The sequence below is a fragment of the Leuresthes tenuis genome, unplaced genomic scaffold (genome assembly GCF_036924035.1).
Source record: "Leuresthes tenuis unplaced genomic scaffold, fLeuTen1.0.hap1 SCAF_19, whole genome shotgun sequence".
Classification (NCBI taxonomy): Eukaryota; Metazoa; Chordata; class Actinopteri; order Atheriniformes; family Atherinopsidae; genus Leuresthes; species Leuresthes tenuis.
In genome coordinates, this window is record NW_027325373.1 from 30,181,582 (window position 1) to 30,253,670 (window position 72,089).

General features: G+C 41.2%; 2 protein-coding genes and 1 long non-coding RNA gene across 8 annotated transcripts; 1 reads left to right on the forward strand and 2 right to left on the reverse strand.

Annotated features, from left to right (window-relative positions):
• Window positions 1–13,216: 13,216 nt before the first annotated feature.
• dennd1a (DENN/MADD domain containing 1A) lies at window positions 13,217–34,486 on the reverse strand. Of its 5 annotated transcripts, none has more exons than XM_072372418.1 (24): window positions 34,243–34,486; window positions 33,447–33,511; window positions 31,254–31,300; window positions 30,907–30,956; window positions 30,571–30,690; window positions 30,285–30,354; window positions 29,887–29,967; window positions 29,566–29,619; window positions 28,042–28,152; window positions 26,019–26,119; window positions 25,518–25,563; window positions 25,245–25,346; window positions 24,985–25,110; window positions 24,498–24,599; window positions 24,272–24,363; window positions 23,724–23,760; window positions 21,588–21,659; window positions 21,194–21,250; window positions 20,775–20,927; window positions 18,296–18,360; window positions 17,113–17,247; window positions 16,616–16,862; window positions 15,287–16,346; window positions 13,217–14,503 (listed from the first exon to the last, which is right to left on the reverse strand). In XM_072372418.1, the coding sequence occupies exons 1-23, from the start codon at window positions 34,257–34,259 to the stop codon at window positions 15,312–15,314; spliced, it is 2,985 nt and encodes a 994-aa protein (XP_072228519.1). In that variant the 5' UTR covers window positions 34,260–34,486; the 3' UTR covers window positions 13,217–14,503; window positions 15,287–15,311. The 5 variants fall into 5 exon arrangements, with proteins under 5 accessions (XP_072228519.1, XP_072228517.1, XP_072228521.1 ...); XM_072372416.1 differs by having other exon boundaries at window positions 20,760–20,927; window positions 34,243–34,485; XM_072372420.1 differs by lacking the exon at window positions 17,113–17,247 and having other exon boundaries at window positions 34,243–34,484.
• Window positions 34,487–55,513: 21,027 nt separating this feature from the next.
• Window positions 55,514–59,280, reverse strand: LOC140277117 (uncharacterized). 2 transcript variants are annotated; one of them, XR_011909070.1, is made up of 5 exons: window positions 59,195–59,280; window positions 57,407–57,501; window positions 56,602–56,639; window positions 56,115–56,197; window positions 55,514–55,780 (listed from the first exon to the last, which is right to left on the reverse strand). It is a non-coding gene; the product is annotated as an uncharacterized lncRNA (long non-coding RNA). The 2 variants fall into 2 exon arrangements; XR_011909069.1 differs by having other exon boundaries at window positions 57,407–59,234.
• A 48-nt stretch (window positions 59,281–59,328) lies between these two features.
• Window positions 59,329–64,516, forward strand: psmb7 (proteasome 20S subunit beta 7). Its single transcript, XM_072372020.1, has 8 exons — window positions 59,329–59,408; window positions 59,917–60,010; window positions 62,525–62,622; window positions 62,801–62,941; window positions 63,155–63,270; window positions 63,412–63,470; window positions 63,599–63,750; window positions 64,266–64,516. Exons 1-8 carry the CDS (start codon window positions 59,347–59,349, stop codon window positions 64,375–64,377), a joined length of 834 nt encoding a protein of 277 aa, XP_072228121.1. The 5' UTR covers window positions 59,329–59,346; the 3' UTR covers window positions 64,378–64,516.
• Window positions 64,517–72,089: the final 7,573 nt, after the last annotated feature.

Genomic DNA, 72,089 nt, shown 5'->3' on the forward strand with positions numbered 1-72,089 from the left:
CAATATTTTTGAAAAATATAAACAATATTGAAGACACAAATGATCAAAGTGAATTTAAACTGAACAATTTACTGTTAAACAAATTAACAAAAATCCTGAACACAACACTAATTAAACAAAATTGTACAATTTCAATTAAAAATACTCGTGTAAAAATATGAAAAAATATTTAAAAACCTTCACTTAAACATTAGAAAACTATTATCTGGGGCATGTTTTAAATACTCAGCTATAATTGCATTTATGCTGTTGTCATCAACTGACTTGTCCCAGCGTTTGATGACATTTGTTATACAAAATCAATTACTCTGTCAGAGTTTGAAAACTTTCATTCTCGGACAGTAAAAACATTAACAATGTTGTAATTACCCAAGGCAACAGCATATATCCCCGTCATGTTCATGTCAGCCATCAGGCTGTTTGTGAAAAAGAAAACAAGACAAACAATATCTAACTCAGACCAACAGGCAATAACTGGGAAAATGATGCTGAGTTTTTCATGTACATGCTTTTCATGTAGTGTTTTTATTCAGTTTGAAGACGAGATTTAAGGACCAGATGAAAACAGCCCTTAAGTGCAATATCAAGCTCAGAGAACGGGTGAGCATGGCTGTCCACCAAAACACCTGATGGCAGCTGTGCCTCAATGGGACCCAAACACTTGAAGAGAAGAGGATGGTCCGGATGCAGCAAAAAAGACCCGACAGGTTAGCTACTGCCTGCAATACCACCACCACCACCACATACACCTGTACCACCTGCAACAGGACCTGTGGATCTAGGATGGGCTGGTTATACAGCCACCAGAAACCCCACTGTTAAAACAGAAGTGGACGTCATCATCGGCTTCATTGGACAACTACAAGCTGTCATGATCGGTGGAAGGTAGGACCCAGATGCAGTTCTTTAAGTTCAACAAAAGGTTTATTTCAACACAGGGAGCAAGGCAAAAAACAAAGCGCGGCTGAGCCGGATAATCAAAAATACTTTGAAGAAAAAACAAAGAAAGACTATGAGAACGAGACTGAATAAAAAAACTATGAGCAATGACTATGGCATGAAATAAATACTGTGACTATGAGGCAGGAAACCAGACTTATCTTTCGTGGGCTGTAGCATGAAGGGTTAGCGAGGATTCTGCAATGAATGAAAGGAAACCAGGAGACTAAATGCTGTGGAGGGAGTGATTAGTGAATGAGGTGCAGCTGTGAACAATGAAACGTGACGTGAGTGAACCTAACGTGACAGGGGAGAAACAAGACAAGAACCTGAAAACCTAACAAAGAAACTGAAAACATAAATGTCAAAACATGAACTGTGACAGAAACATAAACTGTGACACAAGCAAGGTTTTCAAATCGGGGCCACCAGGGGAGCGTCAGTAAATTGTAACAAAAAAAAGAGTTAAAATGCTGAAAGTAATAAATACTTTGAGAGTAAATTTTTTGGAATCAATTTATTATCCTACATATGTAATATTTACAGGTAAAATAAAATGGAAATACAAAACATATCAAAATTTAATTTATTCCGCCCATTGACTGCAAGTCAAAACACAATCAAATAAATTGTCAGTGTTAATATCAGTTATCTGTCTCCTTCATGACTAACTATCTTTGGTTTTAATATACAATTTAAATGACTGGGAAATAAATTATTTTTATTTTTATTTAATTTTATTTGATTAATAGAAATATATTGTAATTGATAATCTAATTATGAATTATATGGCCCTTTAAAAAAAAAATTAAAAACAAGTTTAAGTCTGAATCATTGTAAATTTACCATCCCCAACACTAATTGACATTACACCATTCTCATCTTTTGTGGAGTTTGAAGAGAAAGAGATGACGTTTCGGTAAGTCTTTATTATTTATTCTTCTCCCTACTCCACTTAAAAGAAAACTATTAAAACTGACAATAACTCACATCAACTGACAGAACATACATTTAATTTTTCATGACAACAACCGTTGTCATGGAGACCACAAATAGAACGTTATTTGTGTGTGCGTTGTAATTCATCAGTGTCGCCACACTTTATTACTTCCTCGCTGTGTTTCGCTTCTTTTTGGTTGTGCACGGGGACGCTTCTGGGCGGAGAGACGTGTTTTCTCTTCACTCAATCACAGTGCTCAGGTGAACGTGTGCGTGTTGGAGAATTGACCCTTCGCTGAGCCCCTCCCACAAACGGCTTCTGTCCAATCCTACGTTAGCACAAGAGGCCAGTCAAGCTTTCGGACGAAAGCAATACGCCGAAGCGGTGTGCATACGGGACTTGCAAGTCCGACAGTCGATATCCAAGAAGTTTGGAGGGTGGTGTTGAATTCTTTGCCTTCCCCAAGCACGAGACGCAACAAGAAAGATGCCGGGTGTGGATAAAGCAGTGTCGAAGACCACATGACCAGGTAAAGTGCTAGCTAACGTTAGCTAACCATAGCTTTGTGTGATAACGTTAACAAAAACTGTTAAACCGTGAGCCACTGTGTAATATTTTAGCAAAAATAAATACTAACAGATAGAGACGAGTTCTGACACTGATATCTTTTAGCATTTTGTGAAGGGATGCCCTACAACTGGCTTCCCAAATCCTGTGGGCGTAGCTAACATAACATTTCATTTAAAGAATATATTGAGTTACCCTGCTGTACTGTGCAAGAACAATGCTGTTCTTGTATGTGCTGTTTTTTTATTTGAAGTGTCAAAACATGTGGTGCCTGGCGCTTACATTGTAAGAGAGCGGTGTACTTTTCCCTCTATTTTGAGTTCTTCTTCATTTGAACTTCGCCAACATTTAATCTGAACCCATCTTTCAAACGCATATTGGAGATCTTTCTGTCTGCTTCTCTGTGACACCTCTGAAGAATTTTGCTATAGAATTTCAGATAATTCCTGAGGAATATGACGCTCCTGGTAAAAAACACGTTTCTTGCTCTAGGAGGGAAAGCTTGACTGGCTTAGCAACAATAACCAAGGGGAGGGGGCATAGCGAAGGGTCAATTGCATCACGTGCTGAGTCCTAGGTCAGATCATGCATTTCTATACATTTTTTTTCTTACTTTCACCAATCGCCAAGAAGACTTGGTCGTGAGCTCTTTTTGTGTGATTTTTATTACGCACTCCCTGTACTTTAGTCAGTGGGGTTACATGAGTGCCATCGGACGGATTAATGACTAAATTACAATAGTGAGTTATTCAGTTCATGTAGGCACTTTAATCTGACAAAAAAAACCCAGATCGGATCGGGTTACTCACGATTGAATTAAGACCCCAAGATAACTCGATCCAAATGCCCACTGAACGTGCCTGGAGATGACAGTGGGTCAGATCAAGCGTTCTGTGCATGCTCGAGATTTTTTCCCACGATCGTCACCCGGAAGTCGAAGGAGTCGATATTACTGTTGTTGTCACCACCGTCGGACAGAAATAAACAACGCGATGGAGAATGCGCCGTTGTGCATAGTCTGTGCCATAACCAGCTCATCACAGATGTAGAGGGACGCAGCTTCATCTCGCTCTGCGTTCGCCATCTTTCTTGAATACCTGAGTTTGTTGTTGTTGGTGGTGAAGACGTCAACAGGAAGTGGCTCTATTAGCGACACTTTACGCATGCTTTTAGATCCACTCATGTAATTGCAGACACATGGGTGTGTTAAATGTTTATCAGTATTAATTGTTCATGTGTCTCAAATGTGGACATCACAGTGTGAGCACTAATTGTTTTCACATTTATTTATTATAGCAGTTTCCCAACATCACCTCTAAGAGAATAAAAAGGCACCCTTCGAGCAAAATAATTTGACAGGTGACCTTTGACATACATCCGGTTGCTCACATCTGGTCAGGTGGCCTTTGACATCTAAAGGAGGGGGGTTATGGGTAGGGTTAAGGGGGGTTTACAGCTAAGGTCAGGAGGTGAGAAATATATTTGTTGAATGTTTAAATAAAAGAAAGGGTTAGGGTTAATTGGAAAGATTAAGTTGTAGAAGCTGTCAGCATTTTAAGTCCCGTAAGTCTGGCTCAGGGTGCCGGAAAGTCCTCCTTTTTTCACAGCTTCAAAGACCGGTCCCTTTAAGGTAAAGATGAGAAAATAATTAAATGTGGGAGGTATTGTTTTATCCGTGGCTTTGATGGCCAATGAGTGGACAGGGGAGGGGTTTTGGGTAACAGATGGTTAATAATGACTCTAATAGTGTCTCTACAATCATGCATCGTTACTGTTTCAGTAAGAGACAGGGCATTCTGTTAGGGTTTACATCTGGCAGCATCTGACTGAATATCTCATGCTGTGATGAGGAGCCAGGGGCCCTGTGAATGCAGTGTAGTGTCAGGAGGATTGTGGGGGTGAAACCGATAGTTAATATCGGGTGATACTGTCTTGCCAGATCCTGCTGTGTCAGCATCTTTCATCTGACTATATCAGATGGATCAGCTAATACCGTGAGGTTGAAATGCCTGGGCGTCACTGGAATGCGCCCTAGAGTGACAGTGAACAGAAGATGGGGTATTTATAGCAAATAAGGGTAGGCATAAATTACACAAAAAGGTTTCCCTCTTAGTTTGCACTCATGATGCATTTGGTGTGATGACAACAATCATGCTTTGTTAATGGTTCACTGACAGACCAGGCAGATCATAAGGGTTACATCTGGCTATATCAGACTGAATGAGGAGCCAGGGGCCCTGTGAATGCAGTATGAGGGATGGCGGGGGTGAAACAGATAGTTAATAATGACTCTAATAGTGTCTCTACAAGCATGGATTGTTACTGTTTCAGTAAGAGACAGGGCATTCTGTTAGGGTTTACATCTGGCAGCACCTGATTGAATATCTCATGCTGTGATGAGGAGCCTGGGGCCCTGTGAATGCAGTATGAGGGATTGTGGGGGATGGCGGGGGTGAAACAGATAGTTAATATTGGGTGATATTGTCTCGCCAGATCCTGCTGTCTCTGACCCTAACCGTACTGATAATCAGTCCTTAGTACAGGGGAGAGAGTGGCAGCGTCTGGCGGGTCTGACTGATCAGACGCCTGTATGTTGGAAAATTGAAAAAAAATCCTAAACAGAAAAATTGTGGTGTTTCACAGAACCAAAGATGACCGAGCTCTGTGTAAATTTGAGACTGATTCAGAGATCGATCAAGCCCTCTCTTTCTGTTATTACTCCAGAACCATTACTGTGGAATAAAAAAATCCCAATAAAAATAAAGGTTTTATAGGGTCAAGATACATTTGTGAATACTGCTACACTAGTTACAATGAGCCCCACTCACATTACTGTCCTGGTTACTGCTCTGTGTGTTACAACCCTTCCTGTACTACTCGGGACTTCAGCCCAGTGTTCTGTGATGATTGCAACAGGAGCTGCCGTAACTCATTATGCTTCACCAGACACAAAGGACCTCGGGAGAGACCCCGAGCCAGAATGTGTGTGAGTGATTATGATCTGATTAAAAGGTGTCCAACGTGTAAGAGATTTTATCGCTTTGCGATGACTAAGGAAAAAACTCCACACGTGTGTGAAGGTTTAAAATGCACAATCTGTGGTGAGAAACTGCCTCCTGGTTCTACAGTAACTCTCGGTGGACACCAGTGTTACATTCAACCTGCAGCGGTGATGATCAACTTGATGAGAAACTGATCTTTTATGATTTTGAGTCCTTAGTCGGTCAGAATGACGTGCACGTCCCCTTTCTGGTCTGTGCCAAAACGCTGAAAGGTGCCGAGTGGTCTGCCTATGGATTCTAAACCCTGACACGTGCATGCTGCAGTGGAGTTACAACAAACGATGCATCGCTCCTCCCAACAAGGTAAACAATGTATTCATTGCAGCATTTACCACTGCTTATGCACGTTTAAAACTGTATAGCTGTCTGGAAGTAATGCAGGACAAAATTCTCTACATAGACACAGACAGTCTGATCTCTGTAGTGAAAAAGAGTGAGACTCCCCTGAAACTGGGAAACTATCTGGGGGATTTGACCGATGAGCTGGGGGGGTGACACAATTCAGGAATTTGTTGCAGCAGGGCCCAAGAGTTATGCCTACCAGACCAGAAATCAGAAAAAAGTATCGATGCGCGTTAAAGGCATCGCTCAGACGCATGAATGCAGCGAGAAGGTCAACTTTGATAGCATCAGAGAGTTAGTGGAGGGATCCTTGGCTGACTCCAGAGAAAAGGTGATCGAGACCCCTCAGCGTACCATCAGAAGAGATAAAAAGGGGTTTCTGTTAAAAAATGTGACCTTCCTGAAAAAGTTCCGGGTGGTGTATGACAAGAAACGCCTTTTTCCTGACGGGACAACTCTGCCTTTCGGTTATTAAGGTATTAAGGTGATTAAGAGGGGGGGAAAAATGTCACGATTATCTGATAGGAGATTGATTTTGACCCCAGACTAAAGACTCCTTTTTCATGTCTGATTGTGGGGCCTAGAGGATGTGGGAAATCATTTTTTGTTAGAAGTGTTTTACAAAAGTGTAACCATGTGATGGATGTTGTACCTGAAAATATTGTATGGATTTATACCTCCTTCCAACCTTTGTATGCTGAATGAATAAAAACATCAAATTTGTGGAAGGATTGCCTCATTCTTTTGAAGATGAAAATCTGTTTCCTCCTCATCGTAAGCACTTTGTTATTTTGGATGATGTTATTTTTTAGGCTTCAGACCAAAATTTTCACACAGTACAGACATCATAGAAATATGAGAGTCATGATGTTGACTGTAACTACCTGGCGCTGTTTAAGAATCCCAGAGACAAATTGCAGGTGAATATACTAGCCCGTCAAATCTTCCTCTCAGAGAAAGCTATCTTCTTGGAGAGTTTTGAGGACGCTACCAGACAGCCGCATGGGTATTTAAACATCGACCTGACCCACTCTTGCCCAGAACAATACAGACTGAGAACGGGTTTACTTCCTAGTCACTGGCCAGTAATATATCATGTCTGCACGTATAAAAAGGAATGCTCCGTTACTCAGAGCTCTGTACCACACCACACCTCAGAAACGTAAGGACATTCTCAGCCATTGTTCACCCGACTTTCTTAAAGCTGTGTGTGAGATTTCTCTGAATATTTTAAAGGGTAACATTAACCTATCCCCTTCTCAATATTTGAGTTTGGAAAAGCAAAAGAAAGTTATCAGACTGCTGGCTGATAAGAGAAGTGGTTTAAAGCATAAGCAGTTGGCTCTCAAAAGTCAAGGAGATGGGTTTATTCTACCCATCCTAACGGCTCTTGCACCCATAATTGGGGACCTAGTGGCTAGAATCGTTAGAAGATAAGAACCATGTCGCTCAGGACAGCGCAAAAGATGTCTCTCATCTCAACTCATCAGTTTAAACATTTGACTCAACCAGAGACTTCTATCAGACAAACAGCGGAGGATGATTTGGATAAGAAAATGAGAGGGATACTTGACGAGTCAGGAATGACCTCTTGTGAAAAAATTAAGAAATACGACGCCCTGCTGCAAAGATACCTCACCCTAATCAAGCAAGGTCAGATGGAGGAGCCACGGGTGACTGTGACTCTACAGCGAAACAGTCTTAATGATCCAATACCTGAATCAGATTCCAGTGAGACGGACCGTGTTCATGAACCCGATCAGTTAGAATTGGATGCAACAGCGAGTGAGGTATTAAAAACCCTTCCCAAGCATGATGGCAGAAAGGTGCACTTAGGTGCACTTCTCTGGAATTAGCTGTAGAGCCAGCCCTCTGGTTTAGTCCTCTATTTGGGCTATTATTGGTCACTATAGAGTCTATGGCGCCGGCTCTATCTTTATAATAAAGACCAGCGCTGAACTGACTCTTTAACGTGTCTTCAGAAAAGTTTAGCAGAGTCTCGATCACAGCTCTATATGGGTGGGTGGCGCTAGACTGTGAAATTAATCTATCACCCAGAGTGACATCGCATTGACTGAATAGTGTATTGAGAGGATAATTGATGAGACCCACAGTCGCGTCGTTTAACAAGTCCTTACTATCTGAATTGGTGATCTTCACGCGAAGATGTAACAAGGTATCGTTTAGATCCAGATACTTTTCACCATCTCCTGGGATAAAAAACTCAAAACTTATTCCAGAGCCTGGTGGCAGCAACGGAAAAGGGTTGATCACCCCAGTGCTTGTATTTTGACCTGAGCACTTCCAGCAAAAGTTGATTTGTTGACCTCAGAGCTCTACCAGGATTACGGACAGTTAAAAGCTCAGATAAATACAATGGGGCTAGGCCATTAAGAGCTTTAAAAACAAACATTAAAAGTTTAAAATCAATTCTATAAAAGGACAGGAAGCCAATGAAGGGAGTTAAGAACAGGAGTGATATGCATACGTCTGTTAGTGTTGGTTAAAAGACGGGCAGCAGCATTTTGCTCAAGTTGAAGGTGACTGAGAGAAGTCTGGGAGACACCAACATAAAGTGCATTGCAGTAGTCTAACCTTGACCTTACTAGTGCATGGATGGCTTTCTCAAGGTCGTGACGGCTTAAAAACATTTTAAATTTGGCCAGGAGACACAACTGAAAAAAACTAGTCCTGACAACATTGTTCATTTGTTTGTCAAACCTCAGATGACTTTTCAAGTCTTTTTGAAGACAAGGTGCTAAAGTCAGCCGTCACAGTATCCCCAAATACAATACATTCAGTTTTGTCATCATTTAAATGTAGAAAATTTTGGGCAAACCACTGCTTAATATGAGAAATACAATCAAACAAAGAACATTGTTCACTGTTACCATTTGGCTTCGCTGGCAGATAGATTTGTAAATCGTCTGCATAACAGAGAAAAGAAAGGTTGTGCCTGGCTATAATTAACCCAAGTGGTAACATGTATAATGAGAAAAGGATAGGGCCAAGTATAGATCCTTGTGGGACTCCACAGGAATGAGGAACAATGGAAGAAGACAGGTCATCAACCATAACGGAGAGGGTTCTACTGGATAAGTAAGATGTAAACAACTTCAATGCAGTGCCATGGATGCCAACATAATTACTTAGACATAATAGGAGGACTGCATGGTCCACCGTGTCAAAGGCTGCTGTGAAATCAAGCAGCACTGAGGCAACAGGGCACTTGGCATCCACAGACAGAGCAATATCATTGTGCACCTTTAACAGTGCAGACTCGGTGCTGTGACGAGACCTAAATCCAGATTGGAACTTCTCAAGAACAGAGTTACCCTCAGGAAAGGACTGTATTTGTATAAAAAGAACTTTTTCTAAAACCTTAGAAAGAAAGGGCAGATTTTACCCTTATTATATTTCGGAGGGCGATAGACAACTGCACACAACACAGGACTTGTGAACTCCACCGCAAAAAATTGCAGTTCAAACGAGGAGTATGTACCTATGGGAAGAAGTCTACATTTAAAATTGGCATTGAACAGAGCAGCAAGTCCCCCTCCTCGCCCCAACACTCTTTGGGAACTGGATAAAAGGAGCTCAGAGAACGCACCGTTATCACCTGGTGAGAGGGTACAGACGCCATAACAGGAGGCGGTCGTCTTGCCCGATCGCCAAAGTCCTGGATCGGCAAATTGTCCACAAAATCGCGGATCCCCAAGAGCCTTAGGTGATCATACACCAGTAAAGATGCCACTCAACGAGATAAAAGCGATAAAAACAGGACAATACACAGAAAAGGTAGCAGAAGTAGACGGCCAGCCACAAACAACGGCGCCATCTTTGTTCCAGAATGAATGAAAAGAACACCTGATCCTTCTTGTCCTCCCGTCTCTGCAGGACCCGGAATCCTTCTCATGGCTTTGCCTATGACATCTGAGGCAATGTTCGTAGCTGCTGTTTTCAGATGAGGCTTGGCTATAGCAAAACCTTTTTTAACTAAGGGGGCTACGAAGCAAAATAATTTTGAAAAAATTAAAGTTTACGAAGCAATGAGGGTCATCCCTCATGTTTATCTGAACCATGTTGCTTTGTTTTGTTATCCTCTTCCTGACACATGCGTCACCTCTGACTGCACGTTTGATTGATAGTGATAGGGCCTGTGGTCAACCCATTTTATATATATATATATATATATATATATATATATATATGTATGTCTGATGAGAGCTTATTGGGAGACATAGAGTCACAATTCCCTCTTACTCTCTCTTACTCTAGAGTGAATGACCATCATTTCATTACGTGTTGTGATTTCATGGGTCAGAAATGTAGTCTCACAACGGTTTTCCCTTAAGTAAAAACGAGTGTTTTGATCCGTTTTAATCTCTGTGTATGTTTTCAATGTGTCTCTTCGCTACATGTAGATAGTTGACGGGGTTAAAAGTATGCGTAATTATATTGCCAAACCCACCCTCTACTCTAGCTGTTCGCAGGAGCGGGGCATAAGCATCGCCGACTATCTGAGGGGCAACCACATCGCTGTAACAGTAAAGCTGGTAGAAACCTGATTTTAAATCCATCGGATAAGGGGCCCGCCTTGTATCAAACGATATCACGATCCATTTACCAGACTCCACACCTAGCATGTAGCTCAGTGGTGGGTAAAATCGCAGGTGGTACTGGTCGCCTGCCTGATACATGAGTCTATTTTCAACCGTGTCCACGACAAAATAAATATCAGAACCTATTTTTCTAAGGTGACCCTCAAGCTCTGCCTTCAGTCGATTTAAATCCTTGACGTGTCCGCATCCTATATTCTGGTGGTAGAACTTCTCCTGCCCCGCTTTCCTCCATTCAAAATAAGACAGATCCCTAGGTATTATGCCATGTGTACGGATAAGATATCTCTGTCAAGGCAACCTGCCACGAACTTTCCAAATCGATATGCTGGGCTAAATCCACACGGAAACTGGAACTGGTATTATTCTTAAAGACATTGAGACCAGCGTTAGAGGGTAGGGTGATATAAAACCCCTCATCCTCTACCGTTCGGTTCATGGTGTAATGTTGCTGGCAAGGAGTAGTGAAGGTTCTTTTATACCTCGTGAAGATCACTGGCTCTGACCCAGCTGTTGAATTTCTCAGGCCAGTTTTTCTAACGGACAAAAACTTGTTTTACACCCCTGATACTGCGTCGTTTTAATATCTTCTCCACGTGATACATTTTGTCCTTATTCAGTTTAACTTTTTGAAGCTCCTCCACATAAAAGGAACCTTCGATAGGTTCTCCTTCAAAATCTTTGAGTTTGTATACAGGGGGAGATCGTGCAATCTGCTCGGTCACTGTAAACACTTCATCTGTAAAACTTTGTTCATATTTTTTGTGAAACACGCCTCTCAGTTTAGATATTCTCCTTTTTTAAACTTTATCCTTGCAGCGTCTACCAGGAGCAGAGCCATACAGGTTTTAATACACTTGAAAGGTGTTTACTAGAGTCACTTCCATAGGCGTCATTTTGATGCTCGTGTGGTAACTATGGTTGTAACTTCCCATGAGATCCTGCAGGACGTCGAGGTATCGTCGCGTGTTATCAGCAGTAAAATATTTCCACATCCAGGTTTTTAATGTGCGGTTAAACCCCTCAATCACAGACGGCTTTACCTCACTAGGCGTAGCAAAATGCACAATTCCGTGGTTCTCTAATAAAGCCTTAAATTTTTTGTCGTCCTCAAGCACATCCTTGCACCGATGTTGCCGTAAACTGGGGTGGTCCACACTACACCCATAGCAACATTCAATCATAAATGTTTTGATGGTCTCATTCAAGAGGTGTAACACTGCAGTTTTTACAACTTTGATAAAACCTGAGGGCACCCATCCATCAAATTTGTCCTCGCCCTCTCCTCGGTCATCCTCATCCTCCTCTCCTCCGTCATCCTGAGTGTCTGCCGGGGGTCCCTGACCTGGTGGAAGCTGGGAGTCCTCCATCTCGTTAGACTCAGCTTCCTCTGCTGTTACAGCCACGGTGGATCCTACCTGGTAGAGCATTAAGCATCAGTAATCAGGCGCCGAAAGTAAGAACTCGATCTTGAGAGAAGAGGAGGAGGAGGAGAAGAAATACTCAGGCGAAGTCGCTGGTGAAGGAGGGTGATACGGCTTCTGGCTATCTGTCGCTGTCTGGTGATCCAAACTGCGGCGATGTGGATGATGTTGAAAGGTTCCCTGTATGCATCAAGAGCGATGGAGAAGCATTCTCCAGACCACTGTCAGTGATGTCCTCGCACGATGTCTTCTGGATGTTAGTTCTCATCCTGTTCTTTCTGTTGTCCTTATAAACCTGAAGGGATGTGGTTAATGTCGGGGGGGGGGGGGGGGGGGGTGGCGGTTGAGGAGGAGGGAGCTCATTGGAGGCAGGTCTACAGAGCCAGGGTTTTCTTGACTGCTAGAATCTCACCCCAGCTGCGGAAGGGCATGGAAACCCGATCTGCTATTTCATTCATCACTTGAGAAAACACTCAGTAAGAGGCTGGAAGCATCAGCCTCTGAAAGCGCGTCAATCCTCTCTAGCAAAATCTCTGTCCAACTAAATAGCTGACCAATCTGACAGTGGGCAGTATCTTAATTCAATTAAGGCTTTACCAATATAGCCACTATTACAAAGAAATAAAGCATATTTACTTCAAGTCCCAAGTCAATACAACCCAATCAAGATCAAGTAGAGGGCAGGCTCAGGTCATCCAAACCAGCCATAACTAGGCTTAAAGGCAAAAATGCTTCTTAATCCGAAACTGGCAGCTGAAGAGAGAAGACTTAAGAGAGAAACCTTAAGGCTCTGCCTCCAGTTCCGCTTTGGAGACTAAGAACCACAAGTAATCCAGCAATCTGAGAGCAAATTGCTGTTTGGAAAATATTTAACCATAAGGTGTTTAAGATACCATGGAGACTGTTAAATAAAGGCTTTATATGTTGAGAGTAAATATTTTACTTGTTATTCTGGATTTAACAGGTGAATAAAGAGAAGCTAGAGTTGGAAAAATATTACCTCTCCTGATAATTCTTGTCAGAACCCTTGTTGCTTTTTAAACAGCTTGAAAACTAAGACACCACAGTAACGTCTTGAAGTAACAAACGCTGGATCACTGAAACAGGATTTTCCTAATTTTGGTAATGTTGCTTAAGTAAAAGAAAGCAGTCTTAAAGGTTGTATTACTACATGTTTATAGGACATATTCTGGTTAAAAGTATAACTGGAAGCAAAGGCAATAATTTCCACTGATGATTTTGATCTCCTGAGATTTTTAGATCAGAAAAACAATGACTTCTGAGATGTCTGAATTAAAAAAGCAGATAATTAGATGTCATCCAGGTCTTTTCGTCTTCAAAGTGTATTTGTAATTTAATAAACTCATGTAATCAAATTAAATCATTTGTAAAGTGAGGAACGCTGCTCGCCTTGTTCTGCTGAGAAAACCTGAACCCTTCAGGTGGACATTACTTTGACACTTGCTAAATAATTTTTCATATAAATTTGTATAATCAACCCCCTCTCAATTCTCAAGCACAGTGGAAGCAAGCTCAATCTCTCCAGTGAGAGCCCAGCCCACAATTTACAAGGCCAAAAGGAGTTATTGTCAACTCCAGTGTACCATCCACTCTGGGACACTTAGAGGGTCAATGCCCTGACAGGTCAGTGTATTATTAAATTTACATAAGGTATCTGGAGCAGAATGCCAAAGGATCCTTTAAAATACCAGATCATCCAATAAAGCTTTTCAAAATCTTAATATGTTTAATTACACAGAAATATTTAAAATAATTTTAGGGACATTAGTCTACTGTTGGTTTGTGTGTTTGCTTAAAATGTCTTCTTTAAAAATGGTGGGGCAAATTTTTCACAGGTCACAGGGAGACAAAATAGAATTCCTTATGAAGGTCAACAGAAAAGCAACACTTAACACATGCGCGCGCGCACACACACACACACACACACACAAAGCAGATGAACTGCATGATTGAGATGCACCACATTTGTATCTACAGCATGATCACTTTGTTAGGATGTAAAGTACAGCAGATTAGCTACTGATAATACCGCCTCATTGTAGGATTTGACAACAATAAGCCATGTCTTGCTGTGAATGGGACCTATGCATTGTTTCAGAAAGTATAGTGTGTTATTTATGAAGCTGAATCTGATCTAAACTGAACAGTATGGAAATGTGGTAGCACTGAAAACAAATGACACAAGAGGGAGCAGTTAATATAATTTGTTAGTGAGAAGCAACACAGAACTGTTGGAATGGAATCTCTTGGAACAAGGCTGGATTTGCGTAGGATTTCCTAGGCAGAATGGCAGGCGAATGAAACAACACAAAATATCCTGATTTACAGAAATCTTCCACAGGGAATTCAAGTGTTGAGGTGGCAGCCCACATCCTCCATCTGTTCTCTACACACACACTCCTTTATGTCACTGGTCAGCAGCCTGTTGGTGTTGGGAAAGAGTGGAGTGGGGGGGTGTCACTATTCCTGCCTACTGGATCAGGACTTTCTGTAGCAGAATATGATCCATCATCTCTGATTAATTTGTAGAACCGTCTCTCTGTGCACAATGGTAGCAGAAAATTCTGTTATTACAGACGCGCTGAAATGCTAAAATCACAAAACATTATATTAAAACTTATCTAAATTAGAAGATAATTATGTTTTAGAATTGTTTTAATATAATTCATAATACATTTAATTACACACAAATGCAACATTTCAATAAATAAGCTGATTAGAAACCTTTTATGCTCTATAAAATCTTTTTCCTAGTTGATTTGCTGACACCAGTGTTATTCTGTTTGAAGTGTGACATGATTTAATGTTGGATGAGACTTCTGGTACCTTCAAAGTGGTCACTACCGTGCATGTTCTGCAACGAGACAGATGGGTACCTCCACATCACGGGAACAATAATCAACTGCACAAGTTTTCCAGTATCATCCTGTATGTGTTGCTCACACGTGTATCACTGAGGGAACTCAGATTCTCCTCAAACAAGCACTTGCACTGTTCTCCAAATTTGCCACATCAGAAATATTTTGCACACTTTTCATTTGTCATGTTGACAGTGGCATTCTGAATAACTAGATAATTAGACAATATACTGTGTACTGGATTTACTGTCTCTGGTGGACAATACCATCACAATTAAGAACATAACTTTTAACTTAAGTTAAGGAAAAACAACCACGGATGCCATCTATTCTATATCATTCATCAGCATTATGTTAGAGTGCATATGTCATTTTAGAATTGAGTATAAGGACGTCTTAAACTGATATTCTTCTCTAGTTGTCAACTGCATAAGCAGAGCAGGCAGTATCAGAGGTGATGCATCATTATGACAACAAAAGAAAATTCTGATAGAGTAGTGACAGGAGGGGGTACCTTTGTGCATATATACTGTTCAGGTTTAGTCAAATGTTTCCCACTTCCTCCGAAGGTCCTCCACCTTCTTTTTCTGTGGTGTAACTGGTTTGGCCATACTCAACAGGTCCCCAAACGGATCCTGAATTTTCTGGCTGTCTCCCTGGGCCTGAAACAGCCTTCCCTGTGTGTTCATGGGTGTGCTGAAGACAGATGTGGAGTCTGCCAGGCTGGAGAGTGCATGACTGCTGTCAGAGGTGTGAGGCAGGGAGGTGACAGACGAGGGAAAGGCTGACGGGGTTACTCCATAGGCAAGTGGCAAAGTGGAACTACCAGGTGAATACTGTCTGTATAGGCCCGATAGTGTAGAGATGGACTGTAGCTGGGATGGAGTGTTTAATAGAGAGCCCGGTGGAGGCCCATAGACTGCATTGAAGGGATTTCCACTTAGAGTTGGTGAGTAGTGCTGACGAGACTGTGCAAAAGGATTCAGTGATATGTGAGGATGAAGACTGAAAGGAGGCAAGCCCTGTGGATGGGGTCTGGGTGGTAATGTTGGTCTGCAAGTAGATGATGTACTTATTTCAACCCTGTCAGTTGGTACAGTGTCAATATTAATCTGTGCTGAGTTCTTAAGAGGATCAAGAAGACTTATCAGATCGTTACTGTCCTCAGCATCCTTGGTGGGTCTCAGTAGGTCTTCATCGGTGGTCATGCTCAGAGCTTGCCTGAACTCTTGTCCCCCCAATGTAGTCCTTCCCTCAGCAAATCCTGCAGGTTTAGAGAGCAACTGGGCCACAGGGGGTGCTAGGACAGTACCAAGCTCAGGTGTCTTCCTTCCAAGAGGACGAGGAATAGTAATGTTGCCAGGCGAGGACGGGTCCGAAGGGTTGAGGGCTGTGGTAGAGGTTTCACAGCCTGGGGAGGGGGCTTCTGTCTGCAGAGGTCTTTCACAGGCAGTGGGCATTAAAACAGGTAAGACTGGTTTGTCCTGTCCTGTACTCCAAAGCTTGTTGTAAGGGTTGGAGAGCTTGAGGCCTGGAAGCGTTCGTGTGTTTTCACTGACACTCAGGTCCATCCGCTGCAAGCACAAATAAGAAATCCGGATTTAAAAGTACCATTCCAGCAGATGATTGTGTTTCTACAGTTAGCCCACCTAATCCTATGTGCTTAATCATTTTTATCATTAATTAACAACAGCATTGCATTCACAATGTTATGTTTGGGAACTTGAGGAAAACACGTTCCCTAACATGAATGTAGTGAAGACTTGAATTAGTTAAAGTGAATGCTCTAAAGGTCTTAAAAAAAAAAAAAAAAGGTTGCAGTCACCACTCTAACTAGTCTGACCTGGTAGCTGAACTTGGTTTGTAGTTCCTCAGAATCTTTGGGAGTTCTAAGGTCTTCCAGACTTTTTGCCAGGGTGATTTGTTGGCTGTCAGGCTCGTCTTGACAGCCGAAAATATCCCCCAGCAGGTTGATATTGGAGAACTTTTCAGTAACTGGACTGGGAGGGGCAGTGTGGCTTTCAGCTCCTAAACCTGTGTCATCCCCTTCTATCAACTCCACTTCTTTTAGGGAGCGGTACGGCTGTGGCCTGCAGGAAAAGTAATGGACTTTTGGTTAAAAAAACCAAACAAAACAAAAAACAAGGTCTGATCAACTATCAAACCACTGATCCAAACCAATCCATCAGTGTCTTTTGTACATCAAAACTATGCTCTCTAATCAAAATCTGATTCCAAAATTCCCTTTCCCTGACCATACACATGAGCAAAGATAAATTCATTAGAAAAAAAGGAGAAAGGCAGAGAAATCAATGCAAAAGCAATCAGAGAGATGCGTACAAAGGTGACCAATCAAAAGGGACAGCGAAGAGAAAACTGTCAGGAAAGCCAGAGATGGAGTCGTCATATTGCAGCTCGTCCCCAGATGAATCCTCAGAGAGAAAGATTGTGTAGTGACGAGTAGGACGGATAGAGCTACAGAAAACAGAAAATTCACAGCTTACAAACATTATTAGTCCATTAAAAAGGGACAGGAAAGAATGGGAAAATATGGAAAAGGAAAGCTGAAGATTTGAAATGATAAGAATTTCAGGCTTCATTCAATTACAGTGTTAGTGTGTTACTGTACATTGGGTAGACTACAATAAATATTCATGTGAATTAGTCGAGGACACACTGTGGTCAGATGACTAGTCTGTAAATGTCTGTCAATGCTTAAGGAAAATGTGAAACTTTGAAAACTGTGTGCTCATAATCCTGCAAGAGGACAGAAACTTTCACTTCACTTTCTCTGAGCAGTAAAAAAAGAATGATGCTCCAACCTCAGTTAGATTTGCTCTTCGGTCACAAAACTGATTCTCACATACTAGGAAAGGCAGTAAAATCCAAGCAATTTTCACACTTCTTATGTTAATCAACGATTAAATCGAGAGTCCTCGTTCATGAAAATAACCAGAGGTTGTCACAGCTATCCTATTTTGTAAATCTGTTAAATGAAAGAAATGAGGTTATGATAACACTATCAGGAAATGCAGCAGCGTGAACCGAATTTTAATTCAATTTGGACTATTCATACAACTCCCATTCACAACAAAATACCAAAGCATTTTCAAGAGAGAATGAAAACACTTTCAATACAGTCCAATTCTCTTCAGTAATATTAAAAATCAGAAAAACTGAGTAACATTACTGCATGGAAATGAAATATAAAAGCCTTTATATCATACGTTAGCTGAATAATTGAGTATGAACAGTAACTGACTAACGTTACTCTACAGTACAGTCAGTAAGAGAAGATTTATTACTTAATAACTGTAGCCAGAGGGCTACTACATCACATGCCTTGCTCTGTGTTCTAAAACAAAGACTGTTATGCGCATTTATTTATCTATGAATCAATTAATTAACTTACCGATTAATTTGGACTCATAGTTCAGGAACCAGCAATCAAAATATGTAAATGTCATTTGTCATTCAGCTTGTGTATGAAGGTATTCAGTGTATTTAACAAAGACAGGCTTACTGGTCAGAGCTGCTTTCCAGACTCACATTGCTGCTTGGTCTCTTCAATAGCGTCGGAGGCCGAGCCTGTAGTAATGAATAAAGAAGATTTAAAAACTGAGTGAATACCTACGGTGACCAACAGGAATGTGACAAGTGCTTGGAAACCCTTTATGTAATTGAAGTGAAAAATCATAGCCGACTATATGAAAGAGTCCCAATGTCAATGCTGCAAAGTAACTGTAAGCAAATAACCAAGCACTGAATTACTGAAGGGAAACAGGGAAACTGTGACTGCTGAAGAGGATGTGGCCTTAAGAAGAACATGACAACAAAACTACAGACACATTTTCACTCACACCTTTCATTTTGACATCAGGTCACAGAAATAAATGAGTTTAGGACAGCTGTTATGATGCTGCAGGTGAGGTGTTTTATTTTAAGTGTAAAAATGAAAATAAGAGGCTGTTAAATTAATATTTACTACACTGAGCTTCGCTATTGATTAAGAGGGAAGTCTGATAACATACACTGCTCAAAAAAATAAAGGGAACACTAAAATAACACTTCCTAGATCTCAGTGAATGAAATATTCCAGTTAAAAATCGTTATTCATTATATAGTGGAATGCGTTGAGAACAAAATAACAAAAATGATCACTGCAAATCTAAATTATTATCCCATGGAGGTCTGGATTTGGAATCATACTCAAAATAAAAGTGGAAAATCACATTACAGGCTGATCCAACTTCAGTGGAAATTCCTCAAGACAAGTCAAAATGAGGCTCAGTGGTGTGTGTGGCCTCCACGTCCCTGTATGACCTCCCTACAACGCCTGGGCATGCTCCTGATGAGGCGGCGGATGTTCTCCTGAGGGAACTCCGCCCAGACCCGGATTAAAGCATCAGTCAACTCCTGGTGCAACGTGGTCTTGATAGATGGAACGAGACATGATGTCCCAGATGTGCTCGATTGGCTTCAGGTGTGGGGAACGGGCAGGCCAGTCCATAGCATCAATGCCTTCATCATGCAGGAACTGCTGACACATTCAGCCAAATGAGGCCTAGCATTGTCATGCATCAGAAGGAACCCAGGGCCCACTGTGCCAGCATTGGGTCTCACAATGGGTAACTAATGGCAGTCAGGGTACCTCTGACTAGCACATGGAGGGCTGTGCGGCCCTCTAAACAAATGCCTCCCCACACCATTATAGAATAGAATAGAATAGAAGTACTTTATTCACCCCAAACTGGGACATTTCTTATCATTAGCAGGAATCATAAAGCACCTTCTATTAAGTAGTAGTGTAAATAAAAGTATAAAATTCAACCTTTAAATTAGTAATTACAAAATAAGATTCAAGTAAAAAAATATCGTCTATATATAACAAAATGTGCAGTTGTGCAGTATTAAAGTGTACCAGTAGCAGTTATTGAACATATGTATAAATGAGCAGTATGTTTAACAGAAAATATATCTGAAGTGCATATAGAGAATAATGACCAGTGCTTTCAGCTTTTATTAAACAGTGTGATGGCATGTGGCAGGAATGATTTCCTGTATCTGTTCCTTGGACAGTGGAGCTGAAGCAGCCTGTGTGAGAAAGTGCTCCGCTGTCTGACCACGGTGTGATGGAGAGGGTGCTAATTATTATCCATAATGGACAACAGCTTATTCCGTGTCCTCCTCTCCACCACGCTCTTAAAAGACTCCAACCTGAGACCAAGTGCAGAGCCAGCCTTCTTGATGATTTTGTCCAGTCTCTTGGTCAGTGCGGTTACAGGCGGGCCATCGGATCGGATTAATGGCTAAATTACAATAAGATTGAGTTATTCAGTTCATGTGACAAGCTTAATCCGACAAGAAATCGAATCGGATTGGGTTACTTGCGATCAAATCAAGACCCCGGGATAACTTGATTCGATTGCAGAGCGTTCTGCGCATGCTCCAGATTTTTTCTTCCGATCGTCACCCGGAAGTGGAAGGAGACGATATTTCTGTTGTTGTCGTCGGCGTCAGAAAGAAACAAACAACACGATGGAGAATACGCCGTTGTGCATCGTCTGTGCCATAACCAGCTCATCACAGATGTAGAGGGACGCAGCTTCATCTCGCTCTGCGTTCGCCATCTTTCTTGAATACCTGAGTTTGTTGTTGTTGGTGGTGAAGACGTCAACAGGAAGTGGCTCTATTAGCAATAGCTGAATGGGTACAGCGCCACCTATCGTACCGGGGTATGACATGCTTTGTGCCAGTGAATCGATTCATTCACCACTATATATCCGAGGATAATTACCCTCAGATAAGGAGCATAACCCAACTATAGCTATAATCCAGTTAATCTCATCATGTAGACCCACTGACTGTTTATACAGCCAAATGCTTTATACGGATCTATTACTCAATCCTTATTCAATCTGCACATGTTCTCATTGTAGCTAAGTGAACTTCCTCAAAACCCCTTTTTCTTCTTGCCCCCATCTCACCTCATTTAGGCCCACCTGTCCAAAGTGCACAGTGATTGGCCTATGGTCATCCCAGGTCCGCAGTGGCCTCTCATTGGTTACTGCACCAGCGGAGGAGGCAAATCCCACCATACTGTCATTGTCGATGACCGCTGACCCTGCAGTAGAGAAGCCATTCTCTGTCTGCTCCTGCGAAAGGGGAACACAGGGAGGTGGAGGGTGATCTGGGAGAAAGGAGTGATGGTACTGCAAGGGAAGGGAGATGGGGAGGGAAGCTGCACGTCTTGGCTGGGGAGGCCCATGGGTTCAGTTAAGGCAAGGCAGTGTTAAGGATTTTTTTTTGTAAAGAAAAAACAAGAATGGTTACAACCTTTGCTATTAGGGGTAATGATTTAAAGCAATATCCCAGCTAAAAAGACCCAAGAATAATGTTTTAGCGGTGTAGAGCTACATACCCTCTGTTTCAACCGGCTTTTGACTTCCTTGATGCGCATTTTAGCATGGTCCTTTGCCTGTTGAACAAACATAACCAGATCACTGCCATCTTCATTGTTTTTGCAACTCATCAACAAATAACTTGTGTATCTCAAAATGAGAGGAAGGTGAGGAAAGAGCAGGCAATCATTAAGTGATGAATCACATTCACATGGTGAAAATCATCAGAATAAAAGTACAGGGTGTAACTGTAGAACACCATAATATTCTGCTTTTAATGATATCTTTTGTTACAGACTCATTTGTCAGACAGTTGCCTGAGAAACGGTAGGAACAAAGCGAACGAAACCATAAACTTTACATGCATTTCCAGCTAATGGTTCATTGTCTGGTTTTAAATGGGGAAGTGCTTACAAACTTGTAAACGGTCTTCATTGCTGGGTTTGCCTTCGTCTTCACAGTTTGGAAGATAGCCCCACCCCCTTTCTGGAAAGAAAACATTTGCAAACCAATTAGAGGCAGACATGCAAGTCACACATTAGGGTCTGACAATTTAGAAATCTCAAAAGGTCAATGTAGTGTAACCTTTAGTTGCATAAACTTGAAAAATACTTTGGTCCAGGACACTTCCGTCAGAATTCTTTTGAAAAACTACATGCAATCACCTACTAGCCGAGTGTGACTCCACACAAATAGCGGACAAACCACCAGGATGTTTTCTCAAAAATAGCATTGTGCAAAAAAGCAGTGTCCAAAGTAACAGGATGAATTATTCATTTCCCACTAGTCTTTAATGGTAGTTTCGGCTGAGAACAGCTCATACAACATGCTTTGACATACCTTCAAATTCTCTATAGTCTCACAGTAGGTGTCAGTCAAAAGCAAAGAAGGCTGGCTATATTTCTAAATCATTGTATCAAGAATGTTTACATGCCAACGAAAGATTAGGCACAGCTGCTGCCTCATGAAAATAATCAGACAGCAATCAGTGAAAACATGTCAAAGAAACTATTTTCTGGGTGTAAACGTTTTACTGTCCTGAAGCACAAGTGAAGAAAGGCTAGCTTTCACAAGAGAAAAATGACTAAAGCAAGTTAGGTCAAGATCACAAAGACTCACGTTCTCAGAGAGTTGACATCAGTCCTCTGAACTCAATGAAACTCTCACAGTGAACAAGTGTGGAACTTGTTAGAAAACCTGGGAGGGACTAAACTTTGAAGGGACCTTAAATTTACTTTGATTTCAGTGTTTTCATGTGGTAAATGGACATGGTCTGAGGCCCCAATGGTAGCATGCTGAGACTGCAGTGTTATATTCAGAAGCAAATCATTTATGCATGAACCGTACATCAAAACTATATGTTATGTTAATTATATCGTTAGTCGTCTTGCAGACCTTCCAGAAGTAAAACTAAGGAGTTGACCGAGACTTCAAGATGGGGAATTAAGAATTTTCATTCACAGAGGCAGAAACAGAATGGAATTACAGCATTGATTAAGGGTTATTTAAGTATCGGAGCCAGCAAGAGAGGTAGTACAGAGAAGAAATGTGCTGTGTTTGTAAGGGAGAGTCGGTATTGCAGAACAATCTTACCAATGCAAGTGTCGATCAGCTGATTCCGTGATGTCAACATAGAAGTTCAATTTTCTCAATTAATCATTTATCGATTCTTCGACCTGAACTAATTTAATTTTCAGTGTGTTAGATCAGATATCAGCAATGGGAATATATATAAAAACATGGTATAAAACAAAGTATGGTTCCCATGGTAACAGCCTACACTGTTTTAATAGAACTGCAGCTTCTTTGTTGGGTCAAAGTTTTGCATTTCTAACATATTCCTTCAGTTGAGACGTTAATTCAACACCAAGTTCCAGTCTGGAGGGCTAATTTTTAGTCAAGATTAAAATCCATGATAGGTCAGTTCTTTTATGGATTAAATACTGAAAAGATGTCACCAATAGACATTGTATTGTGGTTAAATTTGGCCAATAAAAATGCCAAAAAGTTGATCAACATCAAAATGTGGCACAGTGAGCGACTTTTCAAGAGAAAGCTGAATTATTGACAGTTATTTAGTTGTCAGTTATTCAAGAATCTGGTGTTTGTTAAAGGTAAATTGTGCTCTTTAAATATCGTTACACCGTCAGTAATCTCCTTGGTTTCAGTTTGTTTTTGCGGTTTAGGATATCATCAGAATAACAACCAGTAAAAGTCTTTTGCTAATGTTTTTTTTCCAACCAAAACTCCAAATTCAAACTGTTCTGGAGCAGGTTATGAGTTCAGCCAAAGCAATCTTTTAACTTAATACAGTTTGCTAAGCCACTTTTTGTGTAGTACACCCCCCTGGTGGTGTTGAAAAAGAAAGACAGAATGAATGAATGAATGAATGAATGAATGAATGAATGAATGAAAGATGTCCAATAGTTACCCAGGATAATACAGTCAGCAGCTTATGAAGTATGAATTTGAGGCTAAAAGTGTAAGCAGAAGCAGACTTGCAAAAAAATGTATCAGCATATTCTATTTGTGCGTTTCTGAATTACTCACCTTCACAGTGAACAGCCACTGATGGTAGGTCTTATCGCTGCCTGTCGGAGAAAGTCACAACACCTAATGGTCAGTATGTTCCATACAAACTGCACACCCACGGTGCGCCACTGAACAAGTAGTTGCAGTCGTGTGCTACTGACCTGACTGCTACAAAGCAGTGTTTTGACCCTATCATTTTCTCTTTGATCTCATGTCTGGAACAGTGTTGAATTGTGAAAACTGCTATTTGAACCTCATGTCTCAATAATAATCAAAGTACTTTTATCTACACAAAGTCAGCAGGTGGTCTTTTTTAATCTGTGGTAGGTTTTGAGCTCAAACTGCAAGTCCTGAGGACATGTTCTAAAGTCTTAAATTCTATACCCTTGTGCTTACTCAAGGGTCAGGTTAGGTTCTATGACTGAGAGTTAAGATATGGGCATTTTTATGGTTTGTTAGTTTTGACGTCAAACACCACAGTCGTTTTTTTACTGTATTTTTTGGGGGTTCTCTTTTAAATGCATAGGTGCACTTTATATGAGAAGAAACAAAACATTACTGTTGACTTGCCTGCATATTCACCCATGCTGATCTCCTCCTCAAAGATGTCACTGAAACCTTCCCCTGAGTTTAGCAGGTCCAAGCGGCCATCGATGAACTGCATTCAGAAGCATAAAAGTGTAATGCTGTAAGAGGAAGACTGAAATATAGCCATCTGCAAGGGCTTGTACTGCTGTCCAGCCATATTTTTCTGGTTCAGGTTAGGTTAAGCTAAAGGCTGTGTGTGTGTACCTGCTTGAAGAGCTGCAGCTGAATGGCATTCTGAAGGAACTGTCTCATGGCACTGGAGCGATGGTTGATAAAGGTTTCTTCACTAAATGTTATTGGTTCTCCCTACCATGAAGCAAAACACAACACTGTCATCACTGACAATCTAACACTTTCAACACTAGTTCAGTGGTGTTTGAGCTTTTAAAATCTTTTATAAATGTGTGATCGACCTCTTACTGTGACTGAAGGTGCAATTATAACAAGGTTAGTCTTATCTAACTGCAGTGAAAATTACATTTATTTTAAATAAAACATACACTTTGCTAAAAATTACATCCACAAGCTGATGTCAATGGATAAAAAAAAAAAAAAAAAACACTTTACTGCATTAATAGAGTAGGACTTTCATTTACTGTAGTTGTTAGTAGCAAGTTTAGACCAATAAAGAGAAAGTCACTCTGTTCTGCTCCCTACTCTCAATGTCATTGTGGTCAACAAATGTACTGACCGACTCAATCTGCAGGGCACTCCTGTAGCTGCCAAAAAGAGCAGCCTGACTCTTGAGGAAGGCTCGAGCCACACCGTCACCTGTTGTTGTTGACACTTTCTTCAGACGACTTTTTAACGGTGAAACCTGTTGGGACAGCAAGTCACACTTATTAGGACACAATTGTAAAGAATTATGACTTCATTTTTATCTGATAATGGTGACACCTGATTGCGGTTTTCCTAAACACTGAATAGCTGTCAGTGACTGCAGTTCCTCACCACATCATTCGGAAGACTTTGGAGGTCATCATAGGGGGTTTCTAGTGTGTTTGTGTCCACATTTAGGACTACCACATCATCCAGGGCCATCCCTCGAACTCTCTACAAGAAACAGAGCGAACAAATAGCATTGTGACACATAACTAAGAATACAAAGTCATTGCTCTGAATTTTTTTGTTAGTACCAAGAAAAAAGGATAGTATACATACAGTGGTTCAGTTAAAGTATCCATTTAATTAGTTCAAGAATGCCATATAGTTTTCAATACGTACCTCCATCAGGCTGGAATGTACTCCAATAAGGTAGGGCATTGGAGCGCTTTACAAATAAAAAAAGAAAAAAGACAAAAAGGTTAAAAGTTATGCGTCAGATGACTCAGAGGTTATGGTACCTGACCACAGCAAAAAGATCATAAAACTACAGTTTTAGGCATCTGGTCCCTGGACTTGGACGAGCACTATGCCTTTCCTTAAAAAAAAAAAAAAAAAAATAATGGCACAAACACTTGTAATCTATCAATGAAGTGCAAAGTCATAACTGTTCTTTTACATGCTTTTATAGCATTTTTTCCTTCACCATTTATCAACTGTAAGGCATGTAAACACTGAATTACAGCCCTAGCCACTGAGCTGCTGTAATATTATAACAAAAAAACATCAATAATATATGTATAAAGAAAGGACATTTATAGCCCTTTAAATTGGAGCAGCTGTATTTTACTGTATTTACTCTATTTTACAAACAGGAGTTTGAATTATGGCCGACACACTCACCAGCAGTAGTCTAACAGATGCTGAGGGAGGACAGGAATGTATACATGTTGCCAGTGCATTGGATATAACATGGCTGCAGATCCATGGACACAGGCCGTTAACTGTGGAGAATATCAGGGCAACAACATGTGATCTCTCATGTGTGATCATTTCAAAAACCTTTCCAAATGAAATGGAATTATATTGTATAATGATAATCACAATAATGATTGATTAAAGATTAAAATTTGAAGATTAAGTGCACTGTATGAATCATTAAGAACTATAAAACTAAATTATAAAACTAAATAAAACTAAAACTAATGAGTTTGAGTTAATTGCTCAGAAGGTGTCAGGCAGAGGAAATAATAATTTGGGCCCAAAATGTGTGCCTACCAAGTTCCTCTCCTTATAGTTTTATTAATTCCAAGTTTTCATGTCCTCTTGAACACTCATATATGCAGTCTGAATATCACATAGGTTGACGTTTCCATTGTACTAGACATGGCTGATGACGGGATTGTGAACAAAGGTTCATAGACAGAAAACTTCTGTATTTTCACACATGATACCACTGCACAATGATAGTGCATCTGTCTTGGTTTGAAAGGTATACGTCAAAAGGCCTTTAGAGTCTGCCATGTTTCCACGGTAGCCCACAGTGAACAAACCGAAAACAAGCTCTAGAGAAGCAGAGGGCAATTTGTTAGGTCATGATCTATAATTTTGCCACAATTTCTTCCTATATCCTATAAATTGTTCCTTTAAGGTGAGTTTTAAAGCAAATAGTGCATTTCCTGCAGAGCAACGTTTGCATTTATTTGGAGTGATGTTTGTGCCCAAGTAATGATCAAAGTATAATATTCATGTTCTGTATGTTTTTATGAGAGCATCGTCTCTCTGTTGATATTTTACTCTGTGTTCACAGCAGAGGCCTCTGCTGCATCCTGCTAAGGACGTCTGGTGCAGTGACTTTTTCCTATAAAAGCAATTATCTGCTACAGTCAAACTGATGCTCTTAATAAGAATTAGGAAAAATTGTAAAGCTGCTGAACAATAAAATGAATCTCATTGAAACGCTCCAAAAAGCTGAAGGGCTATGAAGATTTTGTTGGCGATTATCTGTAGGTTAATCATTATCATCCATTTTAAATGATTTCCCCCCACATTATTCTACATTTAGAATTTTTTTTAAAAACTCTTTATAGCTGCTGAAATTGTAAGATTTTATGCTTATCTGCCAATTTGCACTCAAATTATTTTACCCACATTCAGGGATGTGTAGCAAACTGACAGCAATGCTCTGCAGCAGTAAAAAGGGAGATGAATTAAACAAATCCATCAGTATCATTGCATCCCATTATTACTCTTTATAGTTTAATATTAACATATACTAAATGTTTCTATTAGTTTTTATTCAATAAACTTAGAATGGCTGAGTGGAAACAGTTTTTTTAATCAAAGTTGAAGTTTTTCTTCCACCATTATGGCAACCGGACATCTCATCTCTGAAATAGTAATATATAATTGATCATTTTTGCCAAAGTTCAGAGCTCCTACATTTGTCCTAAATTTAAACAGATGTATTTCAGTTGATACCCTAACTGAATGCTGCCAGCTTACTTTGCTTCACATGGATAAAGTTGTACCTGCGTTGTATTGACAGAGACTCATAGTCTATATTTACAGGACAATTTAGTGATTTTCTCTATGATTTGATATGTCAGCAGATCCCATGAAAAGACCAAACCCAGCAATAAAGGGATCTGTCTGTAAAGCAGGTGCTGAGCTTGTTTCTAAATGTCTGTGGTGTCCATAGTTTTTGTAATAAAGAAGCATATCACCCAGTACAACAGAGTGGCTCATAAAGGAACTCTGTGTTTCAGGGCAACAAACTAAAGCTAGTGGGATGTGCAGGTGGACCATTACCAAAGTTCAGAAGGTACAACAGAAATCAACAGAGCAGTTTATTCCTGAAACATTCAAGAGACCAAAAATGAACAGAGCTGTAGGGGAAAGGAAACAGGAGGTGGGATCTACTTACAGTGCTTAGTTTGCTACAGCAGATGAGGATTCGACGTTCATAAAGCATACTAGCATACAGATGAAGCATGTTATTGACATCTACTGCTACAAAGTACTCTGTTAGGTTTCTCTGCAAAGGTCAAAACAAAAGAAGAGAAAAATAAACAAGAGTTAGTTTTGACAGCAAAAGCAGTATGAATGTATGAGTATAAACTGATTCATTCAGAAAGTAGATCTAATTCAGGTCACAAGTTCAAACAGCTATCTAGTGAAATATAATTGGAAAAATGCTCATTTCCAATGCTGATGGCTGCACCAGAACATTTTCTTTGATGCATAAAACCCAGCATCCCCTGTTCACAGAGAGCCGTCTCTGACATGTATTCATTCTGCATCTGACCTGCACTGAGCTGTCGCTGTATGTAATGCAGTAATAGGAAGGTCACATTTCATGCAATGCTGCTAAATTGTTGATTACTGTGGCAAAGGCTTGTTTGCATTTGTTACTGATACAATCAAAGCTATTATGTATTATCTAATGATAAATCAAGCTCATATTATGCCACCTAAATATATCAATGTACATCTCTTACAGCTGTCAAATAATCAAACACCTATATTTGATCCCACAAGTATTTCTCCAAGTGTTCAAATGAATCTAAAAGGGACATACTACAGAAAACAAAACCCTTTGGGTTCCATTTGAGTGTCTGAAGTCACCAACAACTCAAAAAAACCTCGCTTTGTCACTTTGTTTGAGGCTATCTTGGTCTGAAAACACGCTCTTGGTCATCAGCACGCTGCTCATCACTGCAGGGTACTGTCACATCATAGTACCAGCTTTCCAACCTCACAACCTTTATCTCCACCCACATCTTTACATAATGATGGATTTGCTGTACCTCAGAGGTAGGAAGTTTTTTTTTTTTTTTAAAGTAATTCACTGCACTTAACTAAAAAAAAGAAGTGAGCTCTACCAGTACTTTGTGTAATATCTTATATCCTTACTGAGAAATCTGACTTTTTTTTCACAGATGGAAGTTAGAAATTGTGCCTATTTGTTACTGAATGCATAAGAAGTGCAGCATTGGAAGCTGCTATTGCAAAATCTAAACATTGGTGAAATGGTATCTCAAGCTTAACTGCCAAAAACTGGAATTTGTGTAAAACTTTTCTATGGAAGTACTAAGCTGCAGAACTGATTTCAAAGAAGCGCAGCCCCCTGAGGAGAGGGTTTGGAATCCAGGGGCACAAAGAACCCAGCAAAACCACCTGCTACGAACACAACTGTAAAGACATGGCTGAAAAGGGAACTGTTGTGCTGCAACTGCGCAGCATTTTGTCCAGCACACAGACATTTCATTCAAATTGTGTCAACTTGTGACAAAAGGACAGAATATGTCTCCTTTGATAGCCACATAAACACACTAGCAGTGTAAACTACTACTGTGTAACCAGTGTGTGAGTAGTAAGCGCTTCCGTGGATAAAAGTAAAAGAACTTTGAGATTTGAATTCCAGCATAAGAGAAATGACAACACTCACATTCTCAGGTATACTGGGGAGCTCGCTTGTGTCAGGCACAGTAAAGAAGGAATGCTGGAGAAAAGATGCAAAAAGAGAGTCAGTCAGGGTCTGCATGCATCACACTGTAACAGCGAGGAATGTGTGCTTCTTTTACTGATCACTGTATAAAGATGGATAACAAAGGTAAATTAGCTGTGACTTATGGTTTCATACCTGAAACCAACTAATGTAAACTTTTCAGCAGTCAATCTAATTTTCTATGTGTACAGAACAGATTCTTGTGGTGTTTCAGGTTTAAATAGAGTTCCTTTGGATGTAATATTATGAAGTTAGGCTCACCACTCCAAGATGAACGGGAACTCCAGGCTCAGGTAAGGGGAGTGAATGTAGTGACGCCAGGAGCTCATGCCACTGACTTTCCTGAAATATTCAGACAACCGAAAACCCAAGGAAGGGTCATTGAAGAGCTTTTCAATGGTAGGGAGACAATCTGCACAGAATATTTACTGTGCAGTCAGGCACACAAATACAACAAATGAAACAAATTACATGTCCTCCATCTTCAAAGCTAAGATCAATTAAATGCAGTGGAAAACATCACATTTTCACATAAACAAAGGAAGTTTGAAGCTTATGAGCAAACACATTACTAGTTATGACATACAGAGACTTGCCAAGAACTTCTTGGCTGTAGTCAAGAAATCTGGATGCAAGATTAGTGACCTCCCATTACTCACCTGGCCTTTGACAGTGTAATCTGCAATGATATTGAGAAGCTTGTAGAAGACTTCGAACCAGGGCAGGTAACTGAGGGGACAAAACAGAAATAAATAAAAATGAAAAACAATAGTTTAAAGTGTTAAAGTAAAATGCTGTAAGTGTTATGTACAATGCATAGATTAATTACGTCAAAAGTCAGATTAAAAGTGCTTTCTTATCACCCCCCTGTGAACACTACACACTTCATTTTCACACAATAACTGAACCTAGACACAAACGCTGACCACATGCTCACAAACTCACCTGAGAATGCAATAGCAGGCGTGTGCACCTGAAGACAGGCGACAGAAGCCAAATCTCTGTTTACTCTCAATGTCAGTCAAAACAAATGTGAAGTTCTGTCCCACCTGGTTGACCGTCAGGCTGTAGGGTGAGAAAGGTTCACAAGGGAGGGCAGGAACTTAGCTGATTCAGCAATGCCAGCTAGATGTGTGTATGCACACACTAATGTTGGGACTGATCCCGTGTCTTTGGCATGTGGGAATTATCAAGTAGGGACAGAGGCTGGTTAATGAGGTTGTTATTTTTGCTCTGATAAGTCGAAACAGATACGCGAAAAAGGCCTATGAGTGTGAATACCTGTCCATGCTGAAGGGGAAGCAAAACTGTGGCACAGTGTGAAGTGTTTCCTGTAAGACACAGATGAGGGATAATTAAGTACATGCACTGTATTAAAGTGAACAAAGTCAAAACAGGTAGAGAGAAAAGAATGCAATGTGGAAGAAAGAAAAGAGACAATAAGATGCAATTAAAATGATTCATTATATTTCCACATTTATTAAAAAGATGGAAACCAAAAGCTCTATGCTAGACTTGAGCTGTATCAATAGTATGTGACATGAAAAATGCTCAAAAATAAAAAAGACTAACTGTTAGCAGGATGAGACATGGCAGAAAAAGTAAACATGACATTCTGTGTGTCAGACCTGGTCTGTATAGTCCTCTGGGAACTGTCTTTGTACCTCCGGCCCTGCTGGAAGAGGACAGACATGAGTCAAAGGGTCAATTCCGTTAAAAAGGGTGGTGGTGGTTCTGTACGACCAGCCGAGGCTGAACGGGTGAATTTACAACCTGGATGAACAAATGCACTTTAGATCATTTTGAATGTCAACGAGCTTCTTCGCCGTGTGCAGCCATTAAGAGGTGCTTTAACCCAGCTGCACCAAACCGTTTTCATATGTGACCCGATAATGAGGCAGTACTCAATGTTTGATTCAAACACTTATCTGAGAGTCAAAGAGAAATATTTTTAAAAATGGTTCAAATCTGTAGATCATGTTAATAGAATAAATTACTTAAATTATTTAAAGGAACAAACTTTACCCTGGCTGGGCGGCCAGACGTAACATCCGAGCATATTTTGGTGACGAAGAGAAAATAAATATTTCACCGTGTGACTTTAGGTCCTAGTTATAAGAAATGATCAGACGTTTGTTGGACATTGCAAAGCAAATGTGAATCCAAAGAAGAACTGTGGAATCTCTGCGCTTCCTGAGGAGAACTGAAGAGCTTTTGTAGGCCAAAGGGTGTTCACAGTGAAAACTGGTCTGATGTAGGGTTTGTAACACTTTGTTTGATGCTGATGGCTGTTCCCAGCATCATTTTGTCTTTGGTGCCTCAGACTGTAGGAAGTGTATATTCTTATATTTGATTGGAAGGGTGTAAACATGAAACAAAAGGTTATGAATTTATCTGATCTATTCTAACAGACATTTTGAGGACCTGCAACACTGTGTCTTAAAAAAAAAAAAAGATCTGCATTAGTTAAAAAAGGCTTAGCTTGACCTAAATATCCAACTTAAGTCTGAAAGCTGAAATACAACATGCCCTTAGATACACGCCAAGTCTAGATGGGGACAGTCATTGATTATAATGAGTATTTAGAAGAGTCACTTCTTTTTGTCCTTAGACTTCCGAGATGAGCTCCAATCTCATCTTTTTTAATCTGCTGATGATCTCAAATTTCCCATGATGATCATGGGAAGGAAAGGTTCAAACTTCCTCCTCTTTATCTTTGTTTTGTTCCTGCCGTTTCCTTAATATCTTCTCTGTGACTCATCTGGATTTGGAATCTTTTTTCAGGTATTTGGAAAGCTCAATCAGCTGCTCCCAAATGTCAACAACTTTCCATTGCCATGGTTACGCATTACAGCAGATGTAAAAAAAAAAAAAGCATCAGAATTACCAGCAGAAATCTTTCCAGCAGCAAAGGATACAAACTAGGTAGAAAAAACAACAACAAAGAAAAAAAACAGTATTTTATTAGAAAAAAGGCTCTAAAGAAAATGTCCAGAGCCTCAGCAGCAGGCTGCTGTTAGTGTGGCACCACCGTAGTGCAAGGAGAAAACTAGACCATTTGTGTTTTGTGGCAGATTCCTCACATTTTCAACATAGATTACAAAACTTTCAGGAGTTTTTTTGCTTTAGCTTTATCACAAAACTCCCCGACATGAAACTGTTGGGAGGAATTCTAGACATATAGAAAGTCTGAAGAGCACTGCTGTAGTTCACACATGAGACAGAGGAACAGATTCCGATAAGAACTAACTCTGTACTGTGAACAAAACATCCATTTTGAATATCCACTTAATGGGGGTTGGGGTAAGCCTATCCCAGCTGCCATCAGGTGAAAAGCAGGGTACATCCTAGAGAGGTCAGTCCTTCACAGGTCCACACAGAGACAAATGAGACAAGCTTGCACTCTCACAATCACGCCTTGCTTCATTTTGGAATCACTAATTAAACTAAAACATGTTACCCAGAGATCCCACGCACACACAGGGAGAAAATGCAAACTCCACACAAAAAGAACCAAGCTGAGATTCAAACCAGGAACCTTCCTGCTGCGAGGTAATGCATCCATCTTATTGTGGACATGGCTCATAGTGGTAAATCCTATGCATTACATCACTTGCCGAACCACTGAATTTACATTTGAATATACAGCTGCTGTGATGAAGACACATATGAGACAGATCCATTTTCTCTGAATCAGCAATATTTGGAGCAAGCTTCTGAACAACTTTTTCTGTTCTTTGAAACAGATTTTAAAAAGCTGTTATGAAAATGTGAAAGAATATTAATATAGTCCAGAATTAGCCTTACTTTCATGAACTTACCAGAGCTGTGCTTGCCTACAAGGACTACCTCCAAATATACCTCAAAAGTGGACTTGGGATTCTCTCTGGAACAGAAAATTACAAAATTAAATGTCACAAACCCAGCTATGTTCAACATTATGTGAATTTCTCCAGTTGTGTGGGGTCATAGCATGTGGGATTTAAAGAGATCTAGCTGCATAGGGCCTTTTCCAGACCCAAAATCTGTGTGTGTGTATATATATATATATATATACACACACACACACAGTACATAGATCTGTATATGTGTGTGTACACACGTATACATTCCAAATAACTTACAGTGCGGGTAGATCTCAGTGGCACAACCAAAACAATCTGAAACATCTAAGTTGGTCAAATCCTAAATACAGATTTCTGCACAAAGTTTACATGATGCCAGAAGAGTAGCAGGGGGGCATTTCTATTCCACGCCTCAGTCCCAAAGACTAGCATCCGGTTTAGGACGATACCGGACAGTTACCATGTTAATACTGAGAGCAAATTCAAATTGACGTTGACCCCTGTTCCTACAGATATCAGTACTTGTGTTTCGAAATGACGTATTGCCATATTCCATTTAGTTATGGATACAAGTTGACGTCATAAGGCTCAAAACACTTTTAAAATGCACCGTTTCTCGGGTTCCCTGAATCGAGAACCATCAATGTTTTTAGCCAGTGTCGCAACAAGTCCGGGCCTTGCATTCTAAATTCCCAGTGACAGTCGAGAACAAAGCTAACACAACAGCAGGCTGCGTACGGCCTTGTGTAAAGCAGGGCACAAACGTTCTTACTTGATTCGGGACCCCATCTTTGTTAGTGGCCTCAGCGCAGTTGGCAGCAGATAACTGTGCGTCAGTCCTGTGATGTGTTTTATGCTAGCCTACCTGTCACATAGAGATATTCAATGCCATGGAGCGTACGCACGCGTATGTCACGTTCCACCTCGCAACAAACACTGGGACTTGTAGTTCGAGTGCGCCAGATTGAGAGGCTTAAAAAAGTTTTAAAAACTACAGGTTCCACAATACGGCGAAGAGGTGACGATTGGTCATGTGATAATATAGCGGCCAATTCGACAGATATCCAGTATAATGACCGTTACTTTACTGGAGCAATAGTCGGGTTTCTCAAAGATTCTACGGCTCATCGGGTTCGACGTTTTATATTCCAGTTGACTTTTTCACCCAGGCATACGATATGTATCCCGATGATACGAGGTGTCCATTATCAGAAATGAATGGACGACGCGGAAGCGTGAACCGTCCGACGCGAAGTCCATTCATTTCTGATAATGAACACCTCGGAGGGCATTATCCCGCTTTTACCATGGTCACTTACGAAAGAAAGAAATATTCAATCAATCATTAATACTTTAATGTGTTTTAGAGTTAAAATCGTGAGTTGTTTTTTCGTCAGTTTTGTTACAAGCCACAGCTGAGCGGACTATTTAATATCTCCCTATGCAACGTGGCCAGAGCGACTGACAGCAGCAGTTGATCGGTGAAGGGAAGTGAGACGATGGCTTAACCTAACGTGACGTGATACAAAGTATCATTTGAGGAGGCCAGTGCACTACTTACCGCTTGTGTGTGTCCAGAGGATGACGCGAAATTTTGTTTAAAAGAATCAAAGTCCACAGATAGTTTCCTAAATCGTTTTTATTACAGCAAATATTATCAACAATTCACTCTGATCATCAAATGTGTAGAAAGGAAAGCAAGCAAGTAGTCCAAGTATGCAAGACAGAAAGACAGGAAATGGCAGTATGCCAGAGGTAACTTAACTATTAACGCTGTGGCGACACCGATTAATTAGAACACACAAATAACGTTCTATTTCTGGTCTCCATGACAACGGTTGTTGTCATGAAAACTAGATGTCAGTTATTGTCAGTTTTATATAGTTTTATTTTAAGTGGAGTAAGGAGATGAATAAATAATAGACTTACCGAACCGTCGTCTCTTTCTCTTCAAACTCCATATTGGTGACCCCGACGGTTGAAATATGTCGGTAGAGGCACCCTCGTCTTTCGCCGCTATGACAGCACCTGTTTTCGCAGCTACGGTTAAGCTACCGGACTTTTGGCAGCACGACCCAGAGCCATGGTTCCAGCCCGCCGAGGCTCAGTTTCATCTGCGCGGCATAACCAGGGACGACACGAAGTATTTTCACGTCGTCGCAGCTTTGGATTGGGCCACCACACTCAGGTTAATGGGACTGCTCCGGCACCCACCTCAAGCCGACAAGTATGCAGCACTGAAGAAAGAGTTTCTGCAACTGTATCAACTCTCAGATATGGAGCGGGCCGATCGTCTGTTGTCTCTGACTGGTTTTGTTGGACAGCAGACCTTGGAACTGATGGAGAATATGTTGCCACTGCTTGGCTCTGGTGATATTTCGTTCCTTTTCACCCACCTGTTCCTGCGCCAGCTTCCACCTCCTGTACGCGCAGTCCTGGCCAACTCTCCCCTGATCCACACTAAAGATTACAGAGGTTTGGCCGAAGAAGCGGACAGACTTCTGCTGGCATCCAGACAGTTCTCAGTGCACGCCCTGTTGCCATGCGTGCATGATAAGGACGACTCTGTGGAAGTGGCTGCTGTCACGGAGCGCCGGAAGAGGGAGAGCAGTCTGTGCTTCTATCACCGCCGCTTTGGGGTGAAGGCCCGGCGTTGTGTCCCACCGTGTTCCTTTCAGCAGCCGGGAAACGAGAAGGCCGGCGCTCACTAGCAGCTGTGTGTTCCGGCAACGATGAAAGGCTGCTTTTCATTGAGGACAGCGCGTCAGGACGACGTTTTCTAGTGGATTCGGGAGCACAGCGGAGCATCATGCCCCCTTCCTCTACTGACACTTTGGGACATGGACAGGGACCCCCGCTGGATGCGGCTAACGGCACTCCCATCCGCACCTTTGGTACCAGGTTCATGACAGTGTGTTTTAATGGGCATGAGTTTAACTGGGAATTTGTTGTAGCAGCTGTTTCTGTGCCCATTCTAGGCGCAGATTTTTTATGTGCTTACAGGCTGTTAGTGGATGTATCTAACAGGAGAGTTATTGATGCTGTTTCTTTTGATTCCTACCCATGTACTCTGGGGAAGACAGGGCCCCTTCTGGCAAATATGCTTGCCACAGGGGACATGTACCAAGGTCTTCTCTCTGAATTTCCTGCCCTTACTGTACCAACTTTTTCTGCTGCTGTAGCCAATCATGGTGTAGAGCATTATATAACTACTGTCGGACCTGCATGCCGTTTGGATGCGGCTAAGTTGGCTGTCGCCAAAGAGGAGTTTGCCTACATGGAGCGGCTGGGCATTGTGCGACACTCAAACAGCCTGGGCTTCACTGTTACACATGGTTCCAAAGTCAGATGGGGGCTGGCGCCCTTGTGGAGATTTCCGGCGCCTCAACAATGTTACTACTAATGACAGATACCCCATCCCACACATTCAAGACTTCTCTGAGGCAGTCGTTTTCTCCAAGGTCGATTTGGTGAGGGGCTACCATCAAGTGCCGGTCCATCCACAGGACATTCCCAAAACTGCTGTTATTACTCCTTTTGGGCTATTCGAGTTTTTGAGAATGCCGTTTGGACTGAAAGGGGCAGCGCAGACGTTTCAGCGGCTCATGGACTCTGTATTGAGGGATATGCCTTTCCTGTTCGTCTATCTGGACGATATACTGGTGGCAAGTAGTTCAGTGGAGGAGCACAGGTTACACCTCCGCCTATTGTTTGAGCGCCTCACTGCACATGGATTAATTGTGAATCCTGCTAAATGTCAGTTTGGGTTTTCAGAGATTGAGTTCCTGGGTCACAGTGTGTCACAGCAGGGTGCTGTGCCACTCCCTACCAAGGTAGAAGCAGTTTTAGCCTTACCCCGCCCCTCCTCTGTGAAACCTCTTCAGGAGTTTTTAGGCATGGTTAACTTTTACAACCGTTTCATTCCTAGAGCTGCCCACATTATGCACCCTTTGTATGAAGCATTAAAAGGCAAAAAGGGTAACCAGGACATTGAGAGGACCACGGAGAGGTTACAGGCATTTGACAAAGCTAAAACAGCGCTTGCCGACGCCGCCTTGTTGACCCATCCCAACCCCGCAGCGCCTATCACCCTAACCTCTGATGCTTCTGATTATGCAGTCGGAGCAGTTTGTGAGCAGTGGGCAGACGGGGCCTGGAAGCCCCCGGCCTTTATCAGCAGAAAGTTGCGAGAATCAGAGAAAAAATACAGCACTTTTGACAGAGAGCTGTTGGCCCTTTTCCTCGCCACACGCCATTTCAGGTTCCTCTTGGAAGGCCGAGAGTTCACCGCTTTTGTTGACCACAAGCCCCTTACGTTTGCTATGGCCAAAACCTCTGAACCGTGGTCAGCGCGGCAGCAGCAGCAACTTTCTGCTATTTCCGAATTTACAACTGACATTCAGCATGTTGCCGGGAAGGACAACTTGGTTGCTGACTGCCTCTCGTGTGCCCAGGTTGCCACTGTCCATTTGGGAATGGATTATGCCGAGATGGCTGCGGACCAGCTGACGGACTCGGAGGTGCAGGGATTGCGCACAGCCGAGTCTAGTTTGCGGTTGGAAAATGTCACTTTTCAGAATGGCGGTGTGACAGTCCTTTGTGACGTTTCAATGGACAAGCCGCGCCCGGTGGTTCCGGCTGCTTGGCGCTGCCGTGTTTTTGATGTGACTCCCTGTCACACCCTGGGGTTAAAGCTTCAGTTAAGTTGGTGGGTGCCAAGTTTGTGTGGACCGGCCTCAGGAAGGACGTTAAAACTTGGGCTTCTACGTGCATAGCATGCCAACGTGCAAAGGTGCAATGTCACGTTAAAGCTCCTTTAGGGCCCTTTCTGATTCTTGAGAGACGTTTTGAACATGTTCGTGTCGATCTAGTCGGCCCTTTTCCCCCATCCCGAGGTTTTACTCACATCCTGACCATGGTGGACAGGACCACGCGGTGGCCTGAGGCAGTTCCCCTGTCATCCACAACATCATCAGAGGTTGCCCGGGCTTTCATCTACTCCTGGGTGTCGCGGTTCGGGGTTCCTTTGGACCTGACATCTGATAGGGGCTCGCAGTTTACCTCTGAGTTGTGGAACACGGTAGCTGGAAGCTTGGGGGTCAAGCTTCACCGGACCACTGCATACAACCCACAAGCCAACGGACTGTGCGAGCGGTTTCATCGTACTTTGAAGGCTGCTCTCCGTGCATCTTTAGTTGACAGTAGCTGGGTGGACAGGTTGCCATGGGTTTTGTTAGGCCTGCGCTCCGCTCCTAAGGAGGACCTGCACTCTTCCTCTGCTCAGTTGGTTCTAAGTCAGTCTTTGAGGGTCCCAGGGGAGTTCCTTTCTAGTGCTCCGGGTTTGGGCCCTAGTTTCACAAGGAGGTCTGGGTTACAGAGCGAGGCCAGAGTTTTCTCACCTGTGGCGGCGCACCACTGCCTTCCTCAATCATACATTCCCAAGGACCTTATGTCGGCCAAATATGTATTTATCCGCCATGATGCACACCGTTCTCCCCTGCAGTCCCCATATGATGGTCCTTTTCATGTGCTGGAAGCGGGGCCTAAGTATTTTCTAATCGAGATAGGGACTGGTCAGGACCGAGTTTCGGTGAATCGTTTGAAACCCGCTCACGTGTTCCAGGATGACGCAGTTGAGCTGGCTCGCCCAGCCAGCCGCGGCCGCCCTCCCAACCCTATTGCTGATGTTAGGCTTTTACCCTTACCTGTTCCTCCCTCACCTCCAAAATCTATTAGGCATAGTCATGGGGTTAGGGAAGTTAGATTGCCTAACATGTATACTTGAGGTTTTGCAATGTACACTGTTTTGTTGTTTGTTTGTTTTTCTGCTGGTTTATGCATGTTGCAACTTGGGATGTTATTATGTGTGTTCTGGGGGGAGCTGTGTGGTGACACCGATGAATTAGAACGCACACACAAATAACGTTCTATTTCTGGTCTCCATGACAACAGTTGTTGTCATGAAAACGAGATGTCAGTTATTGTCAGTTTTATATAGTTTTCTTTTAAGTGGAGTAAGGAGATGAATAAATAATAGAGACTTACCGAAACGTCGTCTCTTTCTCTTCAAACTCCACAACGCAAATGAAATGCTACATTTCATTTAATTGTACAATTTGAAAGAGATGTTGGAATGTCCATCATGACATTTGATGGACGGAGATTTTAAGTTTGTGGATCGCAACGATCACTGCTTGGGACATTGGGAGATAACAAAAATGTAAAAAGTTAAAAGAAAAGATAAAATCCCTCATAAATAAACTGTGAAATAACGTTGAGTCTCCGTTGTCATGGTTACCAACTAGCGATTGAGCCGGCGCAATAATTTAGAACTGTCATCAGGCAATTTGACCGGAATGTCTTTCCTAGGTGTAAATGAACACTTTTTAACCTACACTCTCCAGCCAATCAGAATCGAGTATTCACCCAATCCACGGTCTAAATACATATATTTATAAATATACATTTACACACACACACATCAGTTTGTTTAAAAAAATTTTTTTTACATTTTTATTTACTTAAACATCTTGACGTGTATCAAGATCAAGCCCGTGTGTGTTCCTTTTTTAATATTCCATTTTTACTAGACTGTAATATAACAATAATATAACACACACACACACGAACTTGATTGATTGCCTCCATCGTCTTATTTTTAAAACCGGAAAGTCATCTCATTTACATAGACTCCGCATCGACTGTGGAGGGGTGTGTATGTCTAAGCTAAACTAACATTGCTAAATTAAGGACGACTCATTTATGGGTTTATATTTGTCTAAAAAATAACTGAAAAAATATTTTACAAATATTTGTGTATTTGTAAATATATCATTTTCAATTTGTTAAACAAAAAGGCATTTGTAAAACTGAATATTCGGTTTGTGGAAAAAAAACATTTGTGAAACTGAAAATTCGGTTTGTGAATCGTGACTCAGCATTTGTGGATCACCAATCACACGTTGGTATTTTTGAGACATTTTTTCCGCAGAGTCACACAGATCCACAAACAAATAGCTTGTGATTTACAAAACATCATCCAGTAGATAGCACTACTGTTTACTGATGTATCTATGGCTCGGCTTAAGAACGATCGCTGATTAGCAGTAACCATATAACGACATGGACGTGTCAGTTGGATGTGATAACATTTATGAATGGTGTTTATTGCTAGTCTGTAGTTTTAAAGTTTTATTTCAACCACCTTTGTGTTGTTTTCATAACACCCATGCACTTTACAGGAAAAGTCAGAGCAGACTCTACCTGCTGCGGAAACTCAGGTCCTTTGGAGTGCAGGGAGCGCTCCTCAGGACCTTCTTCGACACTGTTGTGGCATCAGCCATCTTCTCCGCAGTGGTCTGCTGGAGCAGCAATATCTCCACAACTGACAGGAAGAGACTTCACACACTGATCAAGAAGGCCAGCTCTGTCTTGGGTTCCCCCCTTGACTCAGTGCAGGTGGTGGGAGAGAGGAGGATGATCACTGTTATAATGCCTGAGCGGCCATGGAGGCCATAAGGAGAATTCCAAGATTGATGAGCCGGATCTTAACAATAATTTTCACCACCTACATCAACACAGACATTTGCAGACTGACTACTTATAAACATCCTGTGCTAGATAATGAGCTGAATTGTTCAAGAGTCTTTTAAATAACACTCATCTGGTGAGCTAGTGATGAGAGCGTGTCGTCACAATCACAAAGCTATCATCAATGATGGACAATATCTCCAACCCCATGCAGGACACTATCAGTGCAATGAGCAGCTCCTTCAGTGACAGACTCCTTCACCCCAAATGTGTGAAGGAGATATATCGTAGGTCCTTTCTTTCTGCTGTTGTCACACTCTTAAGGACTGGAAACTGTGAAATAGAAATAATAATAATAATGCGCAGTACTTAATGTGCAATATCCACTGTATAATAACCACTGTATATAATGATATAATAACAATGCAATTTTCTTTTTACGAGCCCATGTACAACTGGTGATATTACCTGCTATTGTTGTCTTTCTTCTTTTTGTCTCTTGCTTTCTGCTGTAACAATGTAAATTTCCCCATTGTGGGACAATAAAGGAAAGTCTAATCTAATCTAATCTAATAATACAATCCAATTCAATCCAATTGGAGTTCAGTTCATTGTAATCATAATCCAATGAAATTCAATTAATTAATTTCAAAATAATCCAATTCATTCATATAGAGCCAATTCGAAAATAATATCCTAGCTAAGGAAACCAACAGATTGCACCAAAACTTGTCTTCAGTCCAATCTCCCGTCCTGAGCGTGCCTGAGGTGACTGTGGAAAGGAACGACTCCCTTTTAACAGGAAGAAACCTCTGGCAGAACCAGACTCAGGAAGGGTGGCCATCCGCCTCGACCAGCTGGGGTTTGAGAAGACAGAAAAGAGGGGGGAAAAAACACCATTCAAAGGATACCTGTTGGAACAGGGAAACACAAGTTAATAACCACAATAATGTCACATGTACATAAAATCATTTGAGAAATTAAACAGGGGGAAAAAGAGAGCAAAGTGAGGAAAGGTGTGACAGATGAGGTCCCCCAGCAGTCTAAGCCTATAGCAGCTTAACTATGGGATGTTTCAGGATTACCTGAGCCATCCCTAACTATAAGCTTTATAAAAAAGGAAAGTTTTAAGCCTAATCTTAAAAGTGGAAAGGGTGTCTGCTTCCCAGACATTTACTGGCAGCTTATTCCTCAGAGAGGGGCCTGATAACTGAAGGCTCTACCTCCCATTCTGCTTTTAAAAACTCTGGGAACAACAAGTAAACCTGCAGTTTGGGAACGAAGTGCTCTGTTGGGAAAATATCTTACAATGAGATCTTTAAGATATGATGGATTACTTTATTTGAATAATCAAAATGTGCACGTTTGTGAACTGATTCAGAATCGTCCAAGTCCGAATAGCGATGAATCTAAGAATTGGAAATTTTCACCACCCCATTACATACGTGTTTTAAAGACATGTTTGTCTGACTTGGTGTGCTGTATTTTCTTCTGTGTTAAGGAACCTCTTAAACAATGAATTATGAGAAGAATAATTCAATTCAATTCAATTCAATTCAATTTTATTTATATAGCGCCAGATTACAACAATTGTCATCTCAAGGCACTTAAGTAATATAGTCCAATTCAAGCCAATTGGAATTCAATTCATTGTAATCATAATCCAATTAATTCATATAGAGCTAATTCAAAAAATTAATATCCTAGCTAAGGAAACCAACAGATTGCACCGAAATGTGTCTTCAGTCCAATCTCCCGTCCTGAGCGTGCCTGTGGCAACTGTGGAAAGGAACGACTTCCTTTTAACAGGAAGAAACCTCTGGCAGAACCAGACTCAGGAAGGGTGGCCATCCGCCTCGACCAGCTGGGGTTTGAGAAGACAGAAAAGAGGGAAAAGAGGGGGGAAAAACACCATAACGCCATTCAAAGGATATCTGTTGGAACAGGGAAACATAGGTTAATAACCACAATAATGTCACATGTACATAAAATCAATTTTGAAATTAAACAGGGGGAAAAAGAGAGCAAAGTGAGGAAAGGTGTGACAGATGAGGTCCCCCAGCAGTCTAAGCCTATAGCAGCTTAACTATGGGATGTTTCAGGATTACCTGAGCCATCCCTAACTGTAAGCTTTATCGAAAAGAAAAGTTTTAAGCCTAATCTTAAAAGTGGAAAGGGTGTCTGCTTCCCGGACATTTACTGGCAGCTTATTCCACAAGAGAGGGGCCTGATAACTGAAGGCTCTACCTCCCATTCTACTTTTAGAAACTCTGGGAACAACAAGTAAACCTGCAGTTTGGGAGACATGAACATGAACATTTAAATAGTCAGAGGGAGTTGATTCATTAATACTAACATGATCCTCCTGCTGCAGCCAGGTTTCTGTAAGACAAAATATATCAATATGATGATCACAAATCAAATCATTCACTAACAGAGACTTCAAAGGGAGAGATCTAATATTCAGCAAACCACATTTAATAGTTTGATGTTTTTGTTCAGTTAAAGTTTTTGTTTTAATTTTTTTTTGCACAAGAGGATTTGCTCCTTTTGTGTTTTTTGATTGAGGGGGGGGCAGCATCAGGTGGGAAGCCGCAGAGAAGTGTGTAAGACTACAACTCTGCATCCTGGTCTCAACCCTGGGATGTCATGTTTTTGGATGACTAATAAATTCGTCCATATTTCTAGAAATGAGAGCCGCTCCTTCCAAAGTGGGATGGATGCCGTCTCTCCTCATCAGACCAGGTTTTCTCCAGAAAGATTGCCAATTATCTATGTAGCCCACGTTGTTTGCTGGACACCATCTGGACAACCAGCGATTGAATGAGGACATGCGGCTAAACATGTCATCACTGGTCAGATTTGGCAGGGGTCCAGAGAAAACTACGGAGTCCGACATTGTTTTGGCAAAATTACACACCGATGCAACATTAATTTTAGTGACCTCCGATTGGCGTAACCGGGTGTCATTACCGCCGATGTGAATAACTATTTTACCGTATTTACGTTTATCCTTAGCCAGCAGTTTTAAATAGGATTCTATGTCGCCCGCTCTGGCCCCTGGAATGCATTTGACTATGGTCGCTGGTGTCTCTAATGCCACGTTTCTGACTATAGAGCTGCCAATTACCAGGGTTTTGTCCTCAGCGGGTGTGTCGCTGAGTGGAGAAAATCTATTAGAAACGTGGACAGGTTGATGGTGAACCACGGGCTTGACTTTAGGACTATGACTCCTCTTCCTGACAGTCACCCAGCCACTCTTAAGTCCCGGCTGCTCGGGATCTGCTCGGGGACGACTAACAGAGCTAGCTACGCTAAGTGGCGCCACACTGACTAAAGGCGCTTGGCTCGCTATCGGGTGGTTTTCAACAGTGCAGAGCCGAGCTTCCAATTCAGATAACCTTGCCTCCAAAACTACAAAAAGACTACATTTGTTACATGTACCATTACCACTAAAGGAGGCAGAGGAGTAACTAAACATCTGACACAAGGAGCAGGTGAAAGCAGGAGATAGAGGAAGAGAACTGGTAGCCATGCTAAGCTAGAGAACCAGACACAACGCTAAAAAGTGAAAAATAAAAACTAAAGATCTGTAAGAGTGAGCGTTAGAATATAACAAGTATGGGATAGAGTTAACTATGCAAGATGTGTAAATTATAGGGAGAAATAAGGTGATTATTAGTAGTTCAAGAAGAGCGAGAACTGTCACAGTGCACACACACAAAGCAACAGGAAGTGATGCAATACGTCTTACCGCAAAGCAAAGCCGTCAGACCGTCCAATAACAAAACAAACTTTTAAATTACAACACACCCTCACTTTAACACAATCCATCTACACTTAAAGAACATATTTTATTCAACAGAGTAAAGTGGGAGCTAATCTTAACTTCACTCCTTTGGAAACACATGAAACTAACATAGTATCTGTTGTATGAAATACTCATCATTGGTTCATCACTGTCAGCCTATATAAGTCTTCTTTTAGATGTTGATGGTCCTGTTAAAAAAAAAAAAACATTTAAACAAAGAAAAATACTTTATAAATGGCTGCACACCTGCCTATCTTACCACTAGTTCTCACTAAAATATCTTATTTTTTTGGCCACTGTGTTTCTCCTGCTTTCCTTAGCCACTATCTTTTCTTTTTGAATAATGATAATGATTGTATTTGGCCTCTCTGTTTTAGAGTCTCTCTTTGATTCATTCTGTGTTTTTATTCCAAATGAAACCTTCTCTCTTTATACCACTGGTTCACTATTCATATTAATTACTTGCCTATTTCACCTAACCAAAAACTAACCAGCAGTTTGTTCTAAGTCACACCACTCAAGCCACCAGCTATTCAACAACTCACCTTTCCATCGATGTTCACATTTCTGTCCATTTACCAGCTCTGTTAGCTACCAGCCAACTTGCAATTCAATCATCCCTGTCCAGCCTGCTTCCTTTGTCACTCATTATAGTCTTTCCACTAATCCACACATCCATGATTCAGACTAAAGTCTCATCTTGGACTCCTTTGTGTCTGTTTTGTGCCACTTCTTAACATCACAGGTCAAACTCCTACCACCATCCTTCCACTAGCTGCATTTAACACTTTAAACACGATAACCAATAACTAATGTTATTGTAGTGGAGGGTCTGTAAGGTGCTGGCTCCAGGTGTGATCACCAAGTTCACACAGTGGGTGCCTGTCAGAGCACTTCTTAAGTGTAGTTTATACTTCTCCGTCATTTCGACGACGTCGCTACGATATCGACGTGGACCCCTACGGCGTAGCCTGACGTCCACCTCCAAAAAATTCTAACTACACGTCGCGTTGACGCAGGCCGTAAGGGCTGTGATTGGTCCGCTCAGAACGTAATTTCCGGCAGTTGCTTTTTCCGGTCTTAATGGCTGTACACGGCAAAGAAGCTCATCAAATCAGCCCGTTGACATTTGAAAGTATCGAAATTGCATTTGTTCATCCAGGTCCCTTAGTGGGGGAACCAGTGTTGGAAATTCACCCATTCCCAGCCAGACCACCTCTGCAAACGTTTTTTCTGTAGCCTGCGCTTCAACATTTGCAATATAAGCATTTGTTATTCAATATTAATGAGCTCCAACTGCAAATACAGCTGCTCCACCTCGGTTGCCATTGTTTACTGTTGTTAACTCTGACCGGAAGAAAAAGCAAGGACTGGCTATAACCCCTGAAACCACACAAACACACAGCCACAGTTTCGTATCGGCATGGTGAATTGCAGCGCAACGTCTTCCCTCAACGCAGAACTTCGAATGCTCAATGACAATGTCATGGATGGAGTATAAACTAAGCATTAAGGCCAATCAGAGTATGGGTCAAGAAAGGACTAGTGGCTGATGCAATATTTCCTCTTCTCTTTATTGTGTGTGAGTGTACATATGGGGGGGCGGGTATATGTGTGTGGTCTCTTGTCATTCATGCACACGTTACTTAAACTGGAATTTGGGTCCCGCACAAGATTAACACATAAACAGTGATTCACAATTAATTAAAAGCACTTAAACAATAACTGGGTCCTATAACTCATGACTTTGGGGCCTTTTCTACAGCCGCCCCCAAATGTATGTAATACATTGCTCATCAACAAAGGCAAAAGTCTTTGGTTGAGAAGAGGTTGTAGGAGTGGAATTATCCTCATTTTCCCCTGACAGACGAGCAGGGAGGACAACCAGTCTGGCAACTGGCCGGGTGTAAACTCTTTCACTCACGTTCACATCTGTGGATCGGATGTGGCCATCAGGGCTAGGGTGAGTCTTGATCTATAAGTCTTCCCAATAGGCCAAAAAGCTCTGGGGAATTGTGGATCAGCAATTATCACCACACAGTCTTGAACGATGTTGGCGGGTGAAGCCTGCCATTTATGGCGAACTTGAAGACTTGGTACATAGAGCTGGATGAAACAGATCCAAAAGTGGTCAGCCAGAACCTGAGAGTGCTTCCATCTGCGACGACTGATGAGCTCGTAGGTGTTCCTCGGTAGGCGATAAACCAGGGTCAAGGGTCATTAGAAAGGCATCCGTATCAATGGTGGTCAGGAAATAGAGGTGCATTGCCCTGGTGGTGAGGCACTTGAAGATGATTTCCCATCTCTTCTCCCATCACCGGCCCACCTTAATGTCAAAGGGCCCAAAGAATAGAAAGCAGGCTTGAATAGGCGCAAACGTGCCGCTGGAAGGTCCGCTGTCTTTGGTACAGCCGGTTTAGCTCTCCATCGCCGGCAGTCAACGCAACTGTACTGATGCCGCTGAAAAGCCTCATGCCCTCGCAGGATCCAGAAGGAATGCCGAAGTTCAGCAAACACCTGTTCTGGGCCTGGGTGATGAAGTTGATTGTTGAACTCTTGAATTAGAAGTTTAGTCGCTGGATGATATGGATCTAGGATGACTGGATGACGAGTGAACTTATCTCCAGACATGTCCGTTGGTCAGCTTCTGAATGTCTGCCACACGAATACCGACAAAGACCTTGAATCGGCAGGATTCAGATTGCAGCCAGGTCAGCACTGTCGTCGAGTCAGACCACAGGAACAGCCAGTTCATATTAATCGTAAGTTCAGAACCTGTGCAAGTTTGCCCCAGTAGGGGCAGCACAAAGTTCAAATCTGGGCATCGAGTGGGACCACCTGGAAACCACCTTGTGGTAGGACTCGCAGCTCCTCTTCCCAGGCTTTCCACTGCTGTAGGAGCTCCTGTGGAAGGAGAGGTTTGTCCCAGCCATGGTGCTTGTCCCAAAGGTGCCGGACTAATATCTTAGCCCGCATTGTGTAGGGTAAAACGAACCCTAAGGGATCATAGCGACTTGCCAGGACTTTGTAGAACACCGTACTCCACTGGATGATGCTTGTAGCCAAGGACGTCAGTGTGGAAAAGCCAGCTTAGCCCTAGAGTGTATTCAGGGGTATCTGTCTTGGGCTGTGCTAGCCATAGCGCCACACTAGTCGAACAGCTCTCTTCCGCCAGATGACTCCTCAGGTTCATTGCTGGCCCACTGACGTACTGTAGCTCAAACCCAGCAGATGCTAAGAGGGGTTGCAACTTGTCAACCAGGTGCCTTGCCTCAGCAATGGTAGGGGCACTCTGGAGGCAATTGTATACGTAAAAGCACCTCTCCACTGACATCTTCATCTGGCTGGCTGTTGTCATTGACATGGAGCTGTAAGGCAAACGTGGCACAGGGGCTACATGTAGTTCCGAACAGTAGTACCTGCCACTCATAGACTGTCAGAGGTTCACCTGTAGTAAGATCCTGCCAGAGGAATCTGAGAACGGCACGATCTTCTGGGAGGAGGTGAACCTGGTTAAACATGATGTGTCCGCTGATGGCTACTGTATGCTCTCTGAAACATAGCAGTACTCCCAGGCAGTAATTTTGCATTAAGGCTTTGTCGTCTGTACTGGCAGGAGCAGTTGAAGACCAGTCGGTTCTTGCCATTGTGACTCACTATATGGTGTGGGACGTACCATGCCTCACAACCTTCCTGAACAGGTACTTCAGGGCCACAATTACTGACTTTGAATTGTTTTGTACATGAAATGTGCTATACAAATAATTTTCAATTGACTTGACTTGACTAGAGCACTGCCCTTCTAAGTAACATCAAATTTCTGTGTCATGGTGAACACTGTCATTTAACAGAAAGCATCTTAGATAAATAATGATAGTATGTTGACTGAACCATATTGAAAAGATTGAGGAACTATTCACCAAAGTTGGAAATGTATATTTTGGCTTTATAATCTATATAGTTCAAACCTGAATTCCTGTTTGGACAGGCTGGGGCTTTGATAAAACAATATGACGTGTGAAATTGTTTTATCAGTATGGGACTGTGATCATCAGTAACGACTGGTGGTGATACTGACTGGATAGGCTAACATACACATTATGACAATCATTTGATTGCATTTCAACAACAGAAGTACCACAAGATACAAGCTTTAGCAACAACATTATGTACCATTTTACCACAACCATATTGGTCTGACTTTTGCATATATACGTAATCTAAAATGTTAGATAAGGTTGAAAAAGGTTGCACTATTATACATGTTCTAATTGTAATAACCGTAACAGATTTTTCATCCCGACTTCTTTGTTGCACCAATCATACAGAATATCCAATGTAAAACAATAAGTAACCACGGTAAGAATAGCCAAACTTACTTGAAGAGAGGTTCACACGTATGGCTTTTCTATGAGGCAAACAAGTTCATCCAAATTTCCTTGCAGTTAGGCATTTTTTGGATGAAGTCCTGCTCAATAGAGAGCACAACCAAGGTGTTCAGTTTGTTTTGTCTCATATATAATCCATTAAAGCTAAGACTTTGGTGTATGTCCTTTTGTGATATTTGAATATCTATATTGGTGTTAAGGGAGTTAAAACTGAGAAGTGCTTAAGACTGGGTTTAGAATAAGATACCAGGGGCTCAAAATTGTTGTTGGCTCAAGAATGGAGTACCAGGGCCATAAACATCCTGCTGGTGTGGTGGTGTGTCTTCCCAATTCGAGCAGCTGCCATGGTCACGTCCTTTGACTCAAATAGAAGTTTTTGATAAATTTTGATGAGAAGAGATGTATGCTTATACTGACCAAGTTTCAGGGTGATATATTCAAATCTGTAGGAGGAGTTTGTTAAAATATGAAGCCTAAAATAAGTCAAAATTGCACCTAAAATCAGGCTTCAAATCAAAATGGCTGACTTCCTGTTTGATTTAGCCAATGGGTCCAAGAGGCTTTTTTATACACCTTGGTATGTTACATGTATGTTCAAGTTTTTATACCTGCGGGTTAAAGTAGAGGAAGAGGCTGAATTTTTTTGCAATATTGTAGAGAGCGCCCTTGAGCCATTTTGGCACATTGACAATATATTATGTGTGACACATATATATATGTGTTCAGGGCTGAATTTCATAAAACATGCAAATTTTGGTGAAGCTTGGAGCTAAAAACTATCACTCCCTGTGTTCAGTGGGTGGAGCTATGGCGTTGGCAGGGTATACGCATATATGCACCCAGTAAATTTGGTGCTACTCAGACGAGATACGTCTGAGCGATTTATAATGACTTTTGTTGTCATGACGTGATATTGAAATCTGTCCCGCCTCCACGGACACGCCGTCCAGCAAAAACTCACAATTTTATAAGAAAAAATATCTGTCTTCTCCACACATTTTAAGTAGATCTAGTGAATAATGACAGAGTGATAAGTCCAAGAGCAAAACTTGTGTCTTCTTGTAGCCAGTGGGTGGTGGGGATGACAAAATATTGCTGTGATTGTAAATCTGTACAGGTGCTGAGTGGGATGATCTGTGTCACGTTTAGTACACTTTGGATGTAAGATGTGGTAGATACACTATATTGCCAAAAGTATTCACTCATCTGCACTTGCACTCATATGAACTTATGACATCCCAGTCTTTATCAATAGGGTTTAATATGACGTCGTCCTACCCTATACCAGCTATACCAGTGTCAACTCTTCTGGGCAAGCTTTTCAGGAGTGTGTTTATGGGAGTTTTTGACCATTCTTCCAGAAGCGTATTTGTGAGGTCAGACACTGATCTTGGAAGATAAGGCCTGGCTTGCAGTCTCCACTCTAATTCATCCCAAAGGTGATCTATCGTGTTGAGGTCAGGACTCTGTGCAGGCCAGTCAAGTTCTTCCACATCAAACTCGCTCACCCATGTCGTTATGGACCTTGCTTTCTGCACTGGTGTGCAATCATGTTGGAACAGAATAGGGCCATCCCCAAACTGTTTCCACAAAGTTGGGAGCATGAAATTGTCCAAAATCTCTTGGTATGCTGAAGCATTCAGAGTTCCTATCACTGGAACTAAGGGTCCAAGCCCAGCTCCTAAAAAACAACCCCACACCATAATTCCCCCTCCATCAAACTTGACACTTGGCACAGTGTAGTCAGAGAACTACCGTTCTGGTGACCGTTATGGTAAAACATATGTCTGATACTATAGAAAATGTATTTGAAAGCTTGACTGTGGAAATTGAGGTTAAAAAAGGCAATCATCTGTATTAGCTGTGTATATAGAACACAAGGAAGCTACATTGATACCTTCAGTCGCAAACTGATAGGTATACTTGGCAAATGGAATGGAAACAAGGTCTAATTGGTATGTGGCGATTTTGACATTGATAGGCTAAACACAAATAGTACAGTGTATACAATGCACGGTAATAATAATAGTAATTTTTCCTGAAATTATAAAACCAAATAGAGTAATATGTGATACTACTATAAAGCTGGTGCGCGACGTTGAGCGGTTCCGGTTACCTATAGTCGGACTCACCTCGACACACGGCTTGGGCTCTGGAACCAGTCTCCTTGAGAGGGGTTGGAGTGTCTTTCACTCTGGAGTTGCCCATGGTGAGAGGCGCAGAGTAGGTATGGGCATACTCATTGCCCCCCGGCTGTGTGCCTGTACATAGGGGTTTACCCCGGTAGATGAGAGGGTAGCCTCCCTCCTGTCTTATCTGACCAATTTTTGATAACCTTTGAGTTTACATTACTTGACTACACAGCATCTGAGAATTAATGTTTTTATAGTAGGTGTCTGTCAGAGAATGATCTAACCAAATTCAAGAATCAATTCCATTATCATTTTCTTTACTGCTGTCGTCTGAAATAACAAAAGACTGCTGCCTAAAATTTACTCCCACATAACTTGATTGTCTTGTTGACAGTATTATGGTTTCAATGCACACAACATTGGACAATGAAGAGGCTGACTTCTTGGTTTAAGTACTTAGTTGTTTATTTGGCAAGAAGAAGTCAGACATTGACGTTATGTTGCCGTGTTTCAAGTAGCTAAATGTAGCCTACTGTTCTGTTATACATGCTGTTTATACACAGTATTTAGCCTAGCACACTATTACAGTAGTTTGTTAGCCAGTAAATGAGCAGCTTATTTACATTATTACTTTGCAAAATGTGCGACGTGTATTTGTTGATACGGTTAGAGTTTTGAGACTGAGCGGCAGAGCTCCAACGAAGACTACACCCCCTCTGCTTCTACTGGCAGACGGGCAGGTAGACGAGGGAGCCATAGAGGTGCCACGGAGGTTTACTGTAACAACCCCCCCCCACAATCAAAACAAATATTAATGAAGCAGGGGTGATTACCTGTCAAGCAGAAACGGTTTTAAACTCTGTCAGGTCACGTAGCTCCCTCCACCTCTGAAAAGCTACTCCGACATTTACTCTTGTTTTTATCTCTGGTTCAGTCAGGTTCTTTCTTTTTCGCTTTTTGGTCCTCCCCGGTCATCTTCTTTTTTGCTGTCTTAAGCTAGATTTATAGTCTTCCAGACCATGCCGGTAGGGGGGTGTGGCTGTGTGTTTGTGTGGTTTCAGACAAGCAGAGACACACACCAATTACCATTTCAGCTAACATGCCACTGATTCAACCACCAGAGCACAAGATTGACAAAAGGCGACCGGCATGGAATGAAGTTGAGTAGACGGTGAGGCTGGCAAGATCCTCATCTGCCCCTGGGATAAATGGCATTCCAAGTTTTATAAGAGCACCCCAGGCCTTCTAAAGTACTTTTGGAAGTCAATGGTTGTGGCTTGGAAGCTAGTCACCCCACCAATTTTCAGTGCTACTTTAAAGTCTTGCCTTGACTCTCTTACACTCACACCAGGACTACACTTTCACATTATGTTGATGATCTGATGGTCTCCAGACCCACAGTTGAACAATGTGAAAAGAACACAGTAGCGCTTTTAAAATATCTTTGTGCTCATGGAAATAAAGCTAGCCAATCGAAACTTCAGTTTGTCCAACAACAGGTTACATTCTTGAGCCATGTTATTACTGCTGAAGGAAAATTCTTGTCACCGAAACATGCAGAAGCCATTCAGCACTTGCCAAAACCTCAAACTAAGAAACAGCTGATGTCCTTTTTAGGCATGTCCTTCTATTGTAGGCAGTTTATCCCAAACATTGACCTTTAAAAGCCCCTCTTAGTTCTCTTAGTTCATGTGAAAGCTCTTACTCCATCTTCTGCCGTTCAGTTGACAACAGTGGCAGAACAGGCTTTCACAGATCTGAAACTTGCTCTCCAATCCACCCCCACTTTGGGTCTGCCTGATCCCACCAGACCTTTCACTCAAACAGTAGATGAAGATCTTCAAGTAGATCTTCGGGATCATGGAGGGAAACTTCAACCTGTGGCTTACTTCTCCCCCAAGTTGGATCCTGTTGCTGCAGGACTCCCGCACTGTCTTTGTGCTGTGGCTGCAGCAGAAAAGGCTATTTTGATCTCTAGGGATATTGTTGGTTATTCTAATCTTATTCTTCTAGTCCCACATGCCGTAGCTCTCATTCTTCTTGAAGAAAAAACCTCTCATCTTTCTACGGCCAGATGGCTCAGGTATAACACTGTGTCACAGTCTGCTCTATAAGTTTATGTTATGTCACAGTTTGTTTAATCATGTTATGTTCTAGCCATGTTTTTCCCCTGCCACCTCGGTTCACTCACGTCACCTGGCTCATTGTTCACAGCTGCACCTCATTCACTGATCACTCCCTTCACAGTATTTAGCTTCCTGGTTTCCTTTCAGTCACTGCAGAATCCTTACCTCACTATCCCTTCATGCTTCCACGGAAAAAGATAAGTTTGATTACCTGCCTCATAGCCTGTTTAATATAGCCATAGTCATAGTGTTTTTTCATAGCCTTGTTTTGTTTAGTGTTTTTTTTCATGTTAAGTATTTTTGATAATCCGGCTCTGCCGCGCCTTTTGTTCCTGCTCCCCGTTTTGTAAATAAACCTTTTGATTTTGGAAAAGAACTGCATCTGGGTCCTACCTCTCCAACGAACCGTGACACTGTGTTGCTTGAGATGCCAAACATTACTGTTAAAAGAAATAAAGTTTTGAACTCAGCCACTCTGGTTCCTATTCCTGGATTCAGGCCAGTCACTGTAAAAAGGTCCCAGATCCTTTTGACGACCCTTCCTTATCTGTCTACCAACACCAGGGAGGAGACACACAAGAAAACCAAACATCTGATGAAAGGGGAACTCCGTTATTTTTTTAAACCTAGACTTTATTTCTGGCATGAAATACATTTATCTACTCACCGAGAACAGTTTGGCGAAAGGCGGCGTCCTTCGAAAGCTATTTAGAAAACTTGCGATCGGCGTATATCCATATAACGGAGTAAACAGGGCAGGGACAATGCGGCCTCTAAATAAGGCATTATCTGTCTTTATTTCACCATTACTTTAAGAAGAATGAAGGAACGAATGTGTACTATTACTCTGTTAGCTCATTGGTGCTGTTATGTGGCTACTTGCGGCTATAGGAGAGCTAACGGAGGGATTTCTACACAAGCACTCTACTGGGACCACTTCATCCACACGGCCCCCGGAGCACAGTTTATTTACTCCTTTCTCTGTGACAGTCGGCTAACTTCACACAGAGTTTGCTACTGCTAGTTTTGTGCAACATGGCAAGATATTTATCAGATTTTGACAACGTGTACGATGACCGGCCGTCCTGCCGGGTTCCTCCACTGCTCTGGAGTCTGATTCTGCCAGAGGTTTCTTCCTGTTAAAAGGGAGTCGTTCCTTTCCACAGTCGCCTCAGGCACACTCAGGACGGGAGATTGGACTGAAGACAAGTTTCGGTGCAATCTGTTGGTTTCCTTAGCTAGGATATTGTTTTTTGAATTGGCTCTCTATTGAGCCAATGAAATTAAGTGGATTATTTTTAATTTAATTAATTGGATTTAATTGGATTATGATTACAATGAACTGAATTCCAATTGGCTTGAATTGGACTATATTATTTAAGTGCCTTGAGATGTCAATTGTTGTAATTTGGCGCTATGTAAATAAAACTGAATTGAATTGAATTGAATTTATGTGCCACTAGATGTAGCTGTGGTGTTATGGCCATAGAGAATGTCCATATAACACGTTTGTTTTAAGTGATTTGATTTATATGTTTAATATTTTTATAGCAATGTTTAGAGGATATAGTTAATAATTAGTATTGGTATTAGGTGAAAGTTAAAAGAGCAAACTTGATAAGTTTAGTTTACGGTGACAGTGACTTCACTTCCGGTTAAAAAAGCGGTTCGGTAAACTGGTAGTACGGACCTGACCTGATACTGATCCAATTAAGAAACAATTAACGAAGACCAAAAGCGGTTTCAAGTCTACCGGTTTGTCCACTTGCAGGCCAAAGTGGTATGTTATTCTATGTTTGTAAATTCTATATTTTCTTTAAGTTGAGGCAAGTAACGTAATGTTTGTACATCATTTGTGTGTTTTATCAGTTCTACGGTATACTTGTGTTGAAAGCCATTTGAAGATTAAGATACAAGACCGCAGTAAAAATCAGTCAAATGAACTCTCAAGTCTCGTATTTGTGAACAAGCCGGCATAATAATAAAATAAACCTACAGATTTTTCAATCCTGTGATTGCAATGTAAGAGGAAAAGCTTCACAGCTTCTTACTGCTATTTCCTTTTATTTGAATGTAAAGTTGACATGCAAAACCTTCACATACAGAACAACTGCATTTTACATGAATGAATGTTAAATTTTTTTAAAAGTTCGGTAAATATATCTGTGCAAAACAGTTCAAATAAAAAAAATATATAATGGACATCACTATACAGTACATTTTACAAAACTTTTACTGTTAGTGTGGAAGTCCAAGAACATCGGCAGGAGAGTTACGACTGAAAGACACCAGGTTTCTCAATCCAGCCTAGGTGTGTGTGTGTCTAAAACAGAGAGAGAGAGAGATCGGCTCCAAAACAACTTATAATGCATTCAAAATTAACATTCGTGCCCCTCATTCCTTCCTATCATAATGACATTCCAACCTGAAACATCCAAACAGTTTATGTGTAGTTTCAGAAACAGAACACAACAACGCAGAATTAAATGGCAGAACAAGAATAACTGAGAAAATAATAAGTATTAGAGAGAGAGAGAGACAGAGAAGAAAATAGGAGCTCAGACAGGGAGAGAGATGAAGGAAAAGAGAGAGAGAATTAGAAGATTGAGACAATCAGGTGTCTTGACAAATAGATTAATGGGATTGAGTAATCTCACCATCTCAAATGAAGTCTTTCTTGGATACAACTTTGCCTCGTCCAGTCTTGGTGCCTCTCTCAGGGTTTATTCCAACAAAACGCCTGAAAAATTATAGTGTTTATTCAATGTGTAAAAATCAAGTTGTTCAACTGAATCTGATAAATAGTATATATGTGCTTTTAGACCTGCACATTTTCGAAATGTTACTGCAACACTGCAGTACTAAATTAGGTCAATTGTTGTGAATTTTCATATGTCTCAAATGGGCCACTGAGGTGCTAGACTGATGTCCACAGATCCAACAAGAAAACATCATTGCAAGCCGAACAGACTTGACTGTTGTGGTTCAATATACAATAAACTACAGTTGTACAAATGTGAGACAAGAAAGGAAAAATAGCTAATTTTGTCAGTTCACCTGATAGTTGCTTTTTTCAGTGTTTGATGTCTGAAAAAATAACTGATTAATTGTGTCATGTGATAAACATGCAAGTGTGCTACTTACTATGATCAGTAGGGCAGCAGTAAAGTCATCTACTGCATCTGCAATATCAGAGAAATGTGTCAAAAAATCAATCTAAATACAAATGAACAGTCCCTTGCACAACACAAGGTGGAGAAACAGTCACAGCAAAACAAATATTGTTCAGTACTTAATTTGTGATGGTAAATGGACTTGTATAGCGCTTTTCTAGTCTAACTGACCACTCAAAGCGCTTCACTACATGCCGCATTCACCCCACTCACACACACTCATACAGCACGTCTTAGGATATAACTACGTGCTTTCTAATCATTCACACACATTCATACCCCCAATGATACACAGTGTCTTGCCCAAGGACGCTTCGACATCTATCCTGGGGAGGCCAGAGTCGAACCACCGACCTTCCGATTGGTGGGCGACTGCTCTTCCTCTACAGCCGCCCAATAAATAAATGATCCAATAAATGTATTTGAATCTGCACTGTGACACACAATAATTAGTGTGCACTATAGTCTTACATAATATTAGCCTGATTCAACTGTTGAAGTGACTTAGACGGTAAAATGTTTACAAGACTATCATAAAGTTTCATGAATTCACTGGCAAAATGCAGGCGTCAACACACATTAACTTAGTAGAAATTGAAATGTGCTCCTTGTGTTGTTTGATTAATTATCTTGGAAAATTTAGCTAGCTGGTAAATCCTTCTATAGCATGATGTGCACATGCAGTAATCATCAATGCAAACAAAACAAATACAATCAAATAAAACAATTATATAAATATATAATATAAAACAATCAAATAAAATTGCTATACTCACCAAATAATTAGTAAGATGGGGATGGATCAAGAATGGCAGATATCTCGCTTCACATGTGCAGCTCAGGCAATGCTCTTCCCAGAATGCCAAAAATACTGCATGATAGTGTTAGTTAAGATGCTTTTATGGTAAAGTGCTGTATTTTATGAATACATTACAGTTTTGTTAAAAAAAAACTGAATGGACTGTAATGTAACAGATTTTCTTTAATATTAACTGTAAATCACTGCATTTTCTTAATACTGTTGAAATCCTGCAGTAAATTTACAGCAATTTGTTACAGTGCAGCATTTCCAAAAAGACTAAAAATTGAAAACTACGGTGTACTGAAAAATTTGTATATATTTTATTATTTTTACAGTTTTAATTATTGCTCCTGATGTGTTTGAAGATTCTTATGATAATGATGATGAATAGCTTTCTTATTACTTGCTTATTGTCTCTATTAATGATGGGTTTTAAATCTTGTTGAATGAACACATTTGCTGTTTCCCAAGGACAATGTATTTACTTATTTGTCAACTACATTTGTATTCTCTGTTTTGAGTGATTAATATTAACATATGTAATCAAAAGGAGGGAGATGTGATGGAAAATGTATTGCTCCTGTGCTGGGTGATGTTTTTCTCTGTCTTACAAACAATGGGTGCCTCATCCTGTGTTTTTCACATGATTTACACAAGTTTTTCTATAAGTGAAGTTTCCTGGTTGCATCAGCTGCTTGCACAGCTGAGGTGGCTAAGTCATCAAGTAAGATTCTTATCTGTCCCATGCACATTTCCCACTTTTGTGTAACACTCCACTTTTGTATGTATAAGTACTCATGTAAGTTCAGACTTCTTCAGAGTTGCAGCCTTGCACTGTTACTCTCCTTCATGAAGCCTAATAAACCTTGAAAACGTTGGGGCAGACTCAAAGTGCTTTGTTAACAGAAATTTCCACCACATATACATATTGTAAATAAACCACTTACCCAGTTTTACTTGCCTGCTTCTCTCAGTTTTATGTGGATCCTGCCTGAATACCAAACATGCTCCCCCCTTTAGTTACTACTTTTCATATTCCTCCTCTGCTGATTGATTAGCCATTATTTCTCAAGCAATTCTTTACCGTCCACTGTATCACAAACAACCCAGAAACTCAGCTTCTTGTACTCTCAGCCAACCTACTCTGAAAACATAATGTTAACATAACATTTTAGGATATCCTGTGCCTCCAGTATCTAAATAACTTAATTTCAAAGTCTCTACTTGAACATAGGTTCAGTTTAGTACATAACTGTATTTTGTAATGGACACAGTGATTATAGATAATCTTTGTTGCAGTCTCTTGGTGTGATTTGTAAGATTGACTTAATAACAAAATCCCTGTTTTCTTTAATATTGATAGAAATGGAATAAAATTGGAAGTCACAGTGGAGTAATTGGAAATTTGGATTTTTGCTCAATATATTGATTATTCTTATGAATTATTATATATATATAAATGTAAACATATTAAATTGTAATAAATGTATTAAAACAAAACCCCATAGTTTTCTTTTGTTACTGTTACGCTTTGTTATTTCTTCGTTTTGTTTCACTTACACTGTGTGCTTCTTTTCCCAATATTGTTGTAACATTTGTATTTGATATATGGAACAAAACAAAAAAACAAACACTACGGACCTACATCTTCTGTACGCTATTTTTGCGCATCGCGTGACGAATATTAGTGCACTATATCATGACTGAGAATTATCAGTTAGAATTTCGAACAGCTCTACAAAAGAAAAAATCGCTGACTCACTTCAGTGCAGTATATAGTGTAGTATAGAGTGGACATTTTGAACACGGCCTGGACGTCATTTTCTCAGTCGCGGAACGCTTTTCAACTCGGTCTACGCATCTCCAACGGTCGCTTCCTCTACTTCCCGGAAACACAAGTTTTCATCCACCAAGATGGCGACATTAGCAATGAGCCGACCTCCTTTCGGGGGATTCAGTTTCGAAAATTGCAAACGGTAAACGCTTTTGAGTGAATGAAAAACGTATTACAATTATGATATTATTGAACTTTATATGTTTTGCCTTTTGAATTTAATTTCTGTGTGGAGCACAGGATTTAAAAATGGTTAGGGAGCATGGTAACTTGTCGTTCATAGAATGACTCAGGCATTTCCTTCAAGGCTAAAATTAAGTCCCCTGTCTCCCGCGTTTGAACTTACCGTAATAGTACTTTTCCGAACGCTTATAGTTTATTTTAGTTTTATTATACGAAATAAAGCCTGCGACAATTCACGGTATTTTTGGTATATGTTCTGGAAAACCTTCGCGGGTACGACGCTGAAGTTGGCTTCCGATTGGAGAATTAAAGGGATGTTCTTAAAGGGCAATTTCACAGTTATTATTTCGCAATTGTTCAACAAGGTTATAGATTAATTGATATTTGACAAAATTGTTTTAAGATTTACGTTACATGTATAATTCAGTTTTTAAATTTGACTTATATTTTAATATATTTAATTTCAGAAATGCAGTTTTGGAAGGTGAAGCTAACAAATTGGGATGCAGTTTGCCTGCTGCTCGAAAAACGGGAACTACCATCTGTGGCGTTGTCTTCAAGGTGAGTGAGTGACTGAGGGCAAACTGTCTCACATGCACAGGTTGGGATCAAATGTCTGCATTATTCTGGATTAAATTTTATATTTAGTCTTTTTAAACATGATCTTGTAAGAACAAATCTTCTTTTAGATTATCTGTCTTTGGAATACTTTTTTAAAGTTTCCATTAACATAAACAATGCCACCTCATGTAAATGACTATCAAGACACACTCTATTACTTCATACACAAGTTGATATGGTAGCTGAGGGAATATTTTGAACTGCCATCTGCTGAAAGTAAAATGTCACCTTTCTCCTGATTAATTCCATCTACTTAAACACATTTTTACAATTTCTCCTTAATTATGTCTGTGCTACATTGGCAGAAATTGTGAATGTTTGATAGGAATGGGAATCAAGAACCTGTTCCAGATTTTGATGTCCTTTCAAATCTGCACTGAATGTGAGGCTCTTTGCACAGTCTTGTTAACTCAGTGATTAGTGCGCCTTTCAGAGCGAAACCTCTCTGTCAAAACATCTGTCTGCTCTTCTGCTTTGTGAACGCAATCATAGTTCATGTAAATATAGCCTATTTTCAGGTGAGGCAGAGAGTATTTTATCGAAGCCAGATAGCAGTTTTAAAACACTGTCGGAGTGACCATGAATTGACACTTTGTCTTCATGGGCTGCTTTTCAATAACAATTTCAGGCATTTTTTTTATCCACGTAACCGCAGAAGCAGAAAACTTCTGTGAATCAGAGCAGCTTTATTGGGAGTTTTGCCGTGTTGATATACTGTATATAAAATAAGTAAATGCATAAAGGCCTGAACAAAGCAGCATGCAAGTGCCATTAAGGTTGTACCTGCAGCAAATGCTACTGTTTCCATCACCACAGATAATCTGTAAACAACAGTGAATGTCTTTCAATTCTGATAATATTAGTGCTGTTAGCACATTTTCCATTAACTAAGAAAGCCCAAATTAAATCAATATAGTCTCATTTCTTATTTCTTAGACGTTAAATGAGAAGCTTCAGCTAAAATTAGCTGCTGGGAAACCAAAAGTTTCTACCATTTGGGATTTCAGTTTGTCAGCAGTTGTGTTGATGCTGTAAACCTCTGTAATATACTTATTTTCTCATGGAAAATTGGGTGACTAATCAAATAGGTAATTGGACCAGATCAAAAAGAGGCATTTTTAATTGTAACATTATCAATAAAATCTTATCAGTTCCCATCCCTGTTGTTTGGGGAACGGGTTCTTAAGAGCAAATGCTCAGAGGGACACTTGTTGACAGAGGGGTTATCATAAAGTGCTGCGCTTCTGTGCATTCTAATAGACAAAGTCTTGGGTTTTCTCACTGAATCTTAACTTCCTGACCTAAGTCTCATAATGGTAAATGGACTGTATTTATATAGCGCTTTTCTAGTCTAGCTGACCAGTCGAAGTGCTTTTACACTACATGCCACATTCATCCATTCACTCATACAGCACTTAGTCCATATACATTTTATCAGAAAAATAAACGGTTAAATGAATGCAATAGTTTAGACTGTGCTTTGTTTAATAGCTGAACACTATACAGCGCTGTACAAAAATAAGAAAAAAGTACCGTATTTTCCGGACTATAAGTCGCACCAGTCAGAAATGCGTCATGAAGTGGAAAAAAAAAAACATATGTCGCATTTATTTAGAAATGTCTCCCTGACACTGTCGACCTCGGCTTGGAAGTCTCTGACACACTGCTGTTCGTGGTCTGATAGAGAGGCGGTTGCGTTGCATGAAGCGGTAATACCAAGAAGGTCCGTCTGCAAAGTTATTTATATTCATCTCCTTGGCAAGCACCAGGGCGTGGAGACGTAACTGCTCCGTTGACGAGCCTCTCCTGGCAGCACTTTGTTCCAGCACCCACCTGTGGACTCGTTCCTTCAGCTCTGGCCATCTTGCTTTCAGTCAGCGATTAGCTTTCTTTGTTTTCTTCACTGCAGTCAGATTAAGCTCTGCTTTCCTCCAGTGCCTCACAGGTTTCTCGCTCACTCCAAACTTTCTTTCTGCTGCTCAATTACCGTTTCTGGCTGAACATTTTACTACCTGTACTTTTTAATCTGCAGAATAGGGTTTTCTTTCTCAGTTGTCTTTCAGAAAGTGAATCTTTCAGTGGTACGGGAGCAGCAGACAGTTATAACAAGCCCAGAGTGTCCTCTCGCGGCTGTAGATGGCAATGTTTACTCCTTGGTTCATGTCAGTCAGTATGAATTAACATTTAAACACGTTAAAGTATTTATATATTGATATAGAAATCACACCTAACTATAAGTCGCAAGAAAAACTGAAAAAAGTGCGACTTCTCAAATAAAAACAATATTCTTCAACAGTCAGGTTTGAGCTGATACGGTCTGGGGCTAGATACGGTCAAAAATTAGAGAGAGAGATGGATACGTTGTTGATCCCGAAGGAAATTTGTGACTTAGATGGCATCACCACCATAATTCTTTCACTTTGCTGAAATGATATTTTTGGATTCCTTGTTCAGGATGGTGTTGTCCTTGGAGCTGACACCAGAGCCACTGAGGGCATGGTAGTGGCAGACAAGAACTGCTCCAAGATCCACTACATCTCGCCCAACATTTAGTAAGTGACAGAATGTGTCTGCACAAACTGCAAGGGAAAAATCAGAAGTTGCCTTTACAATATTCTGCATACAATTAGTTCTGTTCAAATGAAAATAATTGACTATGTTTGAATACACATAAAATGTTTGATTTTAACTGCCACCCTCTGACTGCTGTGCAATTGTGTTTTCATCCAGCTGTTGCGGGGCAGGAACAGCTGCAGACACAGAAATGACCACTCAGATCATCTCTTCCAACCTAGAGCTGCACTCCCTCTCCACAGGCCGGCTGCCACGCGTGGCCACTGCCAACCGAATGCTCAAACAAATGCTCTTCAGGTATGTCCCTGTGCTGTGGTAGTGTCTAACATACACACCATCTCAAACTAAAATAATTAGAAATTGTACAGGTGATGGTACTAAATCATCTTTATGTAGAATTTAGTGTTTTCATTTAATGTCCACAAATCAGTTGAATCTTTTATTAGTTATGACGTGGTAAGAAAGTGTCCAACTTGTGAAATGAGCACTCTTTCGTGTGCATGTTTTCAGGTATCAGGGCTACATTGGTGCTGCTTTGGTTCTGGGTGGAGTAGACTGTAATGGTCCTCATCTTTACAGCATCTATCCTCATGGCTCCACTGACAAGCTGCCCTACGTCACAATGGGTCAGTGTCACTCTTTATCCTGATTCTGTTGTTACACTGTTCTAACATTCTGTTAGACGACAGCTTTGAAGATAACGTGTTCTTATTGAGTTGAGCAGATAGCTATGCCAGATCAATGATCCAGTTGTTGATTTTCTAAAGGCTCTGGGTCCCTGGCTGCCATGGCTGTGTTTGAAGACCGCTACAAGCCAAACATGGAGGTGAGTGTAAATCTCATGTAATTCACAGCACCACATCACACAGACCTGTAAGAATTTTTATAGCCTTGTATAAGTTGATGTGACATGATGGTTTTCACTTGAGTCTCCATGTCGACATTTCCTCAAAGGAAGAAGAAGCCAAGCGACTGGTGCGTGACGCCATTGCTGCAGGGATCTTTAATGATCTGGGCTCTGGCAGCAACATTGACGTGTGTGTTATAACTAAGGGCAATGTGGACTACATCAGGCCCCACGATGAGGCCAACAAGAAGGGGATCAGGTGAGAACTACCATTGTACTACCTCTGGAACTGTTTGGTTTCACTCTGGATCAATTCATGTACATGCTAAGATAAGGAAAACTGATTCACTGCTGGATATCAGTTTGGCCCTCAGAGGATTGTCTTTCTCAAGGTGCCACATCTCCAGGCGATCAGGTGTTTCTGCAAAGATTGATGTCTGTCCTATCATGCATCTGTAGCAGCTGACATGTTGTTAAAACAGTCACACTGCAAATTAGCATCGGTGCACAGGACAGCAGAACCTGACTGATGGCTGATAGAAGCTAAAAGCTTCTGTTCAAATGCACTGATCCACTACAAGGAAATTGGCTCTGATAAATCAGTGAACAGAACTGCTTCTGCATTTTGGTTAATGTGTGAGACACTAAAACTTCTAGAGAAATTGTGCAGGTGCCTGCATTGTCTAGATAGAGCATTGATGTAGCTGCATACACTCTATACATGGTTTCAGTTGGAGGTCATTGTTCTATCTTCCTCTTTCCCTCATAATGCAGAACTGGTGATTACAAGTACAAAAGGGGAACCACAGCTGTGTTGACTAAGGCTGTAACCCCGCTGGACCTGGAGCTGGTGGAGGAGTCTGTCCAAACTATGGATACCTCCTAATCGTGTCATGTTTCCTCTCTACCCCCTCAGAATTCCTGACACAAACGTTGTTTTTCCATGGTTTACAATAAAAGTGTTTGACTTGATTTGTGTTTTTATTAATTCTCAAAGGCTGAAAATAAAAGAGCTTCCTAAAGAGTATCTGCTATCTGAAATGATAATACTGGTTTACTACTTTAGTTTTTTCATTTTAAGAAGTAGCTTATCACCATGAACAACTCCTGGTAAATGTTATGGAATCACAATTGTATTTTATTTATGTTTATTGTATGTTTGACAAGGCTAAGCACAAACTTATTACCCTGAAAACCCCATCTCCACAGTGAAGAATAGCAGTGACAGGATCATGCTGGGTAACCTTTGCATGCTCAAGGCAGAGGTTGATGTATAATGTTAAAGTTAGGTAAACGCCTCTTTTAGAGAATTCAGACGGCAGCTTTACTCTAAGGCAGTGTTTCTCAATTCCGGTCCTCAGGACCCACTGCCCTGCATGTTTTCCATGTTTCCCTCCTCTACCACACCTGATTCAAATGATCAGCTCATCATCAAGCGCTGCAGTGGCCTGATAAGGAGCCATTCATTTGAATCAGGTGTGGTGGAAACATGGAAAACATGCAGGGCGGTGGGTCCTGAGGACCGGAATTGAAACACACTGAGTGTCTCTAAAATTGTCCTTAGGAATAATTGTGAGTGTGTGTGGTTGTTTGTCTCTGTGTGGCCCTGTGATGGACTGGCGACCTGTCCAGGGTGGACCCTGCCTCTCTCCCGATGACTGCTGGGATAAGCTCCGTGCCCCGATTGACGGATAAAGCGGGTATAGATCTGCTTCGAATCAATATTTTACCTTGTTAATATTTCATACAGCCATGTCCCACAAACCCCCAACCTTGTCCCCTTATCCTTAAGTAGTCGAGCTTGATGTGAGTGAAGTTGGATAATCTACCCACAGGTCGCAGCGAGAAATGGTGAGTCAGTTTCTTTGTGCGTGTCTTCTAATGAGACATTGAAGTAGTGAGCTCTACATCAGCTATGGTCCATTGCCATGGCCTTTGAAATGCAAATAGCGTAATAACTGTGCATTATATTGTTTGCAAATTTTTTTTTGTAATAGTTTGTTGTGCCATTTTATTTTTTTTTTACTACTATATAGATTACACTAATGGTCTTTTAACAACAAAATGCACCTGTTTTCACCTGAGTAGCATTATTCTATGCACTAAACATGTTGACCAGTAGATGGCAGTAGCTGCTTTGGTGTTCTAGCAATCTGGAGAATTTGGGGACAGTAGATTATTAGTCAAAAGAGCCAGTAAACGTTGGTCAGTTTCTTTTCATCCAAGGGTAGCACCATTTTAACCATGTTCTATGAAGTGCTTTTACATGTGTTCTTCATTTGCCTGTTCATACAGTGCTTCGCATATGTATGCATACTAATATACAGTGTGAAGCACTTTTTCCTCTACAATTGTACATACAATGATGAACACTTCAGGGGAAATCTACAGTCCGGTGCAATCTCTGAACTGCTGAGCTTCTGGTTAGAAGATACCCACTACCAGATGAGCCACAGCTGCGCTAGCAAAACAAGACCATAACAGTGATTTTATTTCTCTTCCTCCAGCTCTTATAAGCAACTCCTGCCTTGATCGATGATTTTCATAGGTTATAGGCCATGTCAACCAAAGCAATTCCAATGCTGATTCAGGGCTGGTGCTACAACCAATTTTAAGATGGTTTTAACTCCCACCACGGCAATGCCATTACATCACTTTTATGGTCTTGTCTAGCACAGACTTGACTGTCCTTGAGTATTCTGAATTTCTTTAGAGGACTACAATGATCTTTACAAAAACAACAATCACATGTTTGTATTATTTTCTCTGCAAACTGATATCTTAATGTCACTGGTCTAGTTTTTCAACACTTTTAAATAACAGTTGCTGTTTTTGAACAACCTCTACAATGCAGAGTAGAGTTTTTACACATGAGCCAATGTTTATGAAATGTGATACAAACAAGATTTATGCAGATTGTTTTTACAGCAGGATCTATAAATACCAGCTGACTATTAAAAATAACTGACAATGTTACTAAACATAGCTACAGATCAAGTTGTGAATGCCGCTCTTTACAGTGCATTGGGCAGTATTCTAGCGCAACGGATGATATTAAAACATTAAACAGCAGGAAAATGAGAGAAATGTGCTTACACTACTGATTTGATCTCACATACTTAGATTTTCAGCTGAGCTGTTTTTGATGATAAGATGTGCTGCGCTTCTCGAGAAGCTGTGCTGCTTTAGTGACTCCTCCTTGTCCCACCCATGGAAGAGATGTTTACAAATGGGAGCAGCTGACTGACATTTCCAAATGCCAACTAAAGCCTGAAAAAAAGACCCCAAATGCCCAATCTTCCTTGTGGAGTTTCTCTGCAGTCCAAGAGGTCCCACTACGAACTGTTGACTTTTGTCTATGGCAAAGGACAGCTTAGTTGAAAAACTACAATGACTATTAACTCAAATAAAAAAACATCAAATAAATAAAAAATGAGCCAAATGAATGAAACAAAAGCCTTTTGAACGATCAAAACATGACAAATAACCCATAGACAATAACAATAAGCAGCCATTTAAAACTCAGAACAGTGACCAATCAATGAAGGAAACATAACAAAACGCTAAGCAATGATACACAACATGTAACCTTGTTGAGATATGGTGATGAGTGATGATACAATTGGAAAATTAACTGACAATTTCCTCTAGATGAAATCAGAAAATGGTCACAATATTCATGTGCAGAGTTGTGTAGTCCAGCTCGGTCATCACTGGTGGCGCCTCGTCTCCTTCTGGCTGGATGTGAGTTCAGCAGTCTGATCCAGAGTTAGCTCGGAAGAAGAGGTTACAAGCCTTCACTTCCATGAAGGGGTCTTCATCACCCCTTTTCTAAAACTAACCTTCTTTTGGGAAAATCCAGGAGACAATTCAGACACATTTTCTTGAAAATTTGGTAGGCCACTTGGTGAATGAATTCTTCATATTAGCTTTTCACTTAGTTGGGTGGAGTGATTAGCGTCGCTGTCAACCCTTTTGGGCCCTCATTGTACACGTGTGGATGAAGATTGTGTGATTGTTCCACCATCATCTTGGCTTGATTGGCACACCTTCCAGAATTTCAGATGGATACCTGGTCTATGGTCTGGAGTAAATTTAACCTGTGGATAAATGTTAGCACTAAAGAGTCATCTTGACAATCTTCTACATTCAGAAATTGCCTTTTTAACAGGTCCATTCCCAGTGTTTATTGGTCGACCAATCAAGATTTCATACGAACCCAAAAACAAAACAATTCGCCAGTTGATATAAACCATATTTTAGAACAATACCAAAATACTCACCAACCTGCCGTAAAGCGTTAGTTAGAGATGCAGTAACATCAACTTATTGTGTTGTGGAAAAAAATGTCAAACCATTAAGAGAAAACATCAACAAGAACAGACAAGACAAAAGACTCACACAGAATCTTTGGGAACATTTGAGAAGTTTTAGTAAACCATGACTAATTGTTGTATCATCCACCCTCCTTGACGAGACTTAGTCTCGTCTGCATAGGTATATGATTAAACACAGCCAAACCAGTGGCTGTGTTTGGTGATGCTGAGCCATCCACAACCAGTTCAGGATCAGCATTAAGTTTTTCTGTTCTGGAGTAATCAGAAACACTTGATGTGGTACCAACAGTGTGAAATCAGAGTTGCTTACGACATCAGTTTTTTATTCAATTATTCTTAAGGCTAGCTTGTGGCCTTGTGCTGCTAACCTTTTCCTTAGCAGTGCCACAGCATCGTGCTTGTGTTGTCACACATCAGATCTTTAGATGATTATCGATCACTGTCACCTTGCATACATGCTTTGACCTGAGGGCCCAGATCAGCTTTGATACTCTCACTTTTCTTCTCATCATTGTTTGTTTACTTTGCTCTAAGCAGTTTTGGAATGTTAGCCAAATTGTTCAGGATCATTTTTGTTTTCCCTTTGATATTAATTAGGCCTTTAATCGTGTAGTTCAAAGCTCTGTGCTTTACCTTACTTAGAGCAGCTCTCTTCGCCGGTGGGGGCCCGGGCTGGCTCACGGCGTCCCTCGCCTCGCCTCGCTGCCCTGAAGGGGCGGCCGGGTCGCCGGAGATCTGGCCGTCAAGACAGAGACAAGTCCGCACAACCTGTCAGGAAGCTGGCTCAGAGTTGTCTGCCAACAAAATTGTACCATTGCTATTTATATTGTTTATGCTTGCTGGCCACTCAATGTTATGGGAAAGGGACATTCAATGTTATGGGAAAAGGCATTACTAGCCATTTAACATTATGGGAAAGGGACACTCAATGTTATGGGAAAGGGACATTCAATGTTATGGGAAAAGGCATTACTCGCCCTTTAATATTATGGGAAGACGAGTACATGCAGTCAAAACACTTTTGCTTGCTACATAGTATTATGAGAACCAAAAGATGGGGAGGAGGCCTCCTCCCTTCACAGAAACTCTTATTCTTGTAGCTTTTCTAATAGTATAACTATAGCATTTTTCTAACAGGTTTCCTGCCTCATAGTCTTGCCATAGTCTTGTTTCCAAGTTATTTATTCATAGTCTGGTCTCGTTTTCATAGTCTTGTTTATCGTTAATTCACAGTTTAAGTATTTTTGAATCCGGCTCTGCCGCGCTTTATGTTTTTGCCTTGCTCCCTGTTTTTGTGTTTTTCTGGAATAAACCTTTTGATTTATTGAAAGAACTGCATCTGGGTCCTACCTCACCAATCGTTCTTGACAAAAACGGTGCCGAAATTAACCCAAGTGGTTAGCCTTTAAATTCAAATAGTAACAAAACGCGACTATATGAATGATTCCGGTATCCATCCATCCCCTCCCCTTAGTTCTTTTCAATTCACTAAGTGTTTCTTATATAATCATCCATATTCAAAGCATTTCTCCTGTTGTCTTAAGGTTCATGTCTTTGGTCATGTCATTTTAATAAATAGTTCATATATATACATATATAAAATCAACCGTTTTTTGTGTATGTGGTCTTTACGTACGTGTGAGTCTAACAAAACGAGAATTCACGAGTAGCGACTATATGAGACCGGAATTTATTAGTTATTAATTAATAATTGATTATCAATTTAACATACCAGAATCGTAAGATTCTGTCTTTTTCCTTCGATTGAAGGTGGTGCCCTAAAACGAGGTTAAATAAGGCTTATTCAGATAGTGAGAACTTTCGGATAAATCCTTATATCTTATCACATCACGCTACATGTGTCCGCTATAAATATATATTGTTGGTGCCTTGTGTTCCGGCGATATATAATTTGGCTACACCCCTCACGACTGGTGTCCCTACCAAAATTGGCGTGGTTTGGAGGAGGTTTCGTAAACAACAATAATAATGCCTTCAGGAACAATAGCGCCTTCGCAGTTCACTGCTCGGGCCCTAATAATAACAGATCTGTTTGCTGTTTTACTTGCTTATGCTGTTTCAATGCAGTGTTGTACAGGTGCCTGTACAGACGCACTTCCTCACGGAGACTGTTTTCAAATTAGTTCATCCAGTTTGTCGTTCTCTGCGCGCGCCAAGTTACAAATTTCGATTGGTGCACAACTACGCGCCGAGCCGCCTTTTCAGCAGTCTGTCTGAGTCCTGGCTGAACGACAACACACCTTCACGGCCGTACGAACAGATCGTGACCGAATTACGAGCGGTAAGCGGAAGGCGGGGGTATTATCCTGTTTTATTAATCAGAGATGGGTTAACCCCCGCAATGTGACCATTAAGGCGAGGATATGTTGTCCAGACATTGAACTGCTGTCAGTTGGTTTCCATACGTTCTGTGCGCCCAGAGAGTTCCCATATACAGTGGTCATCGTTGTTTACATTCCACCGAAGGTGGCACCTACAACGGCGTGTGAGGTCATCCATAACACCGTTGCTAGGATACAAACCCAGCATCCTAAGGCATTCATTGTAATCACAGGAGATTTCAACCACGTCTCTCTATCCTCCTGCCTGACTGACTTTGTACAGTATATGGACTGTCCAACACAAGGAGAAAAGACATTAGATCTGTTATGCTAATGTGTAGGAGGCTTACAGGGCAGTCTCTCTTCCACCACTGGGTAGATCTGATCACAGCATGGTCTATCTACAACCCACATACAGACCTGGTGTACAAAGACTTCCTGTTACTACCAGATATTTCAGGAAGTGGTCACCAGAGGGGAATGATGCATTGAGAGACTGCTTTGATGTCACAGATTGGGCTGTACTGCTGGAGGAAGAAGAAATGGACACTGAGATGGACAGGAGGGTCAACACCATCACTGACGACATTAACTTCAATAGGGACACTGTGATTATCCAGATAATAAACCATGGATCACCAGTGACAAAGACGTCCTGAACCAGAAAAATAGGGCCTTCAAGAATGGGGATGGAGAAAGGCGGAGGAATGTACAACGGGAGCTTAAAAAGACACCACGTCGAGCTAAGGTGGAGTACAAGAAAAAGGTAGAGAGACAGCTGGAGAACAGTAACACCAAGGAGGTGTAGAGGGGCATGAGGACCATCACTGGATACAGACTGAAGAACTCTGTCTGTGGAAGGTGATGATGACAGAGCCAATACTGTTAACCAATATTACAACAGGTTTGATAGTGTGGCTTTTTCCTCTATACTGCTTCCACTGTCCAGCTGTACTTCCACCTCAATGGCAACTCGCATCGCCAAGCCTCCTACAGGGACCTTGTGGAGTCCTTCAATGGCTGGACCAAAAATTGAGAGTGCACTATTCTATGCTGTTGTCTGCTGGGGGAGTTGCACTACAGACAGGTTTAGGCACCTGGACAAACTAGTGAAAAAGGCTGGTTCTGTAGTAGGCAGAAGGCCCTCTCTGTGCTGTGGTGGAGCAACGAATAAGGAGGAAATTATGCTCTGTTTTGGAGAACAATAAACATCCTCTCCAGGACAGAGGAGCAGCTGCAGTGAAAGGCTCATCTCACTGCGCTGCAGGACTGAGATGTTCAGGAGGTCTTTTGTCCCCACAGCCATAAGGCTTTTTAATAGTTACGGCTGACATGTTTTTCTCAAATTTATTTATTTATGTATTCATTTATTATCATTATTATTATTGTTCTAATAAACAATCATTGTAAATATTTTTTTAAAAAAGAAAAAACTTTGACCTACTTGACTAATTTTCATTTGTCCCCACTGGCGGATAAATAAAGTATTTTATATTCTATTCTATTCTATTCTAAAAAAGCATCTCTCCTCGATAAACTGTTGAGGCTCCAATTGGATAGCCGTCCATTCATTTTCTATACCCGCTTAATCCGTTGGTCATGGGGGGGCTGGAGCCCAGTGGTCATCGGACGAGAGGCGGGGTAAACCCTGGACAGGTTACCAGTCCATCACAGCGCCGAACGAGACAAACAACCACACACGTGCTCACACCAGTTAACCTAACATGCATGTTTTTGGACGGTGGGAGGAACCGGAGTACCTGGAGAGAACCCACGCATACACAGGGAGAACATGCAAACTCCACACAGAAAGGCCCCAGCCGGTTGAACCTGGAACCCTCTCACTGTGAGGCAACGGTGCTAACCACCACACCACCGTGCAGCCCCCAGTTAGATTGGGATTACAATTTCAATTCTAG

Excerpts from the sequence above, each read along its gene's own strand:
- dennd1a (XM_072372416.1), bottom strand. Across the intron at positions 30,355-30,570 it reads GCCTGCTATTGCATTCTCAG|TTACCTGCCCTGGTTCGAAG; the intron begins GTGAGTTTGTGA and ends TTGTCCCCTCAG. Across the intron at positions 25,347-25,517 it reads TACATTCCAGCCTGATGGAG|AGAGTTCGAGGGATGGCCCT; the intron begins GTACGTATTGAA and ends TGTTTCTTGTAG.
- psmb7 (XM_072372020.1), top strand. The coding sequence starts at position 59,347 with ATGGCGACATTAGCAATGAGCCGACCTCCTTTCGGGGGATTCAGTTTC. Across the intron at positions 62,623-62,800 it reads TACATCTCGCCCAACATTTA|CTGTTGCGGGGCAGGAACAG; the intron begins GTAAGTGACAGA and ends GTTTTCATCCAG. Across the intron at positions 63,271-63,411 it reads GCTGCCCTACGTCACAATGG|GCTCTGGGTCCCTGGCTGCC; the intron begins GTCAGTGTCACT and ends GATTTTCTAAAG.